This window comes from Myxocyprinus asiaticus, chromosome 2 (genome assembly GCF_019703515.2).
Source record: "Myxocyprinus asiaticus isolate MX2 ecotype Aquarium Trade chromosome 2, UBuf_Myxa_2, whole genome shotgun sequence".
Classification (NCBI taxonomy): domain Eukaryota; kingdom Metazoa; phylum Chordata; class Actinopteri; order Cypriniformes; family Catostomidae; genus Myxocyprinus; species Myxocyprinus asiaticus.
Genome location: NC_059345.1, coordinates 11,484,421 through 11,556,509, shown reverse-complemented (window position 1 = coordinate 11,556,509; position 72,089 = coordinate 11,484,421).

Here is a 72,089-nt window from a genome sequence, read left to right as displayed (position 1 = left end):
GAGACAAAGAGGCTAAAATGGAAAGGCTTGGCTGGACGAAGGGACCTGGCCATGTCATGTACCTCAGTCATTTTTCTTCTGCGCTTAGAACTCAGTCAGGGGTTTAATTGGAATCCAGACTTCAAAGAAACCCTCGGACCTGTTATACCCCACCCCTCCCCTGCCTTTCTCCAGCCTGCGTCCACTCCATACACTGCAGAATAGCTCATGCAGAATGGATGCAGGTATAGTCATATTGCATCTGTGTGCACTGTGGCTGTAAAATAACAATGCTTCTGTTCTCATTGCAATGTATTTTTTTTATTTTTTTTTATTTTTTTTTTTGTATGCCGGTTCTGCAAATTTTGTCACATCCCATTGGAAATGTGTTTGGTAACACTTTACAATAAGGTTCTATTTGTTTATATTAGTTCATATTGTTAACATTAATTAATGCATTCGGTATCATTAACTAACAACAAACAACATTTTACAGCAATTATAATCTTTGTTCATGTTAGTTAATACAAATTGTTCATTGTAAGTTCATGTTAGTTCATAGTGTATTAACTAATGTTAACAAATAACATTTTTGATTTAAAAAATGTAATACTATATGTTGAAATTACCATTAACCAAGATTAATAAATGCTGTAAAAGTACTGTTCATTGTTAGTTCATGTTAACAAATGGAACCTTATTGTAAAGTCTTACCGTTAACATTAGTACAATTTTTTATATTAAAAATGCATTAGTTAATGTAGAAATTAACATTAACCATAATTAATAAATGCTGTAAAAGTATTGTTCATTGTGAGTTTATGTTAATGAATACAGCCTTATTTTAAAGTGTTACCATCTATTTAAAATCTCAAATGTATCTCAGAGACAGCAGTTACATTAAATGGAGAGCAAATGAAAACTTTGCATAATGTTTTCCTCTGAGAAGCAGAACAAGACTTGTTATCTTGATTGTGTCTCCTCTTTAGTTTCAGATGAGGTCTCAACAATGTCTCAAACTGTGCTCAGATTTGCCAAGATGCGAAAGTCTGCAATCAAAAGTCATAGGTTTAAATATCAACTGAAGTATTTCTCATCAAATTCTTGAAAGATCAAATTATTTGAGCAATGCTATTACTTTATTACTTTAGCACTATCACTTTAGGTCAAGGGTCTTCAACAGGGGTCCATGGTGGTACTTCAGAGGGTACACCAATTATTGTTTAATCTTAAACTAATATTTGTGAAAAAATAAAAATGTGTAAAAAAAATACAATATGTTAACTTCAAGCAACAATAGAGGTAAAGGAATATTTCAGGTTCAATACAAGTTAAGCTCTTTCGACAGCATTTGTGGCATAATATTGATTACCACAAAAAAAAAAAAAAAAAAAAAAAAAATATCTGACCCGTCCCACCTTATAAAAATAAAATTAAAAAAGAAGCAAACATCGAGGTTACAGTTAAGCACTTACAATGGAAGTGAATGGGGGCAGTTACTGGAGGGCATGAATGGAAAGCTTAAATATTTAGAAAAGCACTTACATTAATTCTTCTGTTAAAACACATGTATTATTTGAGCTGTAAAATTGTTTAAATAGTTGTTTTAGGATTTTAGTGATGCCAGCGTTGTGTCGTAATGGCAACAAAGTTGTGAAATTGGATACAGCTTTACACAGAAAAGGTTAGCAAGCATTTTTATCACACTAAAATCACGTTGACCCGCATATTGTTTACGTTTGTGGATATACTTTTGAAACAGAGAGAATTTTAACATTTACAAATTTGGCCCCATTCACTTCCATTGTAAGTACCTCACTATAACCTAGATTTGTGCCCTTTTTTTTTTTTTTTTTTTTTTTTTTTTAAGAAAAGGAGGGAGGAGTCTAAATTATTTTTTGTGGTAATTAACATTATTGTTGTAATTCCTTCGTCAGCTGAGGAAGTTCAACTTGCCACAGGAGCTGCTGACACAGTTCTACTCGGCCGTCATCGAGTCTCTCCTGTGTGCATCTATAACTGTCTGGTTTGGTTCAGCCACCAAATCAGAGAGAAGGAAACTTCAAGGGACAGTCAGGACTGCTGAAAGGATTATTGGTGCCCCCCTGCCCACCCTCCAAGACCTATACGTCTCCAGAATGAGGAAATGTGCAGGTAGAATCACTTTGGACACCACACACCCTCCCTCTTTGAACTGTTGCCCTCTGGCCAGCGTTACAGAGCACTGAGCACCAGGACATCCAAGCACAAAAACAGTTTTTACCCTCAGGCCATTTTCCTCATGAACAATTAAACTGCCTCAGGACTCCCCCATAGTGCAATATTGTAAATACATATCTCATGTACATATGTACATATATAAATCACATATTTAATTCAGTAACTGTACATACCTCTACCTTGCACATACATTAACACTTGCACATGTACATACGCCATTCTGTTTTATGTCCTATTATTTGTGTCTATTTATACTCTTACCTTGTTTTATATTCTGTGTCTCACTGTAATATTCTGTGTGCACTTGTTTCTCCTATCAACAAAAACAATTCCTTGTGTATGTGAGAACACTTGGCAATAAAGCTCATTCTGATTCTGATTATGCCACAAATGTTGTTAATTGAGCTTAACTTGTATTGAACCCAGAATATTCCTTTAAGAAGCTAAAGTTCAGCTAAATGTTTCATTTTCCCTTCCACATTAAAATGTTTAAAGTCAAATTAAATTTTAATGTACTCTCTATAAGGCTTTGCAATGTAAGCATCATTACAAAGTATACTTATGTTAATATGGTACTGTATGCATGTTATTATTGGGCAGGCTTAAAATGCATCACTGCATTTGATACATTATGTAACGGGGTCCCTGTCTCTCAATCCACCAAGGGGTCCTTGGCCCGAAAAAGGTTGGGGACCACTGGTTTAAGCCTATATAAATCATTGTCTCATTTGTTTCTATTTTGATTTCTCCTATGGATTACTAGGATAATCTACTGAGAAAATGCTTATATTTGAATGGAACATGAATGAGAACTACATTAATTCTACTAACTTTTAGGATACTTGCAACCAAAGATAAGCTCGCAGGAGGCGCAGCCTCTGAGCAATAAAATGTTTCTCTCGACCAGTACTGTCAGTGCAGTGTGTTTTTACTACTCATCCATATACACTACCAAACATTGTCATATGTGACTTAAGAGTTGCATATAATTGGGAGAGAAAGGGCTGTATACCCTATCTGTCACCACAACATGTGCCTGAAACGGAGAGTGAAATGAACTGCAGCAGACCACTGAGAGGAGCTGTGTGCTTCGTTCAAAAGAGAGGCAGTCTTAATGCTAGCCCCACAAGTGACAGACAGCTGTTTCCAACCCACAAAAGCCTCTTGTTTGTATTTCTGCTCCAATGAAATGCCTTATAATAACATACTGACATGGGTGCTCTGAACATTCGGTGACCCCTAAAAGTATTTAGACACTTAAACCACACTTAAAAAAGCATGCATGTAATTGCTTAATAATTGCTGTTATTAGATAACAAAATATCAAACCAAGTGGCATTTAGTTTAAAGATGGAACAAGCACAATTTTTAAGCAAAACATTTCACAAAAAGATGTTGGTAGATTTTAAGTGACGCATGTCCACAGTCAATATGACGAGCTACAACTTTGGTTAATCTGCTAAGACACCTGTGTGAACTTGAGTGTAACTGAATTTTTTTCATTCAATAAAAATTACCCCAAGGCCAGTTGGTTAAAGACCATTGTAAAACTGGCACAGAAATGTGAAGTTAGTTCTGAGAAAAGGTCCAGCATCATTTGTTTGATATCTAATGCAATGACATTTACACATTTTTAAGTGTGCTCAGTATGTGTGCTTTCTCTCTTATTTGTTACACACAAAATGGAGATATTTCTACTTAATCACATCTTTATTTTTGGTCAGTCAAAGTGAAAAGTTAATTTGGTTAGACGTCTCAGGGTGAGAAGGATTGTCTGTACTGTAATTAATGGAAGGGCACGTGGTTGATATACAGTACAGTAATATATGCAGCCATGTAATTAAGCACTGTACCTTCTGTCTGCAAATTCGTGCAGGCCTTGTTAGCACTCTGGATGAGACATTTTTGAAATCATACCTGATTTAATATGTTTCATAGATATAATTATAGGTTAGAATAAGAGTACCTATTTTCAGATCTCTAACCAATCATTTTTTCCCCCATTACAGACAGTAAAGGTGTTAATGACACCTTGTCTTTTGATTTTGCTGCATGAATTATAAAGCAGCTGTATTATCTGAAGTACAGTTAAAAGGTGAATTTCAATCTTCAGAGGACAAGAAATGTACAGACACCCCAATTTAGTCACTTTTCCACAGGGGCTAAAGTTCTATGTTGGAACAAATGTGAAATTGTTCTTGTTTCAGCCGTGAACCCTTTTTCATCGGTAATGACAGGAAGTTCTTCTTCTGTGCTTACAGGAACAGATGGGTGAAAAATAGCCATTCTTCTTTTGAAGTGTTATGGATGTGGCTTTACGTTGATATGTGTATCAGCATCTCTAACATCACACATATTGCGCGAGTTAAGCAAGGAGTTTTTCCATCAACCGTTTGATCTATGGTATCCGTCTCTGATCTCAGCATAAGGCTTATATGTAATAAGACACAGATGCATTGTGCTTATAATTGACATAATACTTTATACAAGTATGCTGCTCTCATTTGATTTTTTTTTTATATGAAAATGTATCCCATTTTTGGAGTTCTGTGTCTTCAGGGCTGGTGTTAACATTCACTACCAGTAAACATTTTGGAAACACCTACTCATTCTTTATTATTAACATTTTACACATAATAAAGTAGTAAAGTCATCAAACTATACAATAACACTAATAATAACTCAAACAACATTATCACACAGGAAATTGGCATGCTGCTTCCGAAAGTTCATGTACCTTGAAATCAACCCATTCAGATGATTTTTTTTTTTTTTTGCCTCACATTTTTGCATTAATTTGATTGTGATCACATTTACCTCTAGCGCCATTGATAAAGTTTTGTGCAAGCAACCTCCTAAATACATGTTCTAGTCCTGTGGGAACCAGGTAGTAATCGCGTGCACATACTATAAACAATGGTGAGTGCAGTTCAGAGGTTGCATTTTCACTCTAAAATTAAATATTTACTCCACTGATGGTTAGGTTTAAGGTTGGGGTTTGGGTTAGGGTAGAGTTAATAAAATATGTATTCCTGTTGACTGTATTACATAATTTACAACTAAAAATACAACTCACTTTAGTTTACTCTGTGGACATTTCACCAGGAAACTGGAGCTCATATGTGCCCATATATTCAAGAACACTTCCAGCTTCGGCCACTGGCGAAGCACAGATTGATTTCAGCAGCAGAACTTTCGACCTACTTTCGCAAAATTCACAGGCTGATCGGTCTGAATGGTAGTACAGGAATTTTGTCATAACCATAGAAAAACCATATTGCATTTAAAGGAACATTCCAGGTTCAACACAAGTTAAGCTCAATCAACAGAATTTGTGGCACCATGCTGATTACCACAACAAATAATTTTGTCTCGTCCATCCTTTTCTTTAAAAAATAAAAAACAAACATTGAGGTTACAGTGAGGCACTTGAAAGTGAATGGGGCCAATATTTGGAGGGTTTAAAGGCAGAAATGTGAAGTATATAATTTTATGAAAGCACTTACATTAACTCTTCTTATAAAATTAATGTGTTATTTAAGCTGTGAAGTTGTTTAAATCATCCTTTTTACAGTCGTTTGAGGGTTTTAGGGTTTGTTGATATTACATTGTCAGCTATGTTGTAAAACTGGCTTTAGCTTTACACAGAAAATTTAAGTAAGCTATTTTATCACACTTAAATCATGTTAACAGGCATATTGTTTATGTCTTGTTGCTATACTTATGAAACAGTGAGTATTTTGATGTTTAAAGATTGGCCCCATTGACTTCCATTGTAAGTGCCTCACTGGAACCCAGAGATTTGCTTTTTTTAAAGACGTGGATGGGCAAGTCAAAATACATTTTTATGGTAATCAGTATTATGCCACAAATGCTGACGATTGATCTTAACTCGTGTTGAATTCCTTTAAGCTTCTTCAAAGTAGCCAACATTTGCCTAGATTACAGCTCTGCACACTTTGGGCTCTCAACCAAGCGGTCAATGTTTGAAAGTGCCACAATGTTACACTTTTCAGGGAAATCAACCAACAAATGATTTCTTATGCTTGTCTCTGCATACATACATGAGTTTAACATCAGTTCAGTTGTTTAGAGGGTAGTGTGCAATTCTGTGTTCTGGAAGCTTCTCGTCTCAACCTGCTCCGTCCTTTCTTACTTTCCTTATTATTCTGCATCTGTCTGCTCAGTAGCTCTGTCCCACAGATCAAGGGATGACACGATGAGAGGAGAAGGAAGAGAAAACAGGGTAAAAGAAAAAGACGTACGCACAAACATACACACAAGGTGAATGATATAAAGGGAAGGAGAGTTCCTCAAATTAGAGATCTCTCCACACAGTATCCCAGCAGGACACTAACTTAAAGGGATAGATGCTTCTCCGGAGCCTCTCACACCCTTGTCTTACACTTCACTGCAAAAAACACATTCTACTCTTAGACATGCTCACAAATGCAGATGTGCTCCCCCTCCTCTGACACTCACACATCTCATTTCCATTCGCTTTTATCAAATATGAAAATAGAGGGACCTTGTGCTCCCCACACCATACCCCAAAAGACCTCAGCACAATGGATGAGGTGTTAAGAGCCTTGCTCGTCGTAGATGAAGAGAGGTGAGGGGGTTTTAGGGTGACATTGGCTTTTATGGTAATTACCTTTGCACTTACCGTTGTCAGGCTGGTGCGTATTGAGAGCACGGGTGACGGGCTGTACAGTGGTGTCGGTAAGACTCTCTGATGCGCTTCATGTGGCCCATGACCAAAAATCAGTGAGAGAGATTATATATTTTTTGTGTGCAACTTCAGAACATAGTCATCATAAATCTGAGTTGTGATCCCACTGTTTGTTTTTCTCGCTTTATATTTGTTACTATAAACTGGTTTTATTCAATTTAATTTGACTGAATTAACATTGACAGCATATGGTTACACTGATGAAAGATTGAAGTTGCAGTAGCACAAAATGTAATTATTTTAAAATTAAATTTAAATTAATACACATTCCTGATGTTGTGCACAATTCATCGATGCACATTATTCACTAGAAAATAAAAACATTTGTCTTTGTTCGCCTCTAAAACAACTTTCCTTTCTGGCTGACCAAGCCCTCTTATCTTTCAACCCCTCAACGTTTAAATTTGTTTTACTATCCAGTCAATTCCAGGTAGATAAAAACAGGTCCCGATTTAAATGTAAATCCTAAAAAAAAATATGGAATGCACACTTTTAACTCTCCAATCAATTCCCAGTGGATAAAATCAAATCCCGCCCTATAATTTGTATGACATTTTCTGTTTTACTCAAATATGTCTTTTTACAGAAGAAAAATGGGTTACCAATGCCTTTTCATGTTGACTTAAAAGTAACAACTGCAAAATTACACTTTTGACTGTGTATTTGTTTGCTACTGTGAATGTAAGGTTTTCTTAAAGTGCTCATCGGTATGCTTGTAAATAATGAAACAGATCTTCTACATATATTGAAATGTATTGTTTTGTTCTACTGCAGATGGACAGTTGATTTCACCTCTGCACTTCTCAGTCTACTGAGGCACCCAGAGGTCTGCAGGGTTACAGACAGAGCGAGAAGAGAGAAACAGTGTTAGGGAGTTCTGATCTGTTTCAAAAACGCCTCCGGTCTGCCAAGAACACAGATCTTGACTGCAGTTTAACACTGCAGTTTTCCTCTCGCACAAACACACAAGCACACACACAAGCACACACACACTCCTGCAATCTCTATTCCTCATCTGGGCTGATAACAAACTCCAGAGTGCAGAAGAGCATTGAGCAGAGATGGGAGAGGCATGGACCACCACACACACACACACACACACACACATACTGCACCCTGCCTGCACAATATACACCACACCATTGCTTTTAATACAAAATAGTAAAAAGTGAAAATGTAGTTGATACCTTAAGGAGCTCTTTCTACCTTTCTGACCCTTAAGAATTACTTTCTTAAGCTTCTTACCACATGAAGCAGATTATTGGGTTACATGACCAAACATTTTTACAATGTTACGATAGGAACATTAAGTCAACCGGCTGACTGTACATTATCCCACTTATTACACGGCCACTAACCAAATAAATAAATAAATGGACATAAAATATTGATTTGCATTGAAATTCTGTAATAATGTGAGAAGAAAGCAATCGCTAAACAGGGGAATTGGTCTGATATGTCTTAATCCCCGGATGTGCGGTTGTTACTCAGAAATATCAGACTGCTAGATGGCGCAATTGACCAATCAGAATAGAGTATTCCAGTGTACTGTGTAATAAATCGAAAAACAGTGTAGGCTTAAATGTTGCATAGACTTTCATACTTTAACTGCCTGGTTTAATCCGCATGTCTTTTTAAGCAATCTAATCGATTTTGTCACTGTACAGCTTTCCATTGCAGTCTCTAGGCCCGTTCATGATTTCAATCTCAATTACACTTCTTAGTGCTTGACGCATGCGAGTGCTAGATGGTGCTAAGAAGTGTAATCAAGCTTAAAATTATGATTGCCAAGGAGACTGCTGATGTCAAGATTTATAGTGAAGAAGGTTTTACCCAAAAACTGATCGAATCACTTCAGAAGACATGGATTAAAATACTGGAGTCGTATGGATAACTTGTATGCTGCCTTTATGTGCTTTTTGGAGCTTCAAAGTTGTGTTCACCATTCACTTGCATTGTGTGGACCTACACAGGCTGAGATATTCTTGTAAAAATCTTTGTTTGTATTCAGCAGAAGAAAGAAAGTTATTCACATCTGGGTGGGAAATTTAATTTTTGCGTGAACTATTCCTTTATATCTGTTAAATAAATATCAGTTGAACTGCATAGTTTGGGCCCTGTTGTCAATTTTTAAAATCAATATTTTCGCATTCAAGTTAGAAGGTTCTCAGTATAGTTGAGAGCATTAGCTGAGAGAGAGGATTTCTTTCAGATATATGCTAAATGGACATGATAACTGAAATATAACCAAATTAATACAAATGTAAACAAATTGTGTCAGAATCCAAATGGAAACACAAGCTTGTGATTTGAATCGAATTGGGAAATCTGCATCAGTAGCCGGACCTAGTTGATAAATAAGATGGCTTGGTGATGCCAGCTGAAAAGGAAAATTGTTTCAGAGGTGGCGCAAGATATTATATTTTGATGAAAGATAACAAAGACAAAAAAATGTTTATATAACATGAACAAATGAATCGTTAACAGTAAGAGAAGGAACATCTATTAAAGTAAATGTGGTCAGTTTTGATTTCATGTTGACTTGACAAAAATAATTTTGGATTATATGTTACCTGCTCCATTATTTTGAATCACTTTGACCCAGAAACACATTTTGAGTTGTATGCACTATACTTAGAAGAAAAGTCTTGGCTTTCTAATGATATACTTATTACAGTATGTTTGTTCTCCAAACCATTGTTGAAATAGATCATTTAAATGTTGGCAGATATAATCATCTAAATGCTTTCCTTTTTAACTTTAGTGCGTAAAACACAAAATGTGCATTATTTAAGATATCACACACGAATGTCTGATCAAATATACAGTATGTGGACTTTGTTACTCTGTCCATATCAACTGAATGAGAACTCATAAAGCCCTCCTTAGGATAACCATTCTTCAACACGCTCTCTTATGGTCACAAGTTTTCCTTCAATTCCATATATTCTGAAAGACCCCCAGCAACAACTCTCTTTTCTTTCTTCTCTTATTTTTTCTTCACTCATGGTGTGCTATAAATGTGTAGCAGAGGTACAGGAGGTACATTTGTTCAATGAGCCATCCAGAGTCCAGCTTTGCCAGGAAGACAGAATGAATTGCTTTAAATAAGCTTTTGAATTGGGGCAAAACTGCCGGTGCCATTTTCTTATTCGCTTCTTGCTCTCACCCTTTCCCGTTCCTCTTTAAGCCCCTGCTGACAGGGCTCTGGAGACAGTAGGAAAACTGTATCTCCACCTGTGCTGAGATGTCATGCTGTCGTTTATGCCCCATTGTCCTTCAAATGGCAACATTACTGATTTCTGTGCAACCGAAGAGAAACTGTGACTGTAGTGCTCCAAGGTTTAGTCCTGTCTAAATTAGACCAAAAAACCAAAAAAACAATAAGATGAGGAAAATGCAGAAGTATGTCTGTTGTTCAGCTCTAAGAATAAAGCTTTGCAAATTCTCTAAGTGGAAAGTTGTGCTCTGTATCTAATTTAGTGATGTCTCTATTTTTCTCTTTTTTGTCTTTGGGTGACTTTTGGAGAGCTAATGTTTATGATTACTGGACTTTTTTTTTGCATCTTTTTCTTCCTCCTTTTCGAGACACAAGCTATTTATGAAAATCCCGAAGCAGCTTAGGATAAATGACACGAGGCGGAATAGAGAAGCATGGCGGACTTTAAAATCATTAGAATAAGAGGAGGCTTGGTGTACAGAGTGTTAGCGAGAACAAGCGCCCCAGAAATGCACTTGATGGCTTTCCCACAGCATCATTCGCTCGAGCCTGACAGCGGATGGATTGCCAGATACAAAGAAGCCTGGTACTTCAGCGTCTTCTGATTTAAATGTCACTTTTGAAATAAAAAAGGTATCACTCTAGTGCGAGTTTGATGTAGACATTAGTCTGAGTGGGACCGGTTGAGGAGCAAACCTAGTCATCTGAATGGGGATAAATGGTGGAAATGAAAGATAGACAGGCAGGGGAAAATGAGGATTGATGGTTGTAAACATGGCAATGGTAGAACGTCGTTTCGCAATTATGGGATATTGTTTCATGATCTTCTGAAATGCATGGATATTGAACTCATTTGACAAAAAATAAAAATAAAAATAAAAATAGGGAAAGAAGGCAAGGTTATGACAAAACTTCTTAAAGCGCAGTTTTTGTAAGGCTAACAAAGTCCAAACCATTGCCGCAGTTCACAACAGTAGACGAAACTGTCAATCATATAACAAATGAATCCTGCTGCTCCAAAAAAATGTAATAAAAAAAAAAAAAAAAAGACATTTTTTCCACATGAGCAGTAGAACCCATAACACAGAGCAACATGTTATTTGACAGATTGTTGTGTGTTTGTTAAAAAGTAGCACACCCTAGACATGTTTCAGTATAAGTTTTGATATTATTGTTTTTTGTGTATGTTTGGGTATAGTTATGCAGTTATATATTGCATTCAAGCTACACTTTCTATCAGTATGTGCATTCCCTAGGAACTGAACCTATGACCTTGGTGTTGCTAGTGCAGTGCTCTTTTAGTTAAGCTTTCAGGAAAACTCACTAAAATTTGATAGTGTACAGGGTAGGAATGTCCAGCCTAATCTCTTGAAAATGATGTGACTGTGGTGAGATTTTTTTTGTCACGTTAAAATGATTTTGGTTCCGAGGTCTGATGCAAAAAGTGAGTTAAACGTTCTTCCAAACAGTGCTGGGTAAGTTATTTAAAAATAGTAATCCACTACAAATTACAAATGATTTCTCTAAAATTGTATTCAGATTACTTTACTAATTACTTCATTGAAAAAGTAATCAAATTTCTAATTATTTAACTTTTATGTTACTTTTTAAACACTTTTCCGTTCAACAAATTCAAAATAATGTCTATATTTCTTCCTTGTTCATTGTACACACAAGTTGTACACTCAGCACCCCACAGTTCTCATTCACAATGACTCATTATGGGGCCATAATTCATGTATTCTTCATAAATAATATATTAGAAATAAGCATAACCCTATAATGTACTTAAAAGTCATTAATATAGTTGTAAGTCAGTAACTGTAATCTGATTACAAGAATTAAAATGTAATGCATTATACTACTTTTTTGACTAAAAAGTAATTAGATTACAGTAACTAATTACTTTGTAATTGGATAACACCCAACACTGCTCCCAAACACATATGGTTTTGAAGGATAATGCTCGAGTTTTAAATGAACAAAACCTTCCTCCCTAAACCTTAAACCCAAACCTTACCGATAGTGTCAAAAAAGCAAATGTGAGATAAAAAACAGAAGAGGTTTTGAAGGTTAATTCTCTATCGAGTTTTAAATGAACAAAATCTAACTTCCTACCCTAAACCTTAACCTAAACCTAACTGTTAGTGTCAGAAAAAGCAAATGTGACATGAAAAACACAACTGCTGAAGCAACCATGTCATTTTATGTTGCTTTTATGATACTTTGGACTCACATGTTGACTCACATGCTCTTTAGGACTTATATCCCAGGCCTTTGCATTGCAAGTGTAACGCTCTGTCAGTTGAGCTACAGCACAATTTGATTGTTGTGGTACAAGCTTGTAAATGGTTGGTAACGTAATACAAACATTAAAATGTATCGCCTCACAAGTTATGCACTATAGGATAAGTGTTTAGAAAGCATTGTGTGTTGAAAAGTACAGTACGTGTTTATGAACTGATAATCTGCCCTTATACATGTGATTTGTGTGAAAGTGAATAAAAGTCGTTGTTGTTTTAGAGCCTCTAGAGTTCATTTCATCAGGAAACTGCGCCGATAAATACAACGAGCCACAAAAAAAAATAATAATAATAATTTTGTAAAAATGTAGGTACAGTTAAAATGTAGATGTAGCATTGTCTCAGGTATGGCCAAATGGAGGCAGTATTTTCCACTTACCGAACCAAACTCACACACTGACTGAACACCTCACACAAACTCCTGCACACAGCTCTCTGAACAATGAAAGGATAAAGACTTAGATTTAAATTGAATGCCATTGTCTTCTCAGATGCTGCCATTGCCATAGTGATTTATCTGTGCATATTTTAATTTGTCCTGGATACAACAGACCATTATCACAACCACTACAAGCAATTACTCATTTATTTCTGCATTCATTTTACAATTTTAATTGATGGCAGCTTTTAATGATGCCATCCAATTAAAAGCCACACACTGAGTGAAATGTACAGCCAAATTAGTTATAACGCATTAAAGGTAGCTTTTTTCTTGCGTGAACAGTCTTTTAGCAAACCAATAGTTATTTTAAAAAGTAAACACATCAGGTGTTAACTGATTTCATGCTTTTTAAGACTGTGAAGCGTAGGGCTGTCTGTGACGTAAGGCTGGCTTGGAGTGCCATGAACTGTAAGACAATTCAGGGTACAATTGTTGACACCGTTGACAAAAGTGTGTGCAGAAATGCAACAGTTAAGAGGTGAAATTTTGGATCTAAGCTCTCTCTAAGTGAACCACAGTCAGTGGGAACAGTGTTATGAATAGTGCTCACCAAACGTCTTACAAATGACAAAAAAATAAATAAAATAAAAATAAAATGACCTCAGACGCAGTTTGAAACGAAGAAGCACTTATTACATTATTATTGCATTATTATAAATATTCTCCACTTCAAACATAATATAAACCAAAGGAAATTGTAATTAGTAGCTACAAATGGCCCACACATGTAGTGATTTACATAATGAGGACACCTGAGTTAATATAATAGGCCTAAACATATTTGCTGTTTGTTGTTTTTAATTTATTTATTTTAGCAGAACTGCCCTCTCAGTGTTGGATGACCGCCTAAAGAGTCAGACCTCAAACCCCTCAACACTGAGTGGCAGACACACACATACACACACATACTTATTGCTGGATGTGATTATCTGCTTTTTATTGTTTGTCAGAACAGGAGGATGCACGCACATGAGAGGCCACTCATCCCCACCCCACCCACTACCCCCAACCCCAAGATCCATTGTCCCCCTGCCAGCCACATTTGAACTTAATATTCCATGAAATAAGGCGGCCCATCAAACCATTGTAATTGTGTCAGGTTAATAGAAGAAGATAAATTATTTCCCTTCACTTACTTTTGAACTGAGCCACTTCTTTCTCAGTCTTTCTCTCTCTTGTGCACGTTCACAAGTGCATTTCCGATCACGCTGTTATATTATGTTTGTTCCTCTCCCATAAAATGCTTACCTTCTCTGTTGTGATTATTCTTAGTGCCGGGGCTGAGAGGCTGATATGGTCTTTTCAGATGTTTTCAACAACTTTCGATCATAATAAACTATCATCTCACACTATCTCATGCTCTACGCCTTGTTTCTCTGCAATAGACTCTTTATTTTTTTCTCTCTTTTCACAAGGGTCGTCATCGCTGTGAGGTCACATTGAGTGCATTTGCATGCACATATTATTACACCAATTATGGCTAATAACCTGACAACAGTCTATAAAGAAAATTTGTATTTTGTGCACAGAATACAGTATATCGTCACTGTCCAATGAAAAACATGTGTCTCCAATTTTGGCTTTTTACCATAGACGGAATGCTCTGAATGACCTCTTTCTACTGTTTGAATTGTGCATCGAAATGACCGCAAATGTCCCACCCTTATACTGTATTTTGAAGAGCGTTAACTAATTTACCTCAGCTGCCTGGCTGTCACTTGAAGCTACATTAAAGTCAGTCTGCTCATCAATAACACCACCACCAAGGTAAAGTATCTCCTCTTGTTCTTTAAAAACAGTGTTAAAATATGTACAACTAGTCCAAAAGCATTTGGGGGGGGGGGGGGGGGGGGTGTTGTTTGAAGTGTAGTGAAGAGATTGTCTACATTGTACTAGCTCTGTGATTTCCCTGACAACCAAAGCCATTCATGCACCCACAATGTCAGGTAGCATTAAAAAGTAGACTATGCCAGCCATATACACATGCCAGATTTCCATTTTCGTAAAACCTCGAGTGAAAGCTAATTCTGACTCAGAAAACACGTCAAGAAACCGAACTGTCCACTCAACAACCGGATTAGAAACCTTAGTCATAAAACTGATTTCGATCTAAAATAGCAATTGAACGCTCAGATTATATCCAAAAATAAATTCTCTAGCAATCAATAACCTACCAACTGAGTTCTGGGAACACAAATAGTTAGACTCGAGTCCGTAACTGAACGTGCACCATTGGAACCCATGATAAGAAAACCGTGCATGTCCACGTTCGCTAACAAAAATCAAATTTTTTGTCCAATTCAAATATTGAACAGTTTACTAACAGATGTGTAATGATAGTATTCTATTTATGCTGCTAAAAGTGATTCATTATTTTATTTTTGATTCATTTTATAATATATATATATTATAAAAAAAAATTCACAACTTGATATCATTCCTTTTGTCCAATTAAGTTTGTAAAATTGAAGATTACTTAATCCATTTGAGTTTGGACTACATGAATACTTTTTGTAGCATTGATGAAACTGGGCAGGGGATTTCCATTTCCTAGCATGCATTGTATGGGACTGATTTGGGTGAACAAATGTTGAAATTAAGTGTTATTTTATGCATTTGGGAATATTGAGCAATTGAGCAAGATGAGAATACAAGGAGATTTGCTAATGTTTATTGTTCTGTTATATTGGTATTTTAAAAAGGTTTCTGTTATGCTGGAGGTTTGGGGGTTACCATTGTGGTGAAGAATGGTGCTTATTTTTAGGATGGACTTGAGTGCTGCTTAGCTCTAAAAGCAGTTGCTATTAAAATTATAATAGTGTATGCTCACCTTGCATACACTAATGATTAATAAAATAAATTGAGTTGGACCTAGTGATGGGAAGATTGGATCATTTTACTGACTTGGATATTTGAGTCTCGTTCAGCAAAATGAACGAATCTTTATTCAAGTCATTTAGTTCATTTGAGAATAATTAAATTAAAATGTTACATTTTCAATAGCCAAATCCCACCAACACGTCTGCTTATGCAAACTTTGATTATAGTCTCAATAAGGAAAAAATTATAATGCAGCCAAGGACAAATTATGAGAAACAGAAATGATTTGTTTACCTCTGGATTGAATCTTCTTGTCGTTTGAGACAAGAGTCGTTTGTAGCCATAGGCTATGCTCACACACAGGAAACAGAAATGATTAGTTCACCTCTCGAGTCATCTGGTCTGAGTCCTTCATTCTTTTGTCATGTGACATGTGACAGCACATAGCGTATACGGCTGTCACATGACAAAAGAACGAACTACTCGGAACAAAAGAGTTGAAAGGTGAACTAATCATTTCTGTTTCCTGTACTGTTTCTATGTGGTTTTCACGTAACAAACGAACGGAGGTTGCGCAATGCGCAGGCGCGGCCAAAACAAAATGAACGAATCACTCTCTGAGACCACTCGTTCCTCTGAGTCACATAAAAGATTTGTTCAAAATGAATGAAAAATTCATGAACGACCCATCACTAGTTGGACCAACATAAGAAAAATAAATAAACATTAATACATTTAGTTTGATGAACCTAATAAAGTTGAGTTAAAACTACTATATTACATTGATTTGAACTAATCCATCTAAATTATGTTGCCTGAAGGAAACTGACTTAATTTGAATGAAATAAATTAAATTGCTTGGAAAAACTTTCTCAAATTCAATTAAGTAAGGGTAATGACGTCATTTTTTTGAGTGGTACTGCAGCAATAGTAAGAGTAGTATACTATTTCGAACAAAGCCACTGTTGTAAGAAGAGACCATATAAGAAGCAGTAAGGCTCAAAAAGAAATAATTCACCCCAAAATGAAAATTCTGTCATTTACTCACCCTCATGCTGTTCCAAACCAGTTTAGTTTTCTCTTCTACGGAACACAAATGGATGTATTTTGCATATTATATAACAAATGTGGACAGTGACTGGTGGCTGTCAAGCTCAAAAAAGGTTATATTTTATTATGATTTTCTTTCAGTCCTATTTTGTTTAATTTGATTTATTTTTATTATTATTTTATCTGTTCATTTGAATTCTCAAAGAAGACTGGTTTTGTCATATTTAAGTGTTAGGAGAAATTTTCTTTAGTGTTTGAACAAACGAGTCCTCTTCTTCATTTCCTGCTGAAATCACAATTAGGACAAATGACCAGCTGATTAAATATTTCCAACAAATTTTGGTTTTTGTCAAAAGGATGAAAATTGCCAGTCTTGAATTAAGAGAAGGGCTTATGGAAATATAATCAGTGGTCTCAAAATTGAGATTTTTTAAGAGGGGAAATTATGATTATGTGTAGCTATTGAAGGCTAATTTTGAAATAATTATGTGTGCTGTTCTCATGACAGTTAGGAATAATTTAGTAATTGCCTCCATGTTCCATAATTTAAGAAAATGATTGTATAATCATATTTCTGGCGGTCAAATGACATTGAGGAATGTGGCTGTTCATGAAGCTCAGAGCAGGGGAACATGGATGGTCATTTATGTCTGTCATTTTATATATTTCATATGAATGCCTCTTAGATTTCACACATATATAGCATGCAGAGGTTATAACTTTTCTCTCTTTGCCACTCTTTGTATTCCTAATTTTTCCAACCCATAAACCTACTTTAAGTACATCACAGAGTTTTCTCCAATGGCAGGTCTCCCCTTGACTTCCTGTCCAGAGGTGTCCTTGCGTCCTCTCACTCTTTGTCCATCTAAACATCTATTAATCTGGTTTATTTTTTATTTATATATATATATATATATATATATATATATATATATATATAATTCTGGCAATATCGATATTCGTCTCATACATTGGTGCTGTAAAATGTCCTTCAGGTTTTGAACGGCATGACAGTGAGTAAATGATGATTTATGATGACAAATATGTTTGGGTGAACTATTCCTTTAAATGTGCACCCCTGTGCATTGGACTATATTATTCAAGGTTTTTTTCTAATTCATCATTTAAAACTACAAACAAAGGAATATTTAAACCTGAGAAAGGGAGACTTCTTTTTTTTTGATTCTCCTGAATGATAACCAGGCGCTAGAAACAGAAAGAACACAGAAAGCAAGAGCACCTCTTCCAGGGCAAGTATACAGTGTGTGTGTATGCTGATTTATTGTGGGGCCAGAGAGCAGGGCCCTGCGAGTGCACAAGCAGTGCTTCAAATACAGATTGTCGGTGGCTTCTGGTGTGATTGCTGACCCAAGGTGAGCCACTTAGTGATTTATCTCCTCCACTATCCCCCATCTTTCCTGCATGATGATACAGCCTCCACTCTAAACTCGCTTGGCCCCAGTTTACAACACTGGATTTAAAATTATTGTTCATCCAAAAAAAGAAAACTCTAACCTCATAGGATCAAGTTTCTACTTACATTTTTGCTAAATGATTTTTACATGGATCCTTGTATGTATAACAGCACTTTGCTTGTGAAATGAACACTAGAGGCACTACAAAAAAAAACTGTATTCACTTTTACACAGATCACAAGTAAAACGACAGATTATCAGTTAAACACAACACTCGCCCTGTTCCTCACAGAGCACTTTCTTATGACATCTAAACACTTTTACTATAGTGCATGACTTGTAAGGTCATGGATTGTTCAAATGCAATAAGTTGCGCAATAGTAACTGAAAGAGCGTTAAACTTTTGATGCAAAGGCCCAGGTTAAAAGTCCTGAGTCGACATGTGAGCTAAAAGTTTCATAGAAACACCACAAATTGACGTGGTTGCTTCAGCAATTGCGTTTTTCATGTCACGTTTGCTGTTTATGACACTATTGGTTAGTTTTAGGTTTAAGGTTTAGAGTAGGGAGGTCAGTTTTGTTCATTTAAAACTCGATAGAGCATTAAAGATGCACTCGGTAACTTCTTTGTTTGTTATCTTGGACTTACAATAGATTTTAAATTACAGAAGCCATTGTAGAAATTCACTATTCACAGTCAGCTATGATTAATTTAATCCAAGAGAGAAAGTGTCCAATAACAGGGTGGTTACTGAGATTAAGCGATAGTATATGGCTGGTCATGTGATCCTAACATGGCAGCCCACATGAGGGCATTCTCTCCATGTAGAATAAAGGCCCTTTCCCACCTACAGTCCTTGTTCTTTTCCCATAGAAACTTTCTAGATGAGAACGCTTACAAGGAATGGAACACCCATAGAGACTTTTCCTCTTTTGCATTAGCACTCACAAAAGTAACCCCCGTAGTTACCATTTTCTTGCATTTTTCTTTTGACGTTGTTGGCACTCGTAGTTCAATAGCAACAATGACAACAACAACAAAAATGAAATCAACGACAGTGATGGAGGATGCCAGAATCGGAGCTACACTTTTGTAGGGCTGTTTTATAGAACTTTGGCTGCATCCGAAAACATAAGCCGCTGCCTTGCTGCCTAATCAGCAAATGTTTAAACAACAACATTTCTGGATGAATGGAACTCTAAAAGGGATAGTTAACCCAAAAAATTCTCTCATCATTTACTCACCCTCATGACATCCCAGATGTGTATGATTTTCTTTCTTCTGCTGAACACAAACAAAGATTTTTAGAAGAATATTTCAGCTCTGTAGGTCCATACAATGCAAGTGAATGGTGATTAGCACTTAAAGCTCCAAAAATCACAGGCAATCATAGTAAAACTATCCATATGACTCCAGTGGTAAAATTAATCTTCTAAAGCGATATGATCGCTTTGAGTGAGAAACAGATCAATATTTATGTCCTTTTTTACTATAATTGTTTACTAAATGAAATGACTAAAGTAAATTATGAGAGAATTTTCATTTTTGGATGAATTAACCCCTTAAAGAAACTGGTCTCTAAACAATTTAAAAAGCAAATTTTTTCATCCTAACTTAAATGGGCAGTCAGACTACCACGCAACGCAGCACATGCTGAACAGCATGTTGGAAATGCACTATAAACCTACACTGGTGCCAAAAGTTTGGAATAATGTACAGATTTTGCTATTTTGTTTAATTCACCAAAGTGGCATTCAACTGATCACAGTATAGTCAGGACATTACTGATGTAAAAAAAACAGCACCATCACTATTTGAAAAAAGTCATTTTTGATCAAATCTAGACAGACCCCATTTCCAGCAGCCATCACTCCAACACCTTATCCTTGAGTAATCATGCTAAATTGCTAATTTGGTACCAGAAAATCACTTGAAATTATATCAAACACAGTTGAAAGCTATTTGGGTCATTAAATGAAGCTTAACATTGTCTTTGTGTTTGTTTTTGAGCTGCCACAGTATGCAATAGACTGGCATGTCTTAAGGTCAATATTAGGTCAAAAATGGCAAAAAAGAAACTAGCTTTCTCTAGAAACTCGTCAGTCAATCATTGTTTTGAGGAATGAAGGCTATACAATGCTTGAAATTGCCAAAAAACTGAATATTTCATACAAAGGTGTACACTAAAGACAACTGGCTCTAACAAGGACAGAAAGAGATGTGGAAGGCCCAGATGTACAACTAAACAAGAGGATAAGTACATCAGAGCCTCTAGTTTGATAAATAGACACCTCACATGTCCTCAGCTGACAGCTTCATTGAATTCTACCCGCTCAACACCAGTTTCATGTACAACAGTAAAGAGAAGACTCAGGGGTGCAGGCCTTATGGGAAGAATTGCAAAGAAAAAGCCACTTTTGAAACAGAAAAACAAAAAGAAAAGGTTTGAGTGGGCAAAGAAACACAGACATTGGACAACAGATAACTGGAAAAGAGTGTTATGGATCTTAACCCCATTGAGCTTTTGTGGGATCAGCTACACTATAAGGTGTGTGAGAAGCGCCCGACATTGCCACATCTATGGCAAGTGCTACAGGAAGTGTGGGGTGAAATGTCACCTGAGTATCTGGACAAACTGACAGCTAGAATGTCAAGGATCTGCAAAGCTGTCATTGCTGCACGTGGAGGATTTTTTGATGAGAACTCTTTTTTTTTTTCAAACTGTAATAGAAATTTTTCACGTTATTAATGTCCTGACTATACATTGTGATCAGCTGAATGCCACTTTGGTGAATAAAAGGACCAATTTCTTTCCATAAGAGCAAAATCTGTACATTATTCCAAACTTTTGGCCGCCAGTGTATTTATCAACACAGTCTTTTACAATAAAGCCTTTATGATTTAACATAAATGACTGTACTAAAAATACTCACTCATTTACTTAAAAAAGACATCTTGATGCAAATTAACCACACAGTAACAGACACGCAATACTTAGATACATAGAGTTAGATTACCCACTCTTGATAAACATCTGATTATTTATATCCATCATCCTAGGAAAAAATTAAATCTAGGAATTCAGAAATCACTTTATTTTCTGTGTAGTCACACTGTACAAACAGTAAAGATGCAATAAAAACTCAAAGCGTGTCTCCCGATGAAGTCACACACACACACACACACACACACACACACACACACACACACTGTATGTGAAATGGGTGATCCTCTTTAGAGACTCTGTTGGTTTTATTTAATTTCTGTTTAGGGAATTGTAAAATTAGCGCAATCCTCTGAGTAGCAGGCTAGCAGCTACAAGTTTGTTTACAAATGGCGGCTGCGGCTGTGACTCCTCTCGCATTTCAATGCTTTGTGCGTCATAGGTTTTTGACCTATCACAGGCTGCAGCACCTCCCACAGCCCCTCTATGTCCCCAAAAGTACCTACTCTGAAGTAGGAGCTAAAAATTTCCCTTTAGACGGTACGAGGAACTATAGTTCCTCAGGTGTGAATGCGATGAAAAGTACAAGTCCACAAGTACCTAAAAGGGCTGTGGTCCCTGCAGTAGGAAAGGGCCTTAAAACTGCGTTTTTAAGGCTACTGATATGACTGGAGACTTCATCTATTGTGAGTGGCCATTGTTTGTTACATATTTTTGAAAACTATAATTCATTTCTTTAGGAGTGAAGCATATTAATGAGGAAAAATTACTGAGTGCACTTTTATCCTTAAAGCCTCACCTGTTAAGGTGAAACTTAACTCTCTTTTAGTGCCACAGTGGACATTTAATCTCAGAACTGCCACAATATGTGTAAGGAACCACAATATGTGGAAGTCACGTAATTTTCGTGAGATCATGCTCGAGAATTCTGTCATCATTTACTTATGTTCATGTTGTTCCAAACCTGTATAACTTTCTTTCTTTCTTTTGTGGAACACAAAAGGAAATGTTAGGCAGTATGGTGGTCTCAGACACTATATACTTTTATTTACTTTTTCCATTTTCACAGTATTAATTTTATTTATTTACTGAGACTAAAATTCTGACTAACATATCCTTTTATGTTCTACTTAAGAAAGAAAGTCATACAGGTTTGGAACAACATGAGGCTGAGAAAATGATGGGAGGATTTTAATTTTCAAGTGTGCTATCCCTTTTGTCACTATACCCCAAACCCCTTCAGCATTTATGTTCCAGCAAAATGCATACATTTTAACCATATCCCAGAATGCAACCACTGTCTTATATTTTTATAGATCTCCTTCCTGTATCTTTTGTTCTTGTACTCTCTCTCTCTCTCTCTCTCTCTCTCTCTCTCTCTCTCTCTCTCTCTCTCTCTCTCTCTCTCTCTCTCTCTTTTGCACATACTTCCTCTTTGCTCAGAGCCCCACAGCTGTCTGAAGCTGAAGCTAGCTAATGAGGAAATATCTTCTCAGCTGAGTGGATTCGATGCCAAAAGGAAAACCTGCAGAATCAGCCCAACAGCTTCATCTGTCTAGTGTGAGCTTGTGTTGCTGTGTGTGTGTGTGTGTGTGTGTGTGTGTGTGTGTGTGTGTCTGTGTAGTGTGCTCGGCTGTACTCTTAACATATTTTACCGCATGGGACAGCTGCTGACATCCCCATGCCCCGAGATCCTTCTGGAGCAGATTTACAGTGATTTTCAGTGCAATTATACCTGCCAGTTCTGACTGGTAGAGTTGCCCTCCTCAGCGCTCATGTCTTAATGCTGGTAAAGCTGACCAAGGGCCTCCACCTCCAGATATGGGGTGCAGGCCATGAGGCTGTCGACGCTTTCAGCCAAAAACTCACGTCTCAGGCTCTGCCATGTGCACACCTGCAGCCCTGGACATCATTTACAGTTAGCGAGGAGTGAAAATTAGATCTCGGACTTGTTGTCTGTCACTAGGCAGTGCTTACGTGTTTCATAGTGGTTGAAGATAGGCTTTGTGTGCGTGTGTGTGTGTATGTGTGTGTGTGTGTGTGTGTGTGTGTGTATCCACCCACAGGCAAGACTACAGGGACTTTTCCAGGCTTGATGTCAATCATGGCATCACTTGCAGAGAGTGGGTGACCTCTACAGTAGTAATGCCTCCAAACATCTGAGAATATAATGAGAAAAAAGCATGCACTCCCATATTATATTTACTTTGGATTATTGGTATGTGTTCGTGAAATATTTCAAAAGTGAAAATGTGCAGTAGATACTTTAAAGAGCTTATTCTATGTGATCTGACCCTTAAAAATAATTTTTGTTGGTGTCTTCAAATGCAGTTAAGTCATTTTAAATCACTTTTTTGACTTAAAACCTATATGCCAATGGGGCTTTGAATGAAGTTGATTTGTCTTAGTCCATTGGCATATAGTTTTTCTTTCTGGTTTAAAGCATACATTTTACCAAATTACGAGATTCTGTTTGATGTCTTTGAAAACAAGCCTAAAAAAATCTTATGACAGTTTGCTTCTTAAACTGCTAAATTAATTTTCTTAATCAGTGCTTTTGTCTTTTGAAAAAATATTCTGAATATCCTTAGGACAAGTGACATTTACCTAACAAGCAAAATGGCATAAAATATTAAGCCTTGTTATAAAATAAATCTAACAAAAATGTAGTGAGGTTTGTGCTTACAACAAGAAAACACTATTTGCCAATGGGAAAAGAAAATTACACATAACTTAAAGCAAAACAAGATTATCTTTCTTACCCCATTTTCAGATAGTATTTATTTATTTATTTATTTATTTTTTAAAGCATGAATATCACTAAATGCTGTGAGATTTCTCTGAAAAAAAGACTTAATATCTTGTCTTTTTGCTTCTCAGGTAAATGTATCTTGTTTTAAGGATGTTCAGATACTGTATTTTTACTGGAAAACGACAAAAATACTGATTAAGAAAATGATTTTGTGCAGTGCATGTAAATGTATCTTGTTCCAAGGATATATTTATTTATTTATTTTTTACTAGAAAACAAGACAAAATATTTATTGATTTGTTTGTAAAAATTCCAGCATTGTAGTTTTCTGCAGCAAACTGAAGTCAAGAATTTGTTGACTTGTAGAATGCAGATATTTTTTGCAAATATCTGGACCCAAAATTTTTGTTTCGTTTATCGTGTCATGTAATATTTGCTGTAATGTTAGGAAATAATATACATCAAATTTTGTATATTTATTATACAGTTACTACACATTTATTATACACTTAATACACCACACTATGTAAGCCTGCAAGAATTCAGCCATATTGATGCCTAAAGGCAGTAAACATCTTCATTTCTTTTCTTTTTTTCCTTATAACCTTCTGACCTTTGAACCCTGCCTCTTATAATAGGCTGGGGCCTCTCTGGCTGTGTCATATATCACCCTTTATATCCATCTATATATCTCGCCATAAAAAAACTGAATTGCCTGTTTGAGCTAATGAGAGAGTCTGTAGCCATAGAGAACTGGCACTAGACAGCTGACTATTGTGGTTCGTGAAGGAGGCGGCGTACAAGAGAATCCAGATATGTTTTTATGGCGGCCATCTTATCTGTGTTTTTACCAGTGTGTGAGTGGTGAGCTAAACATGAGCAGGGAAGGCAGAAAAAAATTGAGAGCGAGAATTATAGTGCGAGAGAATGCAGGTAAGCGGCCAATGATCTTTAGGGATCAAGGAAATGAGGAAAAGGTGTTATTAAATGGGGAGGGGTACATCGTCTCCAGAAGGGAATAGTAATATCCTCTAGTTCGCATACTGTCACTCCAACAGCCAGCCAACTATAATTCTTTAAAGTGCCTCATCCTTCATTTTCTGATTAATGTCAGCAGTCGGGGCCAGTGTGAAGAATCAGTCTAATTGATGTGCAGTAATATATTTGTCAACAGAAAGTAGTCCCAGCTGGCACTGCGTGATGACTCGCACAGGCGGCTGTTTGGGGTTTGTGAAGGGTTGAAGGAAAGTTCTGCATTAGTGAGATCGGTTTAACAGAAAGGAACATATACAGTACATGTTTACAGTATATTTATGTGATTAGCTTGATAAGCTTGGTGTTGGAGACGTGGCCTGGTGGGTGCATGCATGTCAATGTTGGGGAGTAACGAAGTAATAGTAGCGATGCCACTAACTTAACTAAAAATGTTTTTCATGTGACAGTAGTTTAGCGGTTTAAAAAATAGTAAAGATTGAGTAAACTAATTAAAAAAATTATTCACTGTGTAGTCCCTGTTAAGAAGTCCCTACATTTTAGATATAATTTACAGTGAAAAGTGTATTATTTTATCTGTTCAAGTTTAATGCTGCCACCCAAATTGATTTTGATCCAACAAAGTGTGGTTCTGATTAAATGATAAATTGTATAATAAATTGTATATAATGTTTAATATACACTATCGTTCAAAAGTTTGGAAACACTAAGATATTTTTGTTCTTGAAAGAAATTGATGCTTTTTTCCACCTTATTAAATTGATCAAAAACACTTCCTTGTACATTAGTAATGCTGCAAATTATTATTACTGTTTGAAATAACTTTATATATATATATATATATATATATATATATATATATATATATATATATATATATATATATATATATATATATTTTTTTTTTTTTTTTTTTTTTATATATATATATATATTAATTTTTTTTTTATACAATTTTTACCTGTGATGTCAAAGCGCCATTTTTTTTAGCTGTCATTACTTCAGTCTACTAAGAAGATAATGCGTTAATCCTTATAAAATTATTTTAACCCTGAAACGTATACCTCGGGTCTTTAGTGACCCGGGATCTCATTCCACCCCCTGTACCTCATCCATTCTTTGGAATTGTGTACACAGCTCTTTGTTATTCCTCAATCTTTCTCAATTGCCAAAATGCAAAAATTGAAAAAAAAAAAAAAAAAAAAAAAAAATCATAAGAATAATGGGTTGAGTCCCAAAAGTGTATGGGGTCATTAGAGACCCTAGGTATGCAAGACCATTTGTTTTTTTTTTTTTGTTTTTTTTTGCACTTCCATAAAACTTATTTTTATGATTATATCATATCTATATAAGTTTACTATCACATGATACTGTATGTATTTATTTGTTTATTACAAGATAAATTAGAACTATATTCATACAAATAAATACTATATCACGTTGATTTTCTGTGCAACAATGAATTATCTACAATGGTGAAAGATAAGTATCCCATATGCATGTACACATATATGTCATACATGCTATTTCTTACTCAAGGTTGCACTGAAGTTTCAGTGATTGACTTGATTTACATTTGACATTGCTATTTGATGAAGAAACTACATGGAAGTAAACTATAGCAAGTGTAACACATGAACAGTATGATATGACTATTGTCATTTGGCTATTACTACTGAAATTATGTAAGTTGTGCATCTGTTTAGACTCAACAAGTGCCTGAGAAAATACATATGTGTAATTTATGTGTATCTTATGTGCAGGGATGGAAAGAGTACTGAAAAATAATACTCAAGTAAAAGTACTGTTACTTCTTAAAAAATTTAGTTTGAGTAGAGTAAAAGTACCTGTAGGGCTTTACTGGTTGTTTAGATCAGTGTTACTATCAGAAATAATTAATAATTATTTCTTTATTTATTAATTAATATTTAAATTAATTAATTGAATCTAACTCATTAAATCCTCATATGGGGCTCCAGTAAATGTAGTGCGCTACATTTAGGAGCGGGTTTGGTTATTAGCAATAATTAATAATTATCAAAGATAATTATCAATTATTAAAATCAATAGAACATTGATTTGAATCAATGTTAGCTTTTTTAATCCTTTAAATCAACAATTATCAAAGACAATCACTAATCATTAACATCGATGAAACATTAATTAAAATTAAGACTAGCTTATTGATCCTTCAAATTCAACAATCATCAAAGATAATTATCAATTATCAAAGATCAATACAATATTAATAAGGATTAATATTGCCGGGGCACCACCCTGGAATCAGGGACTAATAACCAGATAGTATAACAATCTCAAACCAAAACACTTCTCTTTGAAGTATAACAAAGTTTATTTATGCAGTAATATCAATTAATAATTAATACAATGCAGTCAATAAACTTCCAACTTCCAACTACAAACTAAACAGTGATATGATTAGATATGGAAATCAAAATAATCCTATAACACATGAGGGTGTGTGTGTGAGAGTGTGTGTGTGTGTGTGTGTGTGTGTGTGTGTGTAAGGAGGGACGTGCACAAAATGGCGGATGTGACTCTCGTGGAGAGTATGTGACGTGAGACTTCTGGCCAGAGAATATGGCCACGAATGTGGGCGGAGAGAAACCAGTCAATGGTAGCTTAGGGACAAAGCTGAGCATTGTCACGAAGCTATCTACTAGCCAAAAATGTGTGCGAGAATGTTTGTGGGGGGTCGCGCGCGCGCGCGTGTGTGTGTATGTGTGGTTAGTACTAGAGAGAGAGAGAATAAAGTGACGGCCCCAAAGCCGATTTCGCGATTGTGGGAGAGAAAGCAGCTGTTAGTTTATCACTCAGAGATGCGGTGGACGGCTTGTAAACCATCCCGCGGTCTTTGATTCTTTAATGGATAAACTCAGTGTGCCGGTCTCATCCATGATGGCGGAAATGCACAACAGTCCAATGTGGTTGGACTACAATACAGCAAATCTCATTCGTGATAATTAATACCCTGAGTGTTAGCCGCAATGAGCAGACTCGGTGGTCCGTAAACTGTACAAGCAATAACCTTGATACACAAGAATAACACACTATAATATTCTATCTCTGCCCAGACGTAAACCTCTTACTTGAATCGCATGAGGATGCAGAATGTGTGTTCATCCGTCCTTTAACTCCGACTCGGTTCCTCGAGGCTCGGGTGATGACGGGAGGCCATTTCCTCTCTCTGTCGGCGGGCGGTACGGCTGCTGATTCTCGGCGGGCTGGTGGAGAAATCAGCGACGTCGACTTGATTGAAGATGGAAGAGAAATCTTTAATCTCTTCACTTCTGCAGGCAAACGGATGAAGATGCGGATTGCTCGGCGGTCTCCTTCGGATCTGTTAGAGTGTTCGGTGGAACACAGAGTAATCTCAACTCGTCTAGCGAGATGGAGATTGTATGGCCACAGTTTCAAATCGGACGTTACTTCCTTGTGCCACGAGGCTACACCTGAGATCAGCAATGAGCTGCGTCTACACACGGCAAGCAAAGTTGCTGGAAGCAAATCCCGGAAGCATTTCAGAGGTATTTCTACTCCTGATGATGTCATGGTTGAGGTGTGTTCTGATGTGTGCTTCATTCAATAGGAGTTGAGAGTTCGATCCTTTAGTGAGCAAGGCTTCATGGGATTTGTAGTCTGTTTTGAACTCCCTTTGTTTGATTTTGGTGCGATTTTTATCAGATCAGTCTGGTCTGATCAGTCTGGCTTTGATCACTACAGACCAGTCTCTCTCATACCATTCATGGCAAAAACACTTGAAAGGGCAGTTTTCAATCAAATCTCTGCCTATCTCTCACAGAACAAGCTGCTGGATGACAATCAGTCAGGCTTTAAAAGTGGACACTCCACCGAGACCGCCCTGCTGTCTGTCACCTAGTCGCTGAGACGGGCGAAAGCTGAATCCAGATCATCAGTCCTGATTCTGCTGGACCTTTCTGCAGCCTTTGACACAGTCAACCATCAGATATTACTCTCTACCCTTTCCTCGCTGGGCATCACAGGAACTGTGCTTGACTGGTTTAATTCCTATCACTCAGGTAGGTCCTTCAAGGTAGCCTGGAGAGGTGAGGTATCCAAGCCACATCAGCTACTTACTGGGGTACCTCAGGGATCAGTGCTTGGGCCACTTCTCTTCTCTATATACACAACATCACTGGGACCCATCATTCAAGCACATGGTTTCTCTTACCACTGTTACGCTGATGACACGCAACTCTACTTGTCTTTCCAGCCCAACGTCACCACAGTGACTGCTCGAATTTCTGCCTGCCTGGCGGACATCTCGGCCTGGATGAAGGAGCACCACCTGCAACTCAACCCAGCCAAGACTGAACTCCTTGTCTTTCCAGCCAACCCTGATGTTGAACACAACATCACCGCGCAGCTGGGTGCAACTACAGTAACGCCTTCCAAATCGGTCAGAAATCTAGGGGTAACCATCGACAACAGACCACATCTCAAAGACCGCAAGATCATGTAGATTTACACTCTACAATATCAGGAAGATAAGACCCTTCCTCTCTGAACATGCCACACAATTGCTTGTCCAGTCACTTGTCATAACTAGGCTGGACTACTGTAACGCTCTCATTGCAGGCCTCCCTGCATGTGCAACTAGACCCCTCCAAATGATCCAGAATGCAGCAGCACGTCTGGTCTTTAATGAACCAAAGAGAGCACATTACACCACTCCTTGTCTCTCTCCACTGGCTACCGGTTGATGCACGCATCAAATTCAAGGCTCTGATGCTGGCATACGGAACAGTTACTGGGTCTGCGCCAGCATACCTAAAATCATTTATGCAGAGCTACGCGCCCACTAGAAGTCTGCGGTCGGCTAAGGAACGTTGCCTTGTTGTACCAACACAAAGAGGCACCAAAACACTTTCCCGGACTTTCAGCTTCATCATACCACGTTGGTGGAACGACCTTCCCAACTCAATCCGTGAAGCTGACTCACTGTCTTCAAAAAACGACTGAAAACACATCTTTTCCATGAGCACTTAACCAGTCATTAAAAAAAAAAAAAAATTCTGTTGCACTTTATTCTATTTTGAATACTATTATGATGTTAGTGATACTTTGTAATACAGCACTTTTCATACCACTGTCTCCTAAGAAGATTTGCTTATGTTTTCCTCTCTTGTAAGTCGCTTTGGATAAAAGCGTCTGCCAAATGAATAAATGTAAATGTAAATGTTATCAGTAAGATTTATGACTTGGTATGTGGGCCTGAGTTAGGTTTTACGACTGCGTTAGGCCTGCCTTTGTCTTCTATCTGAATACATGAGGCCCAACATACCTGTCCTAAAAACTACTCAAGTAAGAGTAAAAGAGTAGCTCATTTAAAAGTACTCATGAGTAGTGAGTATTGAGTGCTGAGTATGCCCCTTTATAATAAAAACTCTATGCTGCAATTTAAAAATGTAGCACACATACCGTAATTTACATTCCTTTCTATGGCTGTTTTCCAGAAAGAATAAAAAATATAGGTATTTTATAGATGTTTGTGATTGACAACTTTTAAAATACATCACTTATCAATGATACTGTAAACACTACATGAATCTGATTTAAAAAATAAATAAATAAAAGGGCAACATGATTACAGAAATTAAAAGATGAAAAAGTTATTTTCAATATCATAATGTATGAAACAATTATATTAAAATCAGTTTATGTGTAGGGTCTAAGTTTCCCTTAATGCCGACTGAGAGTGTTATTGTTGCGCATAATTCACACAAAAATGAAAATTCTCTCATCATTTAGTGCCCTTATGCCATCCCGGATGTGTATGACTTTCTTTCTTCAGCAGAACACAAATTAAGATTTTTAGAAGAATATCTCAGCACTTTTGGTCCATACAATGCAAGTGAATGGGTGCCAAAATTCTGAAGCTCCAAAAATCACATAAATCAGCATAAGAGTAGCCTAATCCATGTGGTTCAATCCATGAATTCAGAAGTGATATGATAGGTGTGGATAAGAAACAGATCAATATTTAAGTCCATTTTTTCTAGAAATTCTCCTCCCTGCTCAGTCAATCTCCACTTTAACTTTCACTTTTTCTTCTTTTGTTTTTGGTGATTCACATTATTCATGCATATCATGATCTACTGAGCAGGGAGAATAATTTCTAGCAAAAATGGACTTAAATAGAAGCGATACTGCCAGCAACTCTAGGCAGTTGATGTGCCATTGCAGGTGAGGCCCTGTCCAGAGCCCTGATACTGTCTGCCCATTGCACACAGCGCCCCAGCCCAAATAAGAGGCATCTGTCATGACCACGACATGCCTCGGGGCCTGCTCTAAGGGAACCCCTGCCCATAGAAATGCCAGGTCTGACCAAGGACTGAAAGTTTGACGGCACCGAGGCGTGATAGTCACGCACTGGGTGCCGTGGCGCCATGCCCACTTCGGGACTTGAGTCTGTGGCCAGTGCTGGAGCGGTCTCATATGCATCAACCCGAGGGAGAGTACTGCTGCCGAGGATGCCATATGCCCCAGGAGCCTCTGAAATTGTTTCACCGGGACCGCTACCTTCTGCGTGAAGGTTTTCAGGCAGGCCAGCACTGACTTTGTACACTTGTTCGTAAGGCGTGCCATCAGGATGACTGAGTCCAACTCCATACCGAGAAAAGAGATGCTCTGCACCAGGGAGTGCTTGCTCTTTTCCCAGTTGACCTGAAGCCCCAGTCGGTCGAGGTGCCAAAGCACAAGATCCCTGTGCACACACAATAGATCTCACGAGTGAGCTAGGATCAGCCAGTCATCGAGATAATTGAGAATGCCCTTCTCCTTCAGAGGGGCCAGGGCAGCCTCTGCCACTTTGGTAAAGACGCGAGGAGACAGGGACAGACCGAAAGGGAGGACCTTGTACTGGTATGCTCGTCACTCGAAGGCAAACCGAAGAAAGGGTCTGTGTCGAGGAAGAATCGATATGTGAAAGTACATGTCCTTCAGGTCGATGGCTGCAAACCAATCCTGATGTCGTACAGACGTCAGGATGCACTTCTGCGTCAACATCTTGAACGGAAGCCTGTGTAAGGCTCTGTTCAAGGCACGCAGATCCAGGATTGCGACTCGACTAAGGGGACGGTTTCTATCACTCCCTTCGCCAGAAGGACCGAGGCATCCTCGCTTTGCACAGCGGTGGAGAGGACACCACTGAACCTGGGCGACCGTCTGGCAAACTGGATCGCGTAGCCGTGTCGGATCGTCCTGATGAGCCATCGTGGTGGGCTGGAAAATGCTAACCAGGCTTCCAGCCTTTGCGCTAACCGCACCAGGGGCACGATTGGATTTATCACACCCGGGGTGGGTGGTTCGCGGCAGGGCAGAGCAGACACCCCACCGAGAGGATCGTCCAGGGGAGGCGTGCTACTCCACGAGCCCGCAGTGGTGACCAGTGGCTGGGCTGGGCGAGCAGTCTCAAGAACCACCGTACTTACCTGTTTGTCGGCTTTCTTTCAACAGAAAACAAGGGAACGCAAGATACTCCCGTCCCGCTCGCTGACCGGAAAGACTTTCAGCACCTGGCCATCGCGGGTGCAAGGGCCGGAGGGGCTGAGCATTGGAGAATGACCCAGGGAATAAGGAAACTGCTCTTTTATTGACAATTTGGGTGCCAGAGCCCAAAAGGCATCCGGCGATGTTGGGATACCCACTTCGTGCTGACCCAGGGGCGGGAGCAAGGCCCATGCACACACCTGTGTCAGAGTCATCAATGAGAGCCGCCTCATCACTGGATCACCCGTCTCAGGACCGCCTCGAAGCCCGTCTGGGGTTCTCGACGGCTGGCTGGCGGGCAGGCGGTGCCGCCTTCCTGCGGGAGGATCTTCTTCTCAAAGACTGGCGTACACGCTCCGATGGTGGGGGAGACGGGGCCGGCACTGCAGGAGGACGGTCCTGGCAAGAGGCAGATGGGGCACGGGACTTTGAAGGCCTATAGGCAGCCGCGCCGTGCCGCAGCAGGATGTGTTTGATGGCTTCCGTCTGCTTCTTCACCGTCGAGAACTGGTGGGCAAAATCCTCAACAGTGTAGCCAAAGAGCCCCCCTTGGGAGATGGGTGCATCGAGAAAGCAGACTTTCTCGGCATCACGCATATCCACAAGGTTGAGCCACAGATGCCATTCTTGGACCACCAAGGTGGACATCGTCTGGCCCAGGGCGCGCACCATGACTTTCGTCTCCCATAGAGTGAGGTCGGTCGTGGTACGCAGTTCCTGCATAAGCCCTGGGTCGGTCCTACCCTCATGCAGATCTTGGCCTGGTGGACCTGCAGGATGGCCATGGCGTGCAGGGCAGAAGCGGCCTGACCCGCGGCATTGTAAGCCTTCGCCACGAGTGACGAAGAAATCTTACACGCCTTGGAAGGGAGCCTTGGTCGGTTCCTCCAGGTGGCTGCGCCCTGCAAGCATAAATGCACCGCGACTGTGCACTCTACCTGGGGAAGCTCGATATATCCCTTAGCTGCTCCGCCATCAAGGGTAGTTAGGGTGGACGAGCCGGTGAAACGTGTATGGGCAGAGAAAGTTGCCTTCCACGATTTCGCGTGCTCCTCGTGCACTTCCAGGAAGAAGGGCCCAGAAACCAATCATCTAGCCGCGAATGCTCAGGGCAGGGCGGAGGGTTCCACTCCAGCCCGATGTTCGCGGCCGCCTGGGCAAGCACGGCTGCCAACTCAGCGTCCGCCTCATCCTGAGCTCTACTGCCTGAAAGTGGGAGCTCAGAAGATTTGTCCGCTTCCGAAAGCAGAATTCCACCCTCCAATGCTGCAACTGATAACTCATCCTTGTCGTGAGCCCCGAACGAGATATTAAATCCACCCTGAGGCGGACCACCTACCTCGCTCGTGAACTCTATCGGGCAGAACGAGCGTGCTGGGGGCTTGGAGGTCCACGGAGATTGAGCCAGAGTAAATGCTCCCATATTCACATCCAGATCGCCCACAGTGCTCGTGACGCAGCCTCCTGAGTTTCAACGCAGGGAGGACCGGGTCGGGAAGCAGCCGCGGTGGCTCTCTGCTTCACAAAGAAGAAGAGAACCGCGACTTCAAAGTTCTCATGGGCATGTTCTCGCAGTGAGAAAATGACCCCTCCATGAAAGCTGCCTCGGCGTGCTGGCGACCCAAGCACTCGAGACAGATCTCATGGCCATCTGGTGGGGAGAAATAACAGCCACACCCAGTAGAACAAAGGTGAAAGGACATCTTTAAAAAGACACCAATTGTTTGTGCGAGCTCTTTTAGAGAAAATATACTTGTAAGGGGGTTCAGTGGAAAGGAGGAGGCGAGAACCGGCTTAATAATATAAATAATAATTTAATAAACAATTTAAACAAAACACACAACCAAAAACACACAGTACAGCTGCCTGTAATTCTCTCTCTCTCGAACTGTCGTCCCCGGCCGCCTTTATCCCTCGCTGATTGGGGACCGGGTGTGTCTCATTCCAGCCCAGCCCCGCCCTCCTCGGCTCTACAATACTCTTTTGGAATATAGTCTTTTAACACCTGTGGACTCAGCCGCCGAAGCGCCCAGGGGAAGCACAACACTCGACCATGCGAGGGCGACCGCTGATATGCGCTGTAAATTCCAGCAGCAAGGAATAAGGCTCCGAAGAACAAGTCTGAATGAGTGGTGCACGCCATCTCCTTTTATACCTGTATGTCCGGGGCGGAGAGTGGCATGCAAAGTCCACTCTCCAATTTTCATTGGCCTTTTCTGAATAAAGAAAAGGTGATTGGGGCTCTCAAGAGAGAACCCCTAGTGTCACTACATCGACACGTCGAGTAAGTGACAGACAGGGAACTACTTAATTACAGTACTGTGAGTATTTGTAATTCATTACTTTACACCCCTGCTTATGTGTTATGTGTAGCTCAATATGTGATTGGCAACCAGTTGCATCTCAAGAAATTTCAGTGTGAATGTAATGAATCCTGCTCTACATTTTTCCTTATGTGTTGTCATTATGTAATAGATAGAAGTGCTGTGTCTTTAAAGACCCGAATATGAGAGAGTGTTTGGTGAAATTCCCATGCAATTAAGGATTAATGTGCAACAGTTGAAACGGTTGTGCTACTTAATGAAGTATGTCACTTTACCCCTGCACAAGTCAAATTTGTGTTTTAAAAATCTCCAAATAGAAACAAATCTCTTTAGAAATTCATCAGTCTATACTTTCAATAGCAGTGCATGGAATATCCTTCATCTTTCAAAAGAAGAAGTCAGACAGGATCTAACTAGGATGGAGAAGGAAATAGACAGCTCAGATACACAACAAGAAGAAAAGTACATCAGAGTCTCTAGTTTAAGAAACAGACCCATCACATGACCAAAACTAGCAGCTTCAATGACCAGAACATGCCAAACACCAGTTCAATCTGCAACAGTGAAGAGAAGACAAGACTCTAGGGATGTTGGCATTTTAGGTAAGCCTTCAAACGAAAAAGCCACATCTGAGACTGAAGAAAACTGTAGAATGTGCAAAAGTACTTAAAACATCAAATGGTGAATGATTAGAAATGAGTATTATGGATGGATAAATCAAAGTTTGAGGTGTTGAGCTGTTGTTAAAAAGCTTGGTTGGAAAATCCATGAGAAGTTCCCTACAAGCCAGTTACATCTTTGGGAAGTGCTGAAGAAAGCATGGGATGAAACTTTACCTGAAGATCTAGAATAAACTGACTGCTAGCCTAGAATACCTAAGGTGTCATTGCTGCAAGTGGATGATTCTAGGATGAACAAAGTTTGAAGAATAGAGCGTTTATTTAAATAGAAGTAGTCGTTTTTCACATTATAAATGTATCAGGGCTGTAACCATCATAGACATTGAGAGGGACATGTCCCCCCCAATATTCATAATAGTGGTCTACTGATATGTTTTTTTTTTTATGGTTGCTTATTAAATTATTACATTTGCCGCCCCCCCCCCCCCCAATCCTGAATATGTGATTACATCCTTGAAATGTATTGACTGTAACTCTTGATCAATTTAAAGCATCCTCTGTGAATAAAATGATAATTTTCTTTCACAGACATAAAAAAAAAAAAACTGCATAGTGTTTTCAAATGTTTGAGTGGAAGTGTTTTTTTAAAAGATATTGCCTTTGTAAGTAGAGTTAATGTAGTTAGCTGCTATTTGTTTGTACCTTGTAATGTAGCTAACAACTTTTTCAAAAGTGTAGCTTGACTGAAATATAACTACTTTAAATTGAGTAACTTGAAGCTTGGGAAGCTAGACTTTCAAAGCAGCTTCCCCAACACTGGCACGATGGCTCTTATGCAGGTGTTGGAAGTTTGAATTTGGCTTGTATCATTTCCCACTCCCATAACCTCCTCTATTCCCCTTTGAAGATATTTATGAACTCTTTTCTAGCTTTGTTGAAATGACATCCAGGCCGTTGCCTGCAGTCGCACCCTGTCCTTCTGTCTCTTTTGTTCTCTCTGGCCTGATGAATTATAAACAGGCTTGTCTCTCAGCACAGCTCACCGCATGTCCAGAGCTGACGACTCAGCTGTAAGGTGTCCATTTATCTGGCATGGACAGAGGAGCAGAGTTGGGCCTTCACCATCAGTGGATGCTTGCATGGAACACGGTCCCCAGGCCCCACACTGACAGCTCCTCTCTCCCCGTGCCCTTTACCGTCAGCAGGCAAGCATAAAGCAGCCAGCACACATCCATATTCATAGGGAAATGCTGAATGTCATGTTTACCTGTCAAGGTCGTGATTAGGATGAACTGTTATCAGGTATGTAAGTGAACCCCCCCACCGCCACCTTTACACTGTCACCCTCGTGAGTGTCTCAAAACGAGAGCATTTCAACAAAACCATCCAACAGAAGAGCCTTTGATTCTCTGTCTCTATTTATTCTAATGTATCTTGGCATTACAACAGTAGCTCATAATGAGTTCTGATAAATTAAAGGTTTTATTGTTTGGCTGCCATCGCTGTCTTTGATCAACATGCCAATTATGGAGGGTAATTTACCCACTCTCTTCTCCTGCGCTCTTAAGAGGTTTTCCGCCGACTGGAGGGAGTTGACACCCGTTTGACAGATTCTTTTTTAATTCTTTTTTTCCTGTTTTATCATTACAGTTACACACATGCTGGAATTTCATTGTCTTGCACTCGTTTCTCCCTGATAGTTCTGTATGAGACGTAAGAGAAAAGAAAATCTGTTGACTCAATTGGGCATGTCACAGAGGAATCTTTAACCTGAATGGAAGCGTTTTGACTCCTCTTACATGAAATGACAGATGAGGACACAGTCTGTCTTCATCGAGGCAGATGTACACAGACAAGTGCGCCTCTCTCCTAACTAGTGCATGAGTCTAAAAATAAGTAAATAAAACAAACTAACATGCTGAGGGCAGATGGGAGATGGGGAGGGGGGGTGCTTTTTTCATAAACAATATATGAGGAGCTTTTTGCAAGTCAAATCCTTAAAGATTCACCATTGGTTTTCTCTTTTCAACATCTTTTAAAATGCACCACTGCGTGCGAAAAGAAATGGCAAGGAAACATCAGAGGGGGCAGGCAGATTGCGTGTGTGTGTATTAATAAACAGAAAACAATGCATTAACAATATAACGGCTGACATAAAGATTGCCGCCTTCCCTCTGCGCCCCATGTGCTCAAAGCTTCCTCGCATCCCAAAGTGGCCCTGGAGATGTTTACCCAAGTAAATTCACTCTGATCCGTGCCCTCAGATGGCTATGGTCTTATGCAACTAGCATTAGCCTGCTCCCATAGAAGCTTCCAGAATCCGTGCAATGTTGTGTCCAGTAATTAGGTCTCACCGTCAGCCCCCATAGGCCCCTAGCCACCCACCCTCCCTGTCGTTGTTAAAAGTGGATATGAGTTGTAACTGACAGTTGTGCAGTGACCTGTGTGCATCAAAGCATCCTCTCTTTATTGGGTTGTCTTCTGTCCACACTAATGGCCACAGGGGGGGCTGAGCCTCGACTTCACCTGGCCAGCCCTCACAAAGCCAAGTCTCTGGAGCCGACAGGCGGAACGGAAATCGCGCTAACCCACCCCAAACCAAAACACATACAGTATACACACACAAACATGCACACCCACAGTAAATGTACATTTCTCTTGATTTTGCCCTGAGATCAGTGGTAGGTGTCGGTTTGGCTCATTATTATTTACTAGCAATTTTCATAGAGGGCATGTGTCACCTACATAAAGACAAAACTAGAATCTTAGTTGCTGAAACCACATGCATCTAGATTAAGTAACATCAATACTGTTACACGCTCATTACATTTCCCATTTCTCATGCTCACTGGCTCTATAGTATTGGCTCTACAGTTTATTGGTGTATTTATATGGTCAAATTTAGATGAATTTTTATGGTCAATTTTAGATTAATTTTATGCATCATTATTCTTTCTTTATATTATTATTTGGATATTTTGTATTTTATTTTTATTATTAAGTTATGTTTATTATTTTCTTATTATTATTTTATTAAAATATAATTATTTGCTATTGTGATCAAACACCCCACTTACAAAAAGGTCCATGGTATTACCATGTTTATTTTAAGCTATGCACTCAAAAAAAAAAAAAAAAAAAAGAAAAGAAAAAAAAATAGCTCTTTGGATGAAATTGATTCAGTTGTGGACAGTGGTTCCACATGTTTGAAATTAGTTTTCTTTACTTAAAATTAATATGTAATCTCAACACAAACATTTTATGTAGGAAGAATCTATTTGAATTAGGTAAACCCAACAAAATTAGATGAGTCAATGTAACTTAAATAAATCTCTTTTATTTCTTTATGTACTAACTAGTAAATGTTAGTATGCTAAAACATGCTGATTGGAAGCACTACAGAGTATAGTTTAGTAACTTTTCTATGATTAGCACAGCATTAGCTTAAAGAAGCAACCAATGAATTTAATGTGCGACATATACCTGTGCTCATTGTTAGCTCAAGAACTTAAACTCTTCTAAATCTCAACATAACGAAACATTAAACACTAACAGGTATCCCCCTTTATATTCATCTTGCACAAAAACATAAAAAAAAACACTTACTTTAAACATTTACTCTCCTTATCGATTCCCTGGGAAATTGAAATCCCCTGCCCAGTTTCATCAATGCTACATTAACACCACAAAAAGTATTCAAGTAGTCCCAACTCAAATGGATTAAGTAAACTTCCATTTGGCAAATTTAAATAGAAAGAATGCAATGAAATCAAGTTGTAGTAAAATGCTCTAGAATTGTGTTGCTTTAGCTCAGTTTAATTAAGTAAACTGAACAAGCAGCAAAAATCTTTTTTCTTTTTCCTTTTTTTTTTTTTGGTGAGGAAAAGCCACACACACACACACACACACACACACACACACACACACACACACACACACACACACACACACATATATATATATATATATATATATATTGTTTTTTTTTTGTTTTTTTTTACATTAAGAGTACCATTGTATTCACTGATGTTCTTTGGAGTCCAATGTAAATCCCTGGGCACATAAATATGGCATTCATTCAATACCATAGTATAGAACAAAGTACCATGGTAGTACCAATAATATCATCACTGTAACTTGGCGCCACCACAGTATGTTTTTACAAAAGTATCTAGATTTATATGCATCTAGATTTTAATAGTAATGTCAATACTGTCATTAGCTCATTACATTTTCAATTTCTCACATTCACTGGCTCTGTATTAGAGGTTTATTTATATGGTAAATTTTAGGTTCAATTAATGCCCCATATTTTCATAATATTATTAATATTTTTTATTGCATTTTGTATTTTTTTAATCTTGTTATTTTATACACAAAGTCTTATTGTTTATTGTTTTATTTTTATTTTTATCTTTATTTATTTATTTTAATTTATTTTATTTTTTCATTTTATTTTTCTAGTGTAATCAAACACCACACTTAAAAGCAAAGCAGTTTGGTACTTGTACCAAAGTACCATGGTATTACCATGATTATTTTGAACTATGTTTATGCCACATTTTTGTCATTTACATTGAGAGTACCGTGGTATTCTCTGAAGTAGCCTACTTAGCAGTACTATGTAAATACAATGGCACGCGAATATGATATTCATTTATTACCACTCTATTTAATAAAGTACCATGGCAATTTAATCTGATGCCGTCAATGTACATTGGCATTGCCACAGTAAATTTTTTTTCTAAACTCAGTATCCTTTTTGCCTCTACTCTTCACTTCAATGTCTTGACCGATAAAGAATTTCATTTTTAAACCTAATAAACACATACAGCCACGTTTAATTCCAAACATTTACCTGACTTTAAACTCATAAGCCTTTTCACTCCAATAAAGAGTGCTGGCCGAGTGCCAAACTGGACCAAACATCTTTTCATCCGCTGGCTTTGTTAGATTTTCCTCCTATTTATATGAATGGGTTTAGTCTTAAGCGTGAGTAGCCTTAGTTAATCCATGGCAGAGGCACACGCACACACACATGCACTCTAATGTCCCTTTTACAGTGGAAATGTAGGCCACTGAAACTGGCAGAGTGATCGCCCTTAGGCCTGGTAAAGGAAGGAATTGAAGATGAATTAAAAGTACATTAACCATCATCATGGCCTGGCCCATTGATGTTATACTTTTCCTTTCTCTCTAGATTTTGAAGGCCTCTCTCATATACTTAGGCTGCCCTATGCCAGGAGGTATAACTGCTCATTTCCACAGTCCCCTGAACAATGCTTCCCCTTAAACACACACACACTCGCACCCCATCGATCTCTCACGCATTATTTGCTGGGTGACGAGCATTCTCCCTTTGGAGCATCACAGCAGGTGAAGGCTGCAGCCCCTCGGCCAGTGTTTTCTCTTTTTATTTAATGCATCTCAACTTCCTTGTCATATTTTCCTCTCTTTAATTGATACACAGCCCAGCGCCAGTGCCCAGTACAGCATTGTAAGGCTTTTCCTCCAAACAGACCCTTATGCTCCTCTAATAGGCGTCTCTCTCCTCCGAGGCCCTCAGCTGTGTCTGGCCACTGCTGCCTCTTTGCACAGAAGCATCTCTGCGTAGCCCATTAGTTCTCTCTTCCCCCTCCAACCCCAACTCTACCTTACATCACTACCCATGTGTGCCTCGGCCATATTAGGAAGGACGCTGCAACGGTAAACATTCTTCATCTTGCAGGTTTTCTGTTTTGTATGGTTAAAAGATACTGTATTCACTAAAGTTTCTCTGCTCTAATTGTAGCCCACGGAGGTATCAAATGCTGAAGGGCTTGTTTAAACTATTTGTCACCTCTATATTTTGCATTGGTAATCAGCTAGGATTTAACTAGGTTTTGTTTATGTGTATATGGTGGTGTTGTTGTGCATTGTCAGTTAGGGAAAAAAACATTCTGTCTTCTGGCAAACAACCCAACAAAAAGCACATTCCTGGCAGCTATGCTTATTTTTAAGTCATCAAGGTAAGAAGTGCTGAAATGCTAAGAGGAGCAAAGAACTGCTTTGCTTTTCAACAAAACTGTACAATCGTTTTAAACAGTCAAAGACAGGAGAAGGACAGCTTATGTTAGGGAAGATATATAGCAGTGGAAATCCAATAGGATGTCACTCATCATTTTTATATTGACACTTTTTATATTGCAAATTTCACCATTATAAAAAACACCATCAAAAAAACTAAATAAATCTGAGTAAATATTTCATCAACAGTGCTGATTCAGAGTTATTTATTTTATCATTGGGCTTATTGGTAAAAATGGTGATCCCAAACCACTCGCAACTCTGAAATATTCAAGCAGCCATTCTAAAACCGTAAAAAAAAGAGCAAAAATCGAGAAAAGAGGGGTGCACCTAATGCACAGAGGTTGAAAAATCAGGGCACCTTTTGAATCCTCGCCTGCGCGTACATGGAGCGATTGGAAAAGCAGTTTGTTCTACCAAATTTAACAATGATATATCATAATCACAACTTTCGGGGGAGATCTATAAAATCAATGGCTCCACAAGTTGAGCTGGATTATTATTACTTACATGCTGAGAGGGTGTTAAAGCTTTCGGGTATGGATCGAAGTGGTGGCTTAGATCAATGGCATTTGTGGACACTAAGCTCAATAACAAGTCCTTCCAAGAACTGCAAGAGGAAGAAGAAAGGAAAAGATGTGAAAAGCAAATTTGTCAGGAGAGGAGCTAATATCCTGTATGCGCTTGGCTGAACATGAGCGAAAGGAAAAGAGGAAGAGAAAAAGAGAGAGAAATGGAGGCAGTGAAGAGAGAGAGAGAGAGCCAAGGGGTGTATGTATGGATTTCTTTTCTTTAATTGTATCAATACAGATCTAGGTGACTTTATTGATAACATGCCTTCATTGGTATTGGCAGATGGACAAAATAAATTCATTGAAGCATCAGTGTGAATCAGACCTGCTGTGCTGCCCCAACGATACAAAGTGAATGATGACTGAGCTGTCGTGTGCAATGTAAATTTATGAAACGGATAGTTCGGACTCTCAGTTCTGAATCAGAAGCATTTTAAGTCATTGTAAAATGACTATAAATGCACACCTGTGATTGCACATTCTATGATGAGTTTAGGGTTAGGGTTAGGGTTTTGGTAAGTCTTATTTCCAAGATGTTGCTTGTTGACTGCAAATTAAATTAACAGTTTATTGAAATTATCCGTTTATTGAACATCTGTCTCTTTTATCATATTACTGTTGCATCTGTTTTATAAAAGTGTTCTTAATCTGTTCTTAAAACCTCCTTTCCCATGATTTTTACATGGCTCTATGAGGTGGCAGATTTAGGCATGGGCGAAATGGGCAGTTGCCCAGGGCGGTATCTTGTGGGGGGGGGTTGGCACAAGGCACGAGGGGCAGCTCCCCCCGGGTCAACAACTTCGGGGGCGTTTTCATTTACAATCACCACATCTGCCACATCCCCCCCCCCGGTCAACAACTTTGGGAGTATGTTGAAGTGGGTTTCACCTAGGGCGCCATACAAGCTAGAACCGCTACTGGCTCTATGTATGTATCATGGCAGTTTCCTGGTGAAATGAACAATAGAGGAGCTAAAACAACAATTACTTTTATTCACTTTTACACAAATCACAAGTAAAATGGCAGATTATCAGTTCATAAACAATTACTTTTTGCTCAGTTTTTTTCACTATCTTATGCTATCTTATGATGTCTTAACACTTTGTTTATTCGAGTGTGATCAAATTGCATGGTAGCTTAAATGATATCGGACTGGGATATGAGTCAAGAATAGCACACGAGACAGCATGTGAATCGAAAGTGTAAGAGAAGCACCACAAAATGACAATTTTCAGCAATAGAATTTTTCATGTCACATTTGCTTTTATTACAATATTGTTGAGGTTTAGGTTTAAGGTTTTTGGTAGGAAGTTAGGTTTTGTTTGTTGTTGATTTAAAACTCACTTTTCATCTCACATTTGCTTTTTATGACACTATCAGTTAGGGTTAGGTTTAGTGTAGAGAGGTAAGTTTTCTTTTTGTTTCCTTGATTTGGGTGAAAATTTTACTCACTTTTAGCGACACCTCCTCAGAACTGTGGTAATTGTCCAACAATGTGTGGACACAGCTTTGGAATTATAGTAGAGCTCTCAAAAGTAAAAAGCGATTAATTAAAAAAGTTTAACGCGTTAATTAACACTTGTTGGAAGGGCGGAACTGACATACACACCACAAACACACGGCAGTGATTCAGTTTCAGTGATAAAGTGATGGGGAAATGAGCTCTTAATGCTATTTATTGTACAAAACAAGCCTAAATGGAACTTGTGACAGAAATTAAGTATTTTTCAGCCTCAGTAAGGTGCATTTTAATTACCACTGATGCACAACAAGTCTAAAATATCACCAAAACGCAGAATGAGACGTTTTTGTCTGCTAGCGCTTTTTATGTGGAGTTCAAAACGGCACTTAATGCTGGCTCTGACACCCTGACGCGAATCATGAATGTGGCTTTAACAAAGCGGATAGTCACAGTCTGTTGTCTGACTAATATTGTGGAGGATGAGAGTTTAAGAGATTTAATGCCCATTGCAATGAAAATGCAACCTATGGGGAGACTAGTTCTTTCAATTAGTCAAACTCCCACTTAGACTTTGGGTAACGTTTAATGTTACATTAATGTAAATTACATTTAATGTGCATTTTTATATTTATACTATGGAAGGCTTTGTTTGGAAAATGTTAATAAAGCATCATATTGTTACATACATGTATTTTTTTTTTTCTTTCCTAAGAAGGAAATAAATGGATTTTGACTGGAAAAGAAGTATGTTTAGAGTCAAATTTCAGCACTTTCAAAATCTGCAATAAATCTCAATTAACTACGAAAAAATGTATCGACTGACAGCACTAGTTTACAGTCATTTTATGACTTTGATTGAAGTTTGTCTAATCAGAATTTAGAGTCAAACTGTCGGTTTATGGAGAGGTCTTAGGCACGAGTTTTAGTTTTACCAGTGACGTACTGGCTTTAATAAACACTGTCTGTATGCAAAAGTGAAAGAATTGTGAAACACGTGAAATGTGCTTTTTGCCCGCTCAAACTTATGGTAATTATTGACATTCTCCCTCTGAAATTCAGACTGAAAGACATTCATATGTCTGGTTCCCACTTTGTGTGTATTTGTGTGTTAGTGCAGGTGATAGGTGATGTTCAGATGCCATAATTGGATCTGCAAAAGTCAAATTTCCTGTTTGGTGCTGAAGTCCTGACAACATGACAAAGGATGGTGTGTTTAGATAATGGAGATGTTTGGCCACAGGGATGGCATTAATCGTGAGAAGAATGACAGCCAGCTGGGAGTGTGTAGCTGCCTAAACTCTGAACAAGATGAAACAAAATAAGCAAGACTGATTTATCCCCCTGTTGCTGGTCAGTAAAGGTGTCGCTCTAGTCATTTTAAGGTGCAGATTTGGGGAATTTGGTGCCCTTTAGTCCAGAGAATTGGAAAGTCCTCACATCAATAGTTACTCAGAGTATTTTAATTAATAATACTACTCAATATTACTACAATAATATATTAATGTACTTATAGCAAACTTTACATGGTTCTCTGATAACTGTCATTTTTATGATATTTTTATGAAAGGCAAAGTGAATAATTTCTGCAACCCTTGCATCACTAAACAGAAATGCAACAATAATGATTTTCAAACAGGATTCCCGAACACACTTCCTGTATTCCTTTGGTAAGATTAAACAGATAGCCACGGGCCATATTTAGACCACTGGTTGAGCCAATGTTGCTTTGTCGGGCTGGTCGTAATGCTCAAACAAATATAGAGCCAAAGTGTTTACACTTGTTGGTGAAATCAATGTATATATGGCTAACTTATACACTGATCAGCCACAACATTAAAACCACTGACAGGTGAAGTGAATAACACCAATTATCTAGTTACAATGGCACCTGTCAAGGGGTGGGATATATTAGGCAGCAAGTGAACAGTCAGTTCTTAAATTTCATGTGTTTGAAGCAGGAAAAAATGGGCAAGCGAAAGGATCTGAGTGACTTTGACAAGGGCCAAATTGTGATGGCTAGACGACTGGGTCAGAGCATCTCCAAAACAGCAGGTCTTTTGGGGTGTTCTCGGTATGCAGTGGTTAGTACCTACTAAAAGTGGTCCAAGGAAGGACAACTGGTGAACCGGCGATAGGGTCATGGGCGCCCAAGGCTCACTGATGCGCATGGGGAGTGAAGGCTAGCCCGTCTGGTCCAATCCCACAGAAGAACTACTGTAGCACAAACTGCTGAAAAACTTAATGCTGGCCATGATAGAAAGGTTTCAGAACACACAGTGCATCACAGCTTGCTGCATATGGGGCTGCGTAACCGCAGACCAGTCAGAGTGCCCATGTCCACCTCCGAAAGCACCTACAATGGGCAAGTGAGCATCAGAATTGGACCATGGAGCAATGGAAGAAGGTGGCCTGGTCTGATGAATCACATTTTCTTTTAGATCATGTGGAAGGCCGGGTGCGTGTGCATTGTTTACCTGGGGAAGAGATGACAGCAGGATGCACTATGGGAAGAAGGCAGGCCGGCGGAGGCAGTGTGATGCACTTGGCAATTTTTTGCTGGGAAACCTTCTGGCATTCATGTGGATGTTACTTTTACATGTACCACCTACCTAAAGATTTTTGCAGACCACATACACCCCTTCATAGCAACTGTATTCCCTGATGACCTCTTTCAGCAGGATAATGCGCCCTGCCACACTGCAAAATGGGATCTGCTGCTAACGTCTTGGTGCCAGATACCACAGGACACCTTCAGAGGTCTTGTGGAGTCCATGCCCCGATGGTTCAGAGCTGTTTTGGTGGCACGAGGGGGACCTACATGATATTAAGCAGGTAGTTTTAATGTTGTGGCTGATTGGTGTATACTCTGCATATTAAGCATATTTTAACATTGAGAAAATTACACGCTTCACCTTTAAGCCAAGTAAAAGTTGTCCAAATCCTTTGTAAAAGAAAAAGACAGCAAAGACAGAAAATAAATTAGTAACACCAATTCTCAGATCATTCTAGTATTTGATATTTGCTAACACAGACTACAATGAAGTCCTTGAATTAGATTAATAAGAGAACTTGACAAGGGCAGTTAAACTATTTTCACAAAATACTGCAGAGATGAGATTTTCCCATTCTGAAGATAATTTGCTCTATTAATTATGAGTTTTACAATTGTAAAGCCCCAGATCAGTCACCAGCTCTACAGCACGAGTGCCTCCGATTTGCATATAAAATGCATTTCTCCATCTGTCAAGTCATTCTGAGTAAAAAGCTTTTTCATTTTCTCTTTTCTTGCCAACTGATCTGTTTGCGCTTTGATTACACATTCAAACATTGACCAGGCCCTTGTCCAAACAGCAGTATTGAAGAGCAGAGGAGAGTGGCTAGTGAAGTGTAGTCAAACATCTCTCCTTGCCTGGAGGACAACACCACATCACTGCGGTGGGGTGCCCTCGCACAAGGAGAACCACACAACTCAGTGGATGGCAAGGAGAAAGGGACAGACACATTTCAGGAGAAGAAAAAAGCAAACGGCAGATGTGAGAGTGTTAAAGCTCTGGGTAAAAGAGTACTAATGAGGGCCCTAACTACTTTAAATGGGGCCCGTCTTTTCACCCTTGTTTTGGTAAAGATGAGAGATGGAGTGAGCAAAATAAAAAAGGTGGCGTAATTAAACAGCCTAATGAGTTTGTGGGTCTTTTGTCAGCACGAGTTGGGGGGGGGGGGGGGGGGTTATTTTATGGCTCGAAAATCTTCTCTTTCAATACTGTCAAAGAAGTTTCTTGCAGAGTAGTTATCACAGCATGTCAAATTGCTCTATCTCGAGAAATAATTTAGATTTTTTTTTCTCCTTGCAGAGTGCTGCGAAACAAAAGGCACCCCTCTGGTCTAATTTGCCTTGGTAGGGTCCCTCCGGGTGGGGGGTCCGCATGGACAGAGAGAGCCCTCTCTCCTCACTGGAGGATTAGAGGGTCGGGAGGGGCGAGGTGAGGAGGGAAACGAAGGGGTGACATAGCCCGCTTGCAATTTCCCCCAAAATGCTGCAATTGTCTCTGAGCTTGAACAGGGCAGAGCAGCAGCACTCATTTTCGCCTCCATTCATTACCTTTCCTGTATTTACTTATCTTTGTCTCAAAATTGTAAAAATCAAAGTGTTTAAAGGGCCTCTTTCATGTGGAGAAAGGTTTTTAACAGCGCATTTTGCTCTGACACGGCTGAGTTAAGGCCAAGGGAACGCTTACACTCTGAAGAAAGTATGAATAGCAAATGAGTACTTTTCTACTTCTCATTGCTATTATATACTGAATTAGATCCTTGATTTCTTCAAATTACATTTCCCAAGGGCCCCCCGTATAATGTGTTCCTTTTTGGCTGATGTACAATTTTATGGTATCAAATTAGCACAAAGAAAATTACACCATTCTTCCTCATGAAGGCGCCTTACGTAGTATTTTTACATCATCAGGTGTCACATCTTTTAATGATTTATATATGTCTTTGAAAATAATTCCTGTGATCGGGCATTCTTGGCTCAAGATCTCTTGGCAGGAGTTTATGAAAGTTAGCTAGCTACGATGGATTTACATGCTAATAAATGCAGGCAATGGGGAAAAATATATCCTTCTCTGTTTACAATAAAATAAACTTAATTGACATTGTCATTCCAAATGAACGTCAGAGCTGAAAGGTTCACAGTTGGCTCTGTTCTTTTGCGAATGTACAAATGATTTCCAAGAAATTATTGCCGGCAGCTTTATGCTAACAAGATTAAAAGCATGATTTTTTTTTTTTTTTTTTTTTGTGCCCGCTAAAGATGTGTAGACAATATCTTAAACTTGGAATGAACAAAAGTTTCTCATGGGGAAAAAGAACTGAAAGCGCTCTTTGAAGAGTTGCTGAAAGTACTGCGAATTTCAGGATGCTAGCGTAGGATCAACTAGCATAGCATTTGACTAAGTGCCAACTGACGTGCACTCAGAGCCTATATTTTTTACATTTGTAATTCTCAAGCTAACCGTGTCTTTAACAGCTGCTGCACATCTCAATGCATTTGTCTAGCTCTTATTGTGTTCTTTATCTGAGGTGTTTTTGACAAAGATTTTAATATGCACAGTTTAAAGGTCCTTTTCCTTGTCCTGATTCCCATTTGCACACCAAGCCAAGTGAAATGGAGTTAGTCTGTTATCATTTCAAAGTCACTTGAATTCTGTTTTTCCTTCATTATTGTATTTATTCTGAAACGTGTTGGCTGTTCCACTATGCTGAAGAGCCTCGAATCTTCAAAGACAGACCTTGAAATTGAATGGTGAATGGAGCTGTTAGCATGAACAATGTTTAATTCAACAAAGAGCGGACGTAATAACAATGCACCTTCCTGTGAGAAACCGAAGGCCAAAACAGTAAGGAGTTAATAGAATGCAATTTAAAACAGTTCTATCTCCAGTAACAAATGTACCTGCACAGACTAAAATGCCCATGTTTGCTCCTTTATTGTTTTGTCTTAAAAGACAATTGTTTCGTTGGTATGTGGAGTGGAAGAGGAGGAATAAATTCTTTAAATCCTTTAATTATAATCGTAAGAGTTGAACAAATGCTGGAGTGGAACAAACTATAACGCTAAACATCAAAACTTAGCACAACATAACTCTTCAAGGACTGACAAAGGAGAGTATAAAACTAGTGGACATTTATACAAAAGGAACTAATGAGGGAATAGGATACAGGTGAGGATAATAAGAAACAGATGGAAGTGATTAGGGCAGTGAACTATGGGAAATGCAGTCCAGTGGAAAACTTCAAAATAAGAGTCCTTGAAGAAAATGAAGAAAATGAGGGAGACAGACTGTGATAACATTGGGGCTCATGAAGCCAAGCATTTAGCATTTATATGCAGATCTGTGTCAGGTCTGTTTCTATTGGTAGAAGCTTTAAGCAAAATCTTAACTCTTTTAACCCTGCAAAATCTTAATTATTTTAAACCAGCGAAATGTTAATCCTTTTAAACCATCCCAATGACACCACGGTGACTGCTAGAATCTCAGCCTGTTTGGCAGACATCTCGGCCTGGATGAAGGAACATCACCTGCAACTTAACCCAGCGAAGCCTGAGCTCCTTGTCTTTCCAGCCAACCCTGCTGTTGAACACAACATCAACATTCAGCTGGGTTCAACTACAATAACGTCTTCCAGAACTTTCAGAAATCTAGGGGTAACCATCAATAACCAACTCAATTTCACAGACCACATCTCAAAGACAGCACAGTCATGTAGATTTACACTCTTCCACTTTCTCTCTGAACATACCACACAACGTCTTGTTCAGTCACTTGTCATAACTAGACTGGACTACTGTAATGCTCTCATTGCAGGCCTCCCTGCATGCGCAATTAGGCCCCTGCAAATGATCCAGAATGCAGCAGCATGTCTACTTCGTACTCAAACCACAAGGATATAACTCCACGTTTACAATGATTAAGCCAGTTATTTTCTGTAATCAGACTCTGGGATGGAAAGGTTTCTTTATTTGAACATTTTTAAATAGATCTTATGTCATACATGGAGATTATATAAAGTACACGAAAGCAATGTGATCATTATCATCGCAAATACTCTGTATAATCTTTACTCAATAAATATATATATATATATATATATATATATATATATATATATATATATATATATTGTGACTTACTATATACCCCTGTCTTGTTCTAATGCTCTTTAATGTGAAAGGTACTCTTGTATGTATATATTCTTGCATTCATCTAATGAAAAAAACTGTGTTTCCTGCTCACATACATCCTGTTTAAAATAATTAAACAACATGACTCCATTTTTCTTTACTTCATCATCCCTGAGTAATGATTGTACGATGAGGTAGGTTTGTTTAGATTAAGTATTTGAGATGAATTGTACATAAAATAGTCCTTAATAATTTCACGCTGTGGGCACTGTCATTGAAACAGACTGCAGCGGAAGCTGTTTTATGCTACTAAGCGAAGCTTCCGCTCTACGAACGCGGAAGTGTGATAAAGGCCTGTATAGATACTGGCATCTTTCGCTAAAACACACTGCAGAAAACAAGAATATAGCAAAGTGAACTTCGTGTGTCTGAAATGAATCTGACCGTTCAGCAAAACCAGGTTTGTGACAAGACAACATGCTTCCAGAGCGTCTTTAAACAATTACGTTTTTTCTGTCTAAAACTGGCTTTATTATGATCAGCATGTTTAAAGTCTTTCACAAAAAGATTATTTTTGTGAAAATTAATCAAAGATGTGATCATCTCTGGCATAGATGGCAAGGAAAAATAACCAGAAATGTGATATTACTAGTAATGTAGTGGAGTTCTCATGAGAATGTTTCCATTATTTAATATTTATATTCTATTTATAGGCCTACTTAATTTTAGCTAACAGTATTTTATGCTTTATTATTGAGATGTACATTGTTTGTTGTTGGAGATTTCACTTTAAGGAAAATATAAAATCGGTCCATTCAGACTTTTACATTTTCCACATTTTCTCTCGGGGGGTACCCCATAACCCCTATAATGTATCTTTCTTTAGTCTGCTATGCCCCTTAGGTATCTAAAATTATTCAGTCACAAATACTGGACTGCTGTCATTCAGCACCAAAACAAACAATTGATTTTATCTTTTAATATTCATATGAAAATGCACTCGGTTGATGAACTAATTGAAATATTTTAATCTTTTGGTAGGAGATCCCCCAAACCCCACTACTTTGGCTTTGTCTCTGGGGCCCCAATGTCATAATCCTTGCCTAATACTTTCTTCCACAGAAGAAAACATCAGGGTTTGGAACCAAACGAGGGAAGTATTTTACAGGTTATTGACATGTATCGGTAATTTGTTTTGCAGACTGATCTCACAGTGATATTGGAAACAGTAGGTTGACTTTTCTTAAGCTACAATTGGCCTGTGCTTACCGAAATGTGAAACACTGCCCCTAGTTGCCAAAGTAAGTGTTGTTGGGGTGTATGAAACCCAGGTCTCCCATGCTGCTGATATGCTTCCAGTGGTGCCACAGGGGAAGGTAGGCACACTGGAGCCGATGCAAATATATCTGATAGGAGATGCCGCTTGTCAGTAAGTTGGCATAATGTGGCCGATCCTAGGGTACTGGAACTCTCAGAAAAAACATGCCGACTTCACATGTGATCATGTTGAAATAAACGAGTGAATGAGTAACATTCGAGTCAAATTTGTTCACAGATGTTTCCTTTCTAAACTTTATGGTTGAGTTTAGGTTCGGGTAAAGGGTTAAACTTAGAAAACGTTGTACATTTTTGTATGAGCTAACTAATATGTTTTAGCCATTTCATACTATTATTACGACTTGTCAGGAGACCAGGTTGGGAAATGTGCATTCAGTGAACACCGATTTTGTTTATCGATGAGGGTGTTCTCTGTGAGCACAGAGAACCCGCCCCCCCCCCCCCAAATCCAACTTAATTACTGCTATTCCTGTGGTAATACGTAGCTGATTTGAGAGAGATTATTAGGTGGGATATTGAGGAAGGCCTCTGGGGTCCTGGACCTTGTGGATCAGAGAGAAAGAGAGAGGCAGAAATAGAGAAATAGTTAGATTGAGAGAGATAGAGACATGCCATATTCTCAAATTATTCTGGGGGGCAAGCGCTCCCAGGCAGCTTATTCAGCTGAAGCCTGGTAATTAAATTATAATTTAACCTGCTGACTCGAGAGCAGAAGGCCCCGGCTGGGCTGGGGGTGGTAGATCACTGACAGGATTTATACTTAATGAAATAATAAAGCAACATCGGCAGCAAGACTTCGCACACAAGTCGGCATATGCTCAATGTTTACGTTTGTGTGTGTTTTTGAATAAAAATTTTTTTTGTTTTTGTTTTTTGCTGTAACTGCAGATGTATATATTGTTCTGTTCTTGCCTCACCATAAATAACATGATCCCTGCCACCTACTCTAGCGAGACATAACAAGTGGATAAAAGTACAAAAAAGCACTATAAAATTATTAAAAACGACTCCACATTCAAAGTCTGGAAAGTTCATGAAGGCAGTCACATCTCATTCAAAAATATACATCCAAAGAATGTTACAATCGGTCACAAGACACATGAAAACCAATCATTTAAAATTCAGATCATTTAATTTTTACATTTAGCCTCGGGTAAATTAATGGAATGCTCTGAAATGAGTTAAACACAGCTTCAGAGTGACATGTTAAACGTTTTGGTGGGGCAGGCAAAAAGTCACCCCAGTGTCATGTTGTGTTGTTCCTCTTGTGCTCCACGTAAACAAGATAGGCCTACGATTTTGGACATGAGGGTGAGTAAATAATGACAGAATTGTCATTATTGGATGAACTATCCCTTTAAATGGGAGAAGGTCAAATGTGAAGGGAAATAACAGTAGGAGAACTGTGAGAGAGAGAGTGATGCATACTTCGCGCCCTCCATGCACAGCGCCATTTCAAGGCAGTGCCTCTCATCTGCGGCAGAGGTTGGTAAGATGGACTCCCTCCTTAGCGTTAGCACTCACTAACCCAGCCTCTGGCTCATTAACCCCCCCCCACACACACACACGCACCCCACCCTGCCCCAGCACTGGCCTGCCTGACAGACAGCTCAAGTTAGCAGTCCCTATGGGTACGGAGAAAAAGTGGCAAATGACTGGAGCACAAACGACAGGTGCAGTTAAAATGGTGCGGCACAGAAAGGCTGCAGGACAGAGAGGCTGGACCACAGTGCAATCACTAATGAGGCAGTTCAACCAGTGCTTCGGTTTTCTCTGTTCCATTTTCAGCTTTTTCCAAATATTAATTCAAGAAAGAGTGAAAGGAAAAATGTTATTTCTTATTTTTCAGTAAATTAAAGACATCTCAATATCTTTTGTCCCTTATAAAAAGTACTGTGGCACAGTGGTACAGTGATGGTATCAGATTGTTTTACAATGGGACTTTATGAATACCATATACATACAATGCATTAGGGTCTTAAACGTCTGTAATATGTTTCAACATGAAACTGACCTGAAAGTTGTTAGACTGTTAAAAAATGTAAATAAAGAAAGTTATGACATCAAACAAATAAGAAAACATCTAAGATTCTGCACTATTTCTAAGTCACTAATCAAATGTAAGCAAATTTGTGACATTGACCATGTTAACCCCTTTTACAAAAGGTCAAATTTCCTTACTTCCATTGAAGCACACAAGATGCTCTTTAGAACATTCTCGAATCAAGCTGGAAAGCATGGATGATCAGGTTTTGCACAAACTTGTGGTGTCCATGCCAGCTCGAGTGCATGCTGTCATTGCAGCAAGAGGGACATACCAAATATTAAGAAATTCTGGAATCATGTAAATTTTTCAATTCAATGTATGACTCAAATTTGTAATAGTTACTTAGAAAAAGGCCAAATAGAAGCATTTGCACTAGTGGTCTCAGACTTTTGGACCCCGCTGTAACCCACTGGTACTCCAATGAATACCATGGTATTGGTATAACTGGTGCCACTGTACTTTGTTTTGTTCTTTGCATTCATTTTGTAAATATATGGTATTTGGCTGTTGTAGAGCACATTGTAGATGTGTTTGAAAACACAGAAATACAGAGACCGTCCCCTTGTTGTTTGAATGTTTTTATGTTTTGGTAGCCACTTTGCCCATGATGTGATTTGACTCTGTCTCTCTCCCCAGCAGCTGATTTGCATCACTCAGCTCACCTCCTCACCCAATCTCTCCTCCACCTTTTTATCTGTCTGCCCACCACCTTCAGTCCAGCCTCATGTATAAAGTAATCAGATTTTCCCAGCAGCTCCTGGATAGAGAGAGATGGATTTGAGAGAAAGGACGGGAGGGAACGGGGGAGATGGAGGGGACATAATAGATCAATTTATGCTGCTCTGGAGAGGGATGGGGTCTAGCCAATCCCCTTTCTTTCTTTCTTTCTTTCTTTCTTTACTAATGCCCGTCCTTTCTGTCTGTCCGTCCTTCCTTACATTCTTCCTTCTGTTCGTCCTTCCTTCCTTCCTTCCTTCCTTCCTTATTTATCCTTTCTTTCTTTCTTTCTTTCTTTCCTAATGCCTGTCCTTTCTGTCCGTCCGTCCTTCCTTACATTCTTCCTTCTGTTCGTCCTTCCTTCCTTACTTATTTTGCCTTCCTTTCTTTCTTTCTTTCTGTTCATCTGTCCTTCCTTCCTTCCTTATTTTTCCTTCCTTTCTTTCTCTTTTTTCTTTCTTTCTTTCTTTCTTTCTTTCTTTCTTTCTTTCTTTCCTAATGCCTGTCCTTTCTGTCCGTCCGTCCTTCCTTATATTCTTCCTTCTGTTCGTCCTTCCTTCCTTACTTATTTTGCCTTCCTTTCTTTCTTTCTTTCTGTTCATCTGTCCTTCCTTCCTTCCTTATTTTTCCTTCCTTTCTTTCTCTTTTTTCTTTCTTTCTTTCTTTCTTTCTTTCTTTCTTTCTTTCTTTCTTTCCTAATGCCTGTCCTTTCTGTCCGTCCATCCTTCCTTATATTCTTCCTTCTGTTCGTCCTTCCTTCCTTACTTATTTTGCCTTCCTTTCTTTCTTTCTTTCTTTCTGTTCATCTGTCCTTCCTTCCTTCCTTACATTCTTCCTTCTGTTCGTCCTTTCTTCCTTACTTTCCCTTCCTTCCTTCCTTCCTTCCTTTCTTTCTTTCTTTCTTTCTTTCTTTCTTTCTTTCTTTCTTTCTTTCTGTCATTTCTGTCTGTCCTTCCTTTCCTTCCTTCATTTTCCTTCCTTTTCCTTCTTTCCTTCCTACCTTCCTTTTTACTTCATTCTTTCCTTTCTTTTAGCTTGTTGATATGGCTTTCCTCAACAGGCTGCCCTTAAGCTCGGCACACACCGTTTGTTGTCTTTGTGTGATTTCATTTGTGCAAATAAACAGCATGGGTGAATGTAGGAGAGATGTGCCCTGCCATGGCTAACGACAGGTATTTACTACACACATTAACACACACATCCACACACACACAAATATACTTTAAAGCGGCATGCTTATGCCATCGTTATCCTGAACTTCCTTCACATACAGAATATTTTTCTGTGAGAAGGTGAAAAGTACCATTCTAATTCATGCCACCCCCAGTGCTCATTATTCACAGCCTGCTTTCAATGCCTGGCCTATCTGATGATTATTAAAAGGATTATCAATGCGGTAGTTATAATTAGTGGTAATTGAAGGGAAGCAGTTGCCCCTGCCATAGTAATTATTGATGCAGATCAGAGGGGATTAAACTTCATAATGTAGAGATTGCTCAGAGGCAAAGCGACGTGGTGCTTTCTGATCATTTGGTTCAGAGAGAGTTCTCTAAGAAATATAGCAGTGAATCGAAAAAGCTCTCTTTGTCTTTATCTCCACTTGACTATTTGAGCTTCCGAGATTTCACCAGGCAGACAGCTTGTCTTCAGTGGTGAAACCACTCACCGCCGGGCCTTTTCTCATCAGAAAGAATACTTGAATGGCAAATTACTTTACACTCAAATACGTTCTGCCAGCCCTATCGGCTCTGCAAGAGAAGATGTTTTCACAGCATTACCAGTTCCTGATCAGATTAGTGAAAAGAGCATGCTTGTTTTTTAGTTTGTTTGTTGTTAGACAGTTTCAGTTAGACATTTGACTTTTTATGAATTTCAGTGCACTGCAATACCGCCAATCCATGTTGCTATACTAACTACAGGTACTACTACAGATGTAACATTTATCATTTTGATTTTTAAAAGAAAAAAAAATGCTATATTTGTGCAATTGAATTCTTCTCCAAGCTGTTCTTCATCACTTTCTGCACAGAGATGGACATTAGTAAGACTAGACATCATATTTGATTTGATGTGAATGAAAATGAAGCTGTGACTGACAGAAGTACAGTCTGTTCAACATGAACCATACCATGGTGATTTTCTTAACACATTTTTTTCTGGAGTCTTGTAAATGTGGAATTTTTTTAAAACAGAATGTTTCAATGTTTCGGATATACTATATAGTGGCATATATTTTATATTTGTCTTTAGATCAAAAGGTTTCACAAGACATTGAGAAACAAAAAACAATGTGTCTCAACTTTTGAATACCAGTATACATTCTAAAGATATAATATTTATTGTTTTGATTTTCATAAACAATTTGAACATTCTTTCTGCAAAACTCCCTGTACTCTCAACAATCTGGTCTCTCTTCTCTGCGGCCTCTTGACTGACAGGATGAGTATTTGTTGTTGTGGGCCAGTGGTCAATTGAAGCTTATTTAAAAAAAGTTGAGGGCATGGAGGCACATCTGTTCCTATCAGTGGTGTACAACTGCACTCTAGGCCCTGCCTGTGTTATTCATGCAATATTTAGATGACAAGTCCAACTGAAGAGCTGCTATGGTGAGGCTGTGTGTCTGTGAGCTATGGCGAGGCTGTATATCTAAGATCTGATTTCTTCTGCGTCAGAGTGATGGACGTTGAGCGTCTAACCCTCTTTAGATGCTCTCATACTGATGGTGGTAGTGAGTGCATTCAAACGCAGTCCATCGCTATTGCAACAGTGTCAAAAATGAGAAGAGATGCTACCAATAAATCAAAAGTTATTATGCTTGATTAAGGATTTCTAGAATATTCTGCATTTATAGAGTGCTTTATTGTAGCACATATTTTTTTGCATGCAGATTGTTAATATTATGAGTACATAAACATATCCACACTCTCTGTATGTATACATTTGCTGACATTTATGTATACTATATGTCTATTACAGAGAGACAGACACGTACTTATTTTACATAATATTACATTTTCTGAATTTTTATGCCATCATGTTTTTTGTTTAGTTCACAAGCAAAATAATTAGCTCCAAATTTTTCCTACCTTCCTGTTGATTTATGTCAATAAGTCTAGAGTGAGAGTGATTTTCTGCCAGTCTGATCTATCAATGGCAGCTATTCTGAGGTTTACCGGCACCTTTTCCCCTTTCTGAATAACATCAGGCTTAGTGTGGTTGATAAACAGTGGAACAACACTCAAAAATAACCCACTTTCCCAAACATGGTTTCATATTCAGAAATATTGTTCATTTTTGTTTGTTCTGGATGTTGCGGGAACACATACTATGTGTATTTGCCTTCTATCTCTGTATGTGTGTGTGTTTTTGCATTGGTTTTCACTTGCTTACTCCACTATTGTTTTTAAAGACCCCCCTTGCTTCATTCATTCAAAGCTGTCGCTTGTTTTTGACAGACTCCTGTCTTCTGTCAACCCTGATATGATGCGTTTCTGTGGCTTTGCACCTCTAAAAACAAAGCTGCTGCTTGCTAAACAAACCCCTGTATCTCTGGCGGCTTGCTTGCAGAATGTCGTGCATGTGGCAGTGGCCTGCTTGATATCACATAGATTCCCAGTAGTCCACATTCACTGCTGTTGGGCTGGCACTAACTGTACTCCTCTGTGCCAAGAGAACTCCCTCCGTTACAGGGATGAGAGAGAGAGAAAGCATGCACCTATTGGCAAAGTGTTGAGTGTGTGTTCCACATGCTGTAGCTGTTTGTCCGTCAATATCAGTGCATCATTTACAAGCAGAAACAATGGTACTGTACCTGTTGTAAACCATAAGGGGATGCCGGAGTCTCTCCATGGTCTTAATAGTACACCCAAAGCAGGGGTTTATGTGTCCCAGGGGGAACTTAAAGGGATAGTTCACCCAAAAATGAAAATGCTGTCATCATTTACTCACCCTCATGTAGTCCCAAACCTGTATGACTTTCTTCCATGGTGCACAAAAGGAGATGTTAGGCACAATGTTAGGGACCTCAATCACCATTCACTTTGATTGCATCATTTTTCCATACAATTGAAGTGAATGGTGACTGAGGCTAGCCTTCTGCAGAATGTAAGAAAGAAAGTCAAAAGGCTTTGGAACAACATGAGGGTGAGTAAATGATGACAGAATTTTGATGTTAAGGTTACATGGGGTACTTGGAATGATTTCGATTTTTAAAAGATTTCGATTTTGCTTTGTCACACTTATTAAACAGACACTACTTAGGAGAGTAGTCAAAAGATTAATTTAATCGCAATGGGTGTCATGATTCTCCTATCACGTGTCAGCCAATCACAACACAGAAACCAATATCACAGTAAATGCAGTAAAATAGCAGATATTTCTCAAATTGCATATAAGCGTAAGGGAAAATCAAACACTTAATTCAAGTTAAGGCTCGGTCTCATTTAAGTTTGCATAGTGAAATTCCGCAGGAGAAGGCGTGGGCGGATGTTATGCGAGTGTGACAACCGCAAAAACTACTCGGCAAGCAGCATCAGATGTTGCATGCTTTTATGCTGCACTTTATACTCTGGGAGAGTGTAGTAGTTCACCCAAAAATTAAAATTCTCTCATCACTTACTCACCCGTATGCCAACCCATATGTGTGACTTTCTTTTTTCTGTTGAACACAAATAAAGATTATCTCCGCTCTTTAGGTCCATACAGTGAAAGTGAATGATGGCCAAAAAGCACATAAAGGCAGCATAAAAATAATCCATAAGACTCCAGTGGTTAAATCCATAACTTCAGAAGTGATATGATAGGTATGGGTGAGAAACAGATCAATATTTAAGTAGTTTTTTACTATGAATTCTACTCCCTGGCGAAGAGGTGATGATATACACAAAGAATGTGAATCAGCAAAAACAAAAGAAGAAAAATGTGAAAGTGAAAGTGGAGATATATAGTAAAAAATGGCTTAACCCTTGTGCGACCTTCGGGACATTTTTGGTCTTTTTCATTTTTGTTTTTTCGATCATTTTGGCTGTGTTAATGCCAACGGCATAAATGTTGCCAAAGGTGTGTATTTTTTAGGGGAATTTTGATATTTCAACCTCAGTTCCTATAATACATCTATAATACACTGTGTTCACAAAATAGTTACACTCAGGACCTTAAGGACAAAAATGTCCCCAATGAAACCCATTAAAACTGCCATTAAAGCATGAATCAAAGCACCATTTTTCTCATGTTTAGCCTATGGAGCAAATACATGCTTTTTTCCTATTTTCTGTTTGCTGTATTATAGAGCACTGCAGGCCAATTGAATAAATGATGCAGCTAAAATTGTGTGTTTTGTATGTGTGAATTGAGAAATTTGTGTGTGTGTGTGTGTGTGTGTGTTAAAAACAACTGTGGCATTATGTAAACAAACTGGCATTTAAATGGTTAAAATCCTGAAAATGAATGAATATTTGGTAGTTATGATCAGGACTGATGTTGGTTAAAAAATCTAAGTCAGTGAAAGTGGAAAATAATATTAATATATAATATTTTTATGGCAGTTTTTTGATGCAGACATTTTTGTCCTCTAAGGTCCTGAGTGTGAGTTTTTTTTTTTTAAATCTGACACTGCGCAAAAAATAATAATGCATCAAAATTAATGTTGTTGCCAATCATTGACATATCCCAGACTGATAATAATAATAAAAAAAATCCCCTTAGCATTTCGTATATGGAAAAAAATTTTTTTTTTTCATAAACAACAACAGTGGCATTATATAAACAAACTGGCCTTTAAAGGGTTAAGATCATGAAAATTAATGAATATTTGGTAATTATGATCAGGACTGATGTTGGTTAAATAAATTGATATATAAATAATATTAATATATAATATTAATATGGCAGATTTTTGACACGGACATTTTTGTCCCCTAAGGACCTCTGAGTAACTTTTTTTTATTGACAAACAAGGGTTAAATATTGATCTGTTTCCCATCCACAGTTCTGAAGAACCTTCAAAGTTCTGGCCACCATTCACTTGCACTGTATGGACCTACAGAGCTGAGATATTCTTTTAATTCTGCTGTGTTCAGCAGAAGAAAGAAAGTCATTCACATCTGGGATGGCATGAGTGTGAGTAAATGTTCATTTCTGGATGAAATTTCCCTTTAAGCAACTCACCACTAAAATGATTTTCTCATCCATTGTGAATATTCACTTCCTATTGGTCAATGCTGCGAAATTTCTTCATCGGCGAAAGTTCTTCAGGCGAAATTCATGATTGTGCAGATTCCCATTGAGATTACTATTTCACCCATGGAATTTCACAGTGCAAAGGTAAATCTGACTGCACCTTTAGGTGTGTCACTTGGAATGCTAAATGCTGAAAGCTGTTCTGATGGGGCTGTAGAGGTACATAAGACAAAAAGGTTGAAAAACACTGCTATCCTCAATATTACCATTTCAATCACACTCTTCCTCCAGAGACGAAGCAGCAGCATTGCTCTGATGGCCCTTCTCATTTGCTCTAAATGCCTGGATTGCAGGAACATTAGGAATTCTTCTCATGACAAGTCTGTTGTCTATTGCAAGCAGGCTATTATGATAAGCAGACATAATGGTTGTTGTAATTTTTCATCAAACTGTTCCAATATAGCCACAAAAAAGCAGGGAATGGGCGGCTTATGAGGCCGGTCACGCAAAAGCAGATGCACCATAATGATGCTTTTATAATAACTTAAAAGCGCTAAAGAGAATGGTCTCATTCCCCTCGTGCGTTTTTCTTTTCTAAGTGATAGGCTATTGTACGGCAACAGCTCTCTCTCTCTCGCCTCCCAAACATAACTTATTTAGAAATAAAGTCAAGCGGCATTAATAACGCGTTAAGAGGGATGGAAATTTGTCTTTGAAATGTTTGAAGGATTGCTGCCTGGAGGGCTGGGAATTAAAATGGCCTCTGGTGCGGCACCATAGAATGCAAGCAGAGGGGAGCGGAATATTTCAAATATAATGTCATCATGGAACAATTTTCAGCCCTATAAGGCCATAACACTCACACCCTCCACAACACACACACACACACACACACACACACACACACACACACACACACACACACACACACACACACACACACAGAGCTCCTAGGCCTTCAAATGACACAATATAAATGCCCTGTCCCTCACGCCCGGCAGATGATGTCTGATATTCCATCCTTGTCGTTTTATTAAAGATTTAAACAGTTTTGCATCTTAAACAAATATGCTCCGGCCAATTTCCCTGACACCAGCAGCCTCTCTTTTCTCCACCACATCACCTGGGGAGGAAACAGGGAGGCGGGTGGGTGGGTGGTGAGACCGTGGTGCTATATTATATTTCCAAGTGTGTATTTAATAAATGTAAAGAATACATTATTTTATATTATCAGTGCTAAAGGGCCCCAGTGTTAGATTTAGAGGAATATGACTCTTGTCAGATGAATGGGAAGATGGGAATAAAATGGATGCTTGTGATGAGCGGGAAAAGCTGAATCTCATGACATTACCATTATGAGTACTGCGACTATTAGTATGCTCCGAAGCCGAGGCTGTTCTTCACAATGTGATCTCTCCTTATTAGTATTAATAATAATGAAAATATTCGGCTTTAATATATCTGTATGTTCAGGCTCATATTAACTGCTTTTGTGAGGGAATGAAAGGATGACTTCTAATGACATCCTCGCTTTTATTTCTCTGCCTTTCATCTCGAGTCTTTCAGCAACGAATTTATCGCTCTTGTCTTCATGTCATTGTTTTATCAGATGCCTGCGCCTCATTTCATCTTTCTGTCTTTTCCTTTCTTTCTCTCTCTCTCTCTAAAGGGGGTCTTGCTCTTCTTTCTCAATTCCATCTAAATCAATTGCTTTTATGACACGAGTCCCTGTGTTTGTAAGAAATATTTTTATTTATGTATTATTATTATTAGGGCTGTCAATTTAACATGTTAATGTAGTACAATTCATTCTTTAAAAAAAATAAAACACGATAAAACATTGATGCAATTAATCGTGCACCCTGACTCCTTTGTATATTAATTTCGCAATAAGCAATTTCTCGACCATTTGAGTAATTCAAGCTTAAAGTACCACCTAAATTCAGTACACGGCATGTTCTTGCATTCAAAAACAGTTAGATGGAATGCAACAGAATGGAACAGAATGCAAGGGTCTCGAGATTTTTCAAAGTTGAACTACTATTAAAGGAGTATTCCTTTAATAGTTTTATATAAATTAAGCTCAATCAGCAGCATTTGTGGCATAATATTGATTACCATAAAAATAAATTATGACTTGCCCCTACTTTTCGTAAAAAAACTAAAACTGTGTTACAGTGAGGCACTCACAATGGAAGTAATGGTGGCTAATTTTTTAATGTTAAAATGCTCACATTTTCAAATTTACAGCCAAAAAAGGTAAACTGTATGCTTGTTAATATAATTTTAGTGCAATGAAATCACTGACTAACCTTTTCTGTGTAAAGTTATAGCCAAATTAACAACTTCGTTGCCATGACGATGTAATGTCAACAAACCCTAAAACGACTGTAAAAATGACTTCACAGTCAAAATTATAAACTTCACAGTTCTGTTATTAAACCCTCCAATGTTGGTCCCATTCACTTGTATGTGAGTGCCTCACTGTAACCCAGATTTTTGCTTTTTTTTTAAAGAAAAGGATGGACGAGTAGAAATTATTTTTTGTGCTAATCAACATTATGCCACAAATGCTGTCGGTTAATCTTAACTTGTATTGACCCTGGAATATTCCTTTAACTTGATGCAGTGTCTAAAAAATCGTGGCATTTATTGAGCAAGATGCTGAAAAAACAGCAAAACACAACTCAACATAGCTCAACAGTACAAAATAGCACAAACGTAACGCACGAAAGTGTCCTGTGTGGATGGCCCCTAAATCTTCCCTGGATATATTTTTATTATTTATTTTGCCATCATGAGATATTATCTTCATTTGGAGGCTTTTCTTGGTAAATACTGATATATATGTGATTATTTGCAAATTATTTCATTAATTAATCAGCATATTATGTTAATTGTTAGACTGAGCTTTTTTAATCGATGGACAGCCCTAATTATTGCTTTACTTTCTGGGACCATCCCATTTTGCTCATACTTCTCTCTTTTACCTCAGTTGCCCTATAACTCCCCTTCCACCCTTGAGTCATGTGCTCAGATGGCATTATCAATATCCATGTCACCAGTCTGACACCGCCCATGCCATATCAATAAACATTTTACAAAGTCCGACTTTGCTGCATCTGAATTATTTATGGTGTGCGATAAGGGTCTATATTTTGTCGAAACCCAATCCTAAGTGGGGGATCTGGTTGCTTGTATGTTTGTCTTGGATCTTTAAAAGCAACATCAAGATGGGAAAAAGAGCAAGACGGGAAAAAATCGACCATTTTGGCCAGTTCAGCGCTGTTGTGCCACCGTAAGGAAAGAGGGCTGCGCCGAAATGATGGTGGAGGGCTGTCATGCCCAGAGACTCCCCTAAACTGGCAGTGACGTTCTGGGTTTGCAGAGCCTCTGCTTATGTTTTAAACTCAAAGGCCTGTCGCTGTATTGCAGGCGTCAGGCTGCAGTTCCACTCGGCGTGCCACTGTGCTGAAGAATGTGCCATCTGCAATGACTGATCCTGTCAACTCAACCGCAATCCCTTTGTCAGGCCATGCTGCAGCCTGACAAACACGGAGGTCAGAGCAGACTAACAGATCCTGAATTTTTAATATCGAGACAGCTACACCTTTAAAGAATTGCCTCACTCAGGTGCAACAGTCAGCGACCATGAATGCTTTCTAATGATGATGATTATTGTAAAGAACAGTGTGTGAGTTTGTTGGTCCAATTTCCAATCACATTTTGCCATGACAAACAATAAACATTGTGAGCCTCTTGCAGCTGCGGTACAAACACAATTAAATACTTTTTTTCTCCATTTTGTCCCAGATTGTAGTGAGAACACTTTGTAGATAGGATGTTTGCAGAAGCTGCGCTTTTGTTCGAGTAAATCGAGGATGATCTTGGTGTGGCAAACCCCCCCCCCCCCCTAAAAAAAAAAACAGTTGAATACATTAGTGCTGAATGACGGAAGGGGCCACTCTTCAGCGGTACAGCTTAAGTGCTAGTGTTGCAAACCCAATCACTTTGGCACATAGTTGGAGAGCCACTGTGGCTGTCTTGAGACTAGCGTTCAGTCAACAGTCTTCGAATATCCCCTCATCCTTTTAAACACTGCACATAATACTTTTCTGCTTTTTTCTGCTTGTTCCACTTTAGGGCTAAAAACTTTTTTGGTACATAAAGCCAAAGTTTGTTCTGCCTGACTGGCTTTTGTGCTTAATTTTACACATATTAAAACCGAGAAGCATGCTATTAACGCATGAAAGAACATGGCATTAGCAGTCTGACAGGAAGTAACATGCAAATAGCTTTTATGAACTGCAAGTAGCAAAAATACTAAACTTGCCTTAAACAAATGATTTAGCATGATATATGTAATTAGTGCTGTATAATGGGTTATGAATGTGACAGCAGTTTAATTATGACAGTGTTTGTTGATAAGCCCCATTATTATTGGTGCCCCATTATTATTATTATTATTATTATTATTATTATTATTATTAGGCAGAATTCCAATTAAAGACATTTTTTTTTTTTATTATTTTATTTTTGTTTTTGTTTTTTTGTTTTTTAGAGTGAGAACTATTACATATATTAAATAATCTAACTATAATTAAATAAAAGGTACAATTATCGAACAAAATCGGGCCTTAATATTAGTGTTGGAAAAAGTACTCTATTTCCATACTTAAGTAAAATTACAGATACCACACAAATGTATTACTTAATTAAAAGTAAAAGTCATCAATTAAAATACTAAAGTAAAAGTAAAAAGTACCTGGTTTTAAAAATACTTAAGTATCAAAAAGTATAAGTACTACAAATTAAAATCTGTTCATCTTCATAAAATGCATAAAATTCGACCCATTCATGTTTTTATTTTTAAAGCCATATAATGTCTTATTTAGGTTATATTTGATACAATAAATATTAATATTTATAGTTAATATTTTCTTTTCAATTTTCAAATGCTTGTTTTACTTTTGTTTTTTCTAGGGAAAAATCCTATCTAGGGACCTTAGATGCAAATTAGCATGTGCTTTACAATGTACAATGCATCTTTTAAATGTTTTGGCTGAAATTATGTTCTTACACTGTCCCTATACAAATAAATAATTTTTAAATATAAATAAATAGTTCAGTATACAATAAGTAAAGCTTAGTCGCAGGTGGATAAGGACTGGACATTTTATTATATTTATTTTATTCAGAAAATAAGCTATAGTTCATGGAAATGAACATGAACAGAATATAATTCAAATAATAATATCAATAATTGTATTATGTTTAAATTAAACATATTTACTTATTCTGTCCCTGATTAATTTTGAGTTGAAGCTATACCCTTTTAAAAAATTGTTACTTCACTACCAGCTATTACCAATAGGGCCAAACTACCCTAAAGCATTATCGTTATTACAAAATATAATTATCATTTTTAAACAGCATTTGAACAGATACACCAGTGTAAATAAATGTAAACACATTCATGTAAATACATTTATCAAAAACAGTGGTGAACAGCAGCATTTAACTAAATATTCTGCAACAAATACGAAGTGAAATAATGTGTAGAGCAGGGTTAGTCAACTGGCAGCCCGCGGGCCAAATCCGGCCCACCAGTCATCTTTGTCTGGCCCTCCGACTGATATTTGATCAAATTGCCTCACCATCTGAAATACCAGAGCACTCTCTGTGCAAAACTCAGAGTTTGCAGGTGTGAGCCTCAGTAATCAACAGTGAATTTAACCGAAGACTATTTAGCAGAGATGGGCCACTTCTATTAAAACGAATGGGAGAAATTGGAACACCCCACCAAGAAGCTCTAGCACCCAACGGTCAACGGATGTTGAAAGGAAGTACCTTCTTACAGGTAAAAGAGCCAATCACCTTTTAGACACGACATCACCGGTCAATCATCTCGAGAACGTGCATGCGCGTTAGCTATACAAGCTGGTAAAATTGCGTTTTTATGGTAATCTGAGGTAAAGAAGCACAATTTATGACACTAGTGTTGTCAGATTTTACTGCTGATTTGAAATATGTTATTAGGTTGTAATCTTGACCAACCATTTTTGAGATTTCAGTGTTCCTCCATTCAAGTAGATAGGAGCTGGACTGGCATAACTGGAAGTAGCCTCCCAAGAGCATTCCAAAGATGGCCGACAGTGGTCTGACTTGCTAGAAAGACTCTGGTTTAACAGCACTCACTGGCAAGTGCAACAGCCATCATCATTGTCCAGACTGGAGCGAGTGTTTAAGCTTTTCTGGCATTATTTAATTACACTGCTTTGCTAAACATGGATCGCACCATTTAGGTGAGCATTCGATCGCATCTTTTTCAATCAAATGTATTTATATAGGCTAAATTGCTTAGTGTGGTCAAATCTACAGATGTAAAAAAAAATAACACCACAGTTATTTCAGAACTGTTGTCAGCACATAGGCACATCTTAGGCAACAAAAAAGAAATTATGAAAACCGAACGTTCAACGTAAATGCGCTGAAAAGTTTGCTTTTATTCACTATTCTTGAAGTGTCAAACAAGCATGTCTTATCAGCTCAGGGTCAGTAGTGCTCGTAAAAACAGTGATACGTATAACTGAACCTACAAATATCCTGATTATATTTTTTTCTATATAGGTGTGAGTCTGCCCTCTCAATCACAAACAGCACCAACACCAAGAAGTTTTTTCTTCTTTTGCCAATGATTATCTGCACAAATGTCTGTCTCCTGCACAGGCTATTTGTGTGCAAATTCACAATATTTTCAGGACTAATTTCCTTCACTGTATAGGATGATATTTTATAGAGAAAATGGAAGAATATACACTGGCGGCCAAAAGTTTGGAATAATGCACAGATTTTGCTCTTATGGAAAGAAATTGGTGCTTTTATTCACCAAAGTGGCATTCAACTGATCACAATGTATAGTAAGGGCATTGATAACGTAAAAAATTACTATTACAAAAAAAAAAAATGTTCAGAACTTTTTAAACTACTTCAAAGAATTCTCATCAAAAAAATCCTCCACATGCAGCAATGATAGCTTTAAAGATCCTTGGCATTCTAGCTGTCAGTTTGTCCAGATACTCAGGTGACATTTCACCCCACACTTCCTGTAGCACTTGCCATAGATGTGGCTGTCTTGTCGGGCACTTCTCATGCACCTTACAGTCTAGCTGATCCCACAAAAGCTCAATGGGGTTAAGATCCATAACACTCTTTTCCAATTATCTGTAGTCCAATGTCTGTGTTTCTTTGCCCACTCAAACCTTTTCTTTTTGTTTTTCTGTTTCAAAAGTGGCTTTTTCTTTGCAATTCTTCCCATAAGGCCTGCACCCCTGAGTCTTCTCTTTACTGTTGTACATGAAACTGGTGTTAAGCGGGTAGAATTTAATGAAGCTGTCAGCTGAGGACATGTGAGGCGTCTATTTCTCAAACTAGACTCTGATGTACTTATCCTCTTGTATGATTGACTGACGAGTTTCTAGAGAAAGCTGTTTCTTTTTTGCCATTTTTGACCTAATATTAACCTTAAGACATGCTAGTCTACTGCATACTGTGGCAACTCAAAAACAAAACACAAAGACAATGTTAGGCTTCATTTAATGAACCAAATAGCTTTCAGCAGTGTTTGATATAATGGCAAGTGATTTTCTAGTACCAAATGATCAATTTAGCATGATTACTCAAGGATAAGGTGTTGGAGTGATGGCTGCTGGAAATGGGGTCTGTCTAGATTTGATCAAAAATGACTTCTTTCAAATAGTGATGCTGCTGTTTTTTACATCAGTAATGTCCTGACTAAACTTTGTGATCAGTTGAATGCCGCTTTGGTGAATTAAAGAACCAATTTCCTTCCGAAACAGCAAAATCTGTATTTTATTCCAAACTTTTGGCCACCAGTGTACATTTTATCCTTTTGTGTGTGTGTGTGTGTGTGTGTTGTCCAGTTTTTCATTATAATGCAGTATGATACAGTATTATTATTATTACTTTGATGATTTGTTGTACACAATAGTAATATATTTCTGTCTTATTTACTTTACTTTCACCTAGAGCTTATATTCTGATGCTGCAGTGTATTGTTCATCATGTTGCAAAAGGCTGTATTTTATGTAAGCATTGTAGGCAACATTCGTAACAGTAACAGTAGACATATAAGGCACGGCAGCCCCTCAGCACACTAGAGCCGAAGGAAAAAACATTGCCGTTTATCAAGCGCTGAAACTTTGCTTGGGACAGAATAATCTGGAATAATGTTAAACATTGTAACGGTCACCTCTTTGCAACCTGAACTTGTTCAAAATGTTAAATCTTTGTGACACCTGTGCTAAAAACAATCTAGACAAAGTGCAACGAATGAAACTGAACGCAGGTGTCTTGACGTGTGTTTTTGAGACCTGAAGTTATTTTTCATTTGACACAGTGTCTAAAAATGTGCTGGTCCAGCTTGAGACACTGCAGAAACAGCGAGACGCAATGCAGCAGTCAAGGACATTCATCCAGAACGTGTTTACATAGGAAAACAATGGAAAATCAGAGCAGACATACAGAAAAATGCGTTTGGTGTGAACGGCCCCTAACTCATGGGCGAAACAAGTTCGGAAGTCCTGTATATATTTTCATAAATTACAAACCCGAACCCAAAGTCCTACTTGAAAAACTGACCTGAACCCAGCCTACCTCTAACGTGAACTGCTCTAAGAGCACTGACAACAACGTATTCGCGCATGTCCCCAGAACAACATATCACCCCTCAAGTGGTTTTTGCAGAGCTTTCCTACCGGCGCAGGGGCCTCCCCGACATCTTGGGCCCCATGCAATTGCGTGTTTTGCGTAGTGGTTAAAACCGCTACTGCACAGACATACACACATGTGAGAGTTTCTAAGCAGCTGACGAACGGCATACTGGTACCAAATTGAGTCAGTACTACTCAGTACTGATCCTGTAGAAAGAACCCAAAGAATGCGACAGCAAAATCATGTGGTAATAAACCTACTGTAATTATTTCCCAGCATCTTAGAAGAGTCCTCCATGGTTTCTGTGTTCCTCGTATACGGTGGCTTATATACAGTGATAAATACATTTAGACCATTTGTACACAGCTAGGGTCAATTGCATCTTATATGTGCGTTTGAAAGCGTGTTTAGTTCAGTGTGCCTCGCTGGTCTGATACAGACTGCATGAGCGCATGCGCTGAGTGTCTGTGCTGGTGCTGGCTGCTGTCAATCAAACACACTGCACTCTGTTCTCTGATCTGCAAATAACGAAACAACTTTTTAAAATCTGTATAACGAGTAATGAGAGGGTACGTATCAGAGTAAAAAATATTTGTTTGGCTAAAAATTTTAGTGAAGTAAAAGTTGCAACAAATTTAATTACTCAAGAAAGTAACATTTAAAAAAAAAAAGCTACTTAAGTACAGTAACAAAGTATTTGTACTTCGTTACTTTACACCAATGTTTAATATTAAGCATATTTTTCTGATGGCTCATGTCAGGGTACTTTTTTAAATATTGTAGATGTAGGAATAATAAATATATGTATTATATACACACTGATCAGCCACAACATTAAAACTACCTGCCTAATATTGTGTAGGTCCCCCTCGTGATGCCAAAACAGCGCCAACCCGCATCTCAGAATAGCATTCTGAGATGCTATTCTTCTCACCACAACTGTACAGAGCGGTTATCTGAGTTACCTTAGACTTTGTCAGTTCGAACCAGTCTGGCCATTCTCTGTTGACCTCTCTCATCAACAAGGCATTTCCGTCCACAGAACTGCTGGATGTTTTTGTTTACATTGAATAATGCTTAACAGATCATTAATTAATGTTAGTTAAATTCATAGTAAACATTAACAAGCACATTATATCATATTTCTAACTATCTGAATATACATTAACTAGTGATCTGTTAAACATTATTTAATGTTTGTAAATTATTTATTAATGAAAGTTATTATAAAGTGTTACCAAATAGCTTTGCTAAATAAAAAGCCATATGATACAAAACATTACTGATTTTTGAATTCGACAAAACCTCATCCATGTTTGCCAACTAGATAATACTACCTTTGTGATAAGTTTGAATCAGCAGAATTCACAACAAAAATGTTCAATACATCACAGAAATTCAAATATTTAAGTTGAAAGTTATAAAAACCATTTACAAAATGTATAATTTAGCGACAACACATCACTGGCACAATGTGGGGAAAATGGCCCGAAACACTGGTCTGGCTTACTGGCCGAACCTCTCTCACAGAGATTATTTTGTGGAGACAGACCACTTTTATTAAAATGAATGGGAAAAATTTAAACGCCCAATGGACAACTTGATGTAGAAAAGGAAGTCCCGCCTCACAGGTAACAGAGGCAGTCACCTTTTAGATGCAGACATCACCCATCAGTTGTCTCAAGAACAAAGATGGCTGCCGATTGGAATGACTTGCCTTGAAAGGGACTTTGCCGTGGGCCAGCGGGCCATCCTTATTGTTGAGCCCTAAAAGTTAACAAAAAAGAAAAAAGAATGAAAAAAAAAAAAAATGGTTAACTACCTCCTTTCAATGATACTTACAGTATTTGACAAGGAACAAAAATTTGACTTAAGAGTTTCATGTCCTATTTTGTACCCTATTCATGCAAAGTGTCAGGCTAGTTCATACTATCACTGTGCTCAGAAAAGAATGCACAGTATATATATAAGTTACATATAATTATATATGAGTTAATATTGTTTGAAAACTTACAGAATAATCTGAATTTTAATTTAAAAAAATTGTTAAATGTGCTTGCTTTCCTGTTTTTTCCCCCCTCTCAATTCTTTTATGAAAGAATGTTTTCATTGGCTCATTACTTACAAAATGTCAGTTTCTGGTGTGTCTTATAGTGTCACAATGTAAAAGCACAATTTTGGCATCGAGCTGATACTTTGAATAAGAAAATACTTTCGTAAACAATGACAATGATTACACTAGTTATGCGACACTACTGCAGCCTTTAGAACAGAAAAATAAATAGCTTCTTCTCAGAAGCCGTTGATTTGATGTCAATTTGAAAGCCGAGTGATTGTCTGAAAATATAAAATTTTCTCAAGCTTTAAGCATTTTACAGGCAGAAAAAGGGACAAAGGGGCCCAACGCCCAACCAACAATTGGGCAATGAAGAGTCAAGTAGTTGTTGTCAAGGCTTGCTCGTGCTCTTTGTGCTCGAAACGCCAGTGGAGAGTGCATCATGAACTTCTAATCATAGTTAGAAGAGCGTGTGTGTGTGTTGTTTGGCAGCAGAGGCAGCTAGTGTTCATTAGCACTGCTAGAATGCCTTGAGGCATGTTGAGGAAGGGAGACCGTGGAAAGGGGGGTGCGGTTTGTATGGAAATTGACCAGTGTGCTGTAACTGTTCGCCTGGCGCAAGCCTTTGAAGTGGAGCTGTTCGACACTGCCGCTGTCTTTGTTCTTGATAATTGCCTAAATGATCTCAATGGAGTGCAGGTCACGCTACAACTGAACTAATCCAGGGCCGCCCAATAATTTGACAGAGCACTCATCCCATCACAAACCACGTCCAAATAACTCCACAACCAGCCACCATTCTGTTTAGTGTCTTCATTAACCCATACAAGGTGAGGGGGGGTTGTTGTGTGTTTGTTGTCAGAACGAGGGGCTTGTGTATGTGTTGTGAGAGCTT